The sequence below is a fragment of the Plecotus auritus genome (genome assembly GCF_963455305.1).
Source record: "Plecotus auritus genome assembly, chromosome: 2".
Taxonomy (NCBI): domain Eukaryota; kingdom Metazoa; phylum Chordata; class Mammalia; order Chiroptera; family Vespertilionidae; genus Plecotus; species Plecotus auritus.
The window spans coordinates 96,066,490-96,138,578 of NC_137771.1; the positions used below are offsets into that span (position 1 = coordinate 96,066,490).

A 72,089-nucleotide genomic window follows, 5' to 3' on the forward strand; every position below is an offset into this window, starting at 1 on the left:
ACAAGTAGATTGTTGGACAACTTCAAGCAGATTAATGTATATGGAATTGTAGTCTCCAAGGAAAAAAGAGGATGTAACAGAAAAAAACTCAAAGAAAGAGTTAAATATTTAAATAATTCGTTAAAACTATCCAAGAAGTGCAAACAAACTTTCAGCACAAACAAGAAGCATGAAGAAAACTATACCAAAGCACATAATAATCAAATTGCTTAATACTAGTAATAAACAGAATATCTTAAAAGCAGATAGAGGGGGGAAAAACACATTATATGCGAAGGAACAAAGATGAGGATGACTGCAGATTTCTCACCAGAAACAATGCAAGACAGTGAAATAAGATGTTTAAAGTACTAAGGGGGATGGGGGAGGTGGGAGAAGAAGAAACTTCGGTCAATCTATAATTCTTTACCCAACAAAAATATATTTCAAAATGGTTATGCAAACAATAAAATAAATAAATATACACAATGGTTACAAATACCACAACTTAGTAACTTAAAACAAATCTATTACATACTTTGGAGGTCAGAAGTCCAACATCAATCCCAGTGGCTAAAATCAAGGTGTCAGTGAGTCTGCATTCCTTCTGGAGAATCTATTGGAAAATCTTTGCCTTTTACAACTTCTGGAGGCTGCCTCTATCACTTCAATCTCTGCTTCCATTGTCTTTTTCCATGACTCTTACCCTCCTGTCTCCCTCATTTAAAGACCTTTATGATCACACTAGAGGCCCGGTGCATGAAATTCATGCATGGGGGTGGGTGGGGGCCTCCTCAGCCCAGCCTGCACCCTCTCCAATCTGGGACCCCTCAGGGGATGTCTGACTGCCAGCAGTCGGACATCCCTCTCACAATTCTAAACTGCTGGCTCCTAATCACTCACCTGCCTACCAGCCTGGTTGCCCCTAACTGACCCCACTGCCGGCCAGGTCACCCCCAAATGCCCCTTCCCTGCCGGCCTGGTTGCCCCCAAATGCCCCCCCTGCCAGCCTAGTTGCCCCTCACTACCCCCCCCCCCCCCGCCAGTCTAATTGCCCCCAACTGACCCCCCTGCCAGGATAATCACCCCCAATCGCTCACCCTGCTGGCCTGGTCACCCCAAACTGCCCCCCACCAGCCTGGTCATCTCTCACAGCCCCCGCCCTGGCCGGCCTGGTCGCCCCATGCAGCCTGCTGTTCAGTCATTTGGTTGTCCCTCACTTACCCCCCTGCTGGCCTGGTCGCCCCACACTGACTGCTTGTTCAGTCATTTGGTTGTCCCGCACTTACCCCCCTGCTGGCCTGGTTGCCCCACACTGACTGCTTGTTCAGTTGTTTGGTTGCCCCTCACTTACCTCCCTGGTCGTAGGCAGCCATCTTGTGAGGGCGTGGTGGTCAATGTGCATATTACCTCTTTATTATATAGGATTGGGTCCACTCAGATAAACAAGGATAATCTCCCATTTCAAGATCCCTAAATTAGTCATATGGCAACATCCCTTCTGCCATGAAGGTAACATATTTATAGGCTTTGGGGGACATATAGTTCATATGAGGGAGAGACAGTCACATACACAGGGACTGTGGTCAAGGGACAAAAGTAAAACAGGTTTTATAGGAGAAGGGTGAAATGGAGCAGAAGACAACTGCAGTCTGGAAACAGTGAATCATACTTTATATTTTCCATCTAAACTGATTAGTCAGCTGCATATACAGTTAATTCTCATTATTGGTGGAAGTTAGATCCTCTAAAGTTACAGGGAACACTAAGTTAATGAATCCAGAACCATTGCTCCTAGGGATAATACAGGGTTAGGTTCCTACGAGCCTCTGGTCACAACATTTTCATAAACTGATCACTACATAACCTTGCTTTACTATGTGTGTTTCTTTTCAAATACATCAATTTAATATATAATGAATCAATATATCAATTCAATAAGATTGAACTCATGACCAACAGCACTACAACTCAGCCTGAAAGAAGCTTATCACGCACTTGTTTTTTCTCCATAAGGCACATCACAGCCTTCTTGCACCTAGGTATGCTAGGCAGCACTTCAGTGCTAGCTACACTTGGAGGCAGTGAAATCACCAAAAACACAAAAATGTAGAAAACCTGACACTAAAGAGACCATGAAAAGGACACTTGTTTACAGTATGAGCCAGAACAAGAAGGCAGAGCATCACCTTGTTGACCTCAACTGGGAGCACGCATGTGGAGAATCTCAAATTTTTCCATTCTCTGTGCACATCTGCAAATAACTGCTAAAGGCCGGGAAGCATTGATTTTGAGGTTACAAACACATTTTAGCAAGTAGGTGAATTCTCAGATACAGAATCTGAGAATAATGAGTATTATATGTCTCTTTAAGATCTTAATTTGGAGATTTATGGATAAAACTTTTAATTTGCTCCTTTCCTATATGGAAAGGAGAAGCCAGGGCGCCTTTGCTGGTCAACAAGGGTGCCATCTGCTCCACCACCCTGGATGCCATCCTCTGACTTCTTTCTCAGCCTGGAATCAAAGTGCATTCTAAATCATGTGCTGACCACAAAGCTTAGGATTCTTTTGTGGCTCTCCTCAGTTCAATTTCACTGTTGCCATTGTACTTGTTCTTTTCTAAGCACTTAGACAGGGTATAAGTTAAGCTTTGATAACAAGAAAAAGTGGAATGACTCTGGAAAAAAACAGGCATTTCTTGTAGAATAATATCTATCCGTTTCAATCATTCTCAGAGCGGGATGCCTGAGAGAGATCTCTTTGCTAGAGAAGAATAGTTGAAAAATAATCCTTGAGAACAAGGTGGAATTAATGTTTGTATAACACACAAAAAAATGTGAATAAAATAGCCTTGGGTGAATGAACAAATTATCCAGCTATAGGAAATTAAAGCTGAGGTGATACAGTGAGTCAAATGTTTACTTCAGAAATGTCTCTCTTCTCTAAATTATAACAATTAGGAATAAGAAAAAACAACACATAAGACTCCAAATATTAAATTTCACTGACATCCTATCTAATAAAAGAGAAACATGTAAATTGACCGTACCTCCGCTACGCCCACAAGCCATGCCCACCAACCAACCAGGAGTGAGTATGCAAATTAACCCAACCAAGATGGCGGTTAATTTGCATATCCAGGCACAGAGCGAAGACTGAAGACAGCATAGAAGGAAGCCAAGCGCTGCAGAAGGGAGTGAAGCTGCAGAGAAGCAAGCGGGGTGGTGGAGAAGGGAGGGAAGCAGGCGGGGCGGTGGAGATGGCCGCAGGAAGCCCTATTCTTGCAGGAATCTTCCTGCAACGGGCCTCTAGTGAACATATAAGACTAAATAGGAAGATGATGCAAAGCTGGGGGTGGGGGTGGTGGAGGAGATAATTTGGTAAAGAAAGCAGAATAGTAGTACAGATGTAATTGATCTCCAATGGTGGCATATAACTAAAGCCCGAAACAGTTAAAATACAGAATACAAAACATAGACTAATATCTTTCAGGACTAACAGAACAAACACATCATATATTTTTCCTCAGAAATTTATAGAGTTAAATAATACCTAGCTACTTTAGTACTACTTTTTCTAGTTTGTTTTAGTGCAGGAAACTGGCAATAGTCAAATTCCTTCTCCTCGAGTTATCCTCATTGAAAAAGAAATATTTCAAAACACAAAAATACTGATTTATCCCTTCTGACAACTTAATAAAAAGATGACAATTTACTCACAACTTATCATCAAATGTGGAAAAACCTGGTCTAGATAGAAACTTTCAACAGCTCATTCACCATTCCACACACAGAATATTTTATGTCAAGAAGCGTGCCAGGAGATGGGAAATGGGGTTTACTGGAAAGGGTAGAATTCCTCCCAGGGTGTGCCCTTGGGTGACTAAGGAGACATATTACTAACCAGAAGCATACACAGTGACACAGGTGCTATAAGAAAGAGAAGCCTGGGGAGATTACAGGAGCTCAGAAGGAGAGACCATACCCAGTGGAAGGTCAGAGGGAACAACCTTGTGTAAGGTCATGCCTGAACATGGAAATACAGATATTTAGAGAACCTCAAATTGATACTAAGTGAAAGGTTCAAATGTGAACCTTGGTGAGAGATGAACTGGGCAGGTAGGCAAGGGCAAAATCTTGAGGGCTTTATTGGTCAGGCTAAGAAGTTTGGATTTTTTTAGAAGGCAAAGGGGCAAACCACAGGATTTTCGATCATGGGGGAAGAATTATAAGTGTAGTGTCAGGTTTACAATTTAGGAAGATCAGCCAGGAAGCAAGATGAGAATGGACTGCACATGTGGGGCTGAAGTCAGAAAAAAACTGCTAAGTGGCTGTTTTGCAACTGAAGTAATGATAATTCAAGTAACAGTAATCCAAACATGATGAGGGCCTGAATTAGGACAGTGGTAGAGGGAAAAGAGAAAAAAAAATGAAGAAATATTTAGGAGACAGAATCCCAAGGACTTGGAGACTGATAGAAGTGAGGTGTCAGTGAGACAAAAGGAGTCCAGGATGCTTCCGGGTTCCTAGCCTACACTGCTAATTGAACAAGGGAGCCACATAGTTCCTCATGACTGAAGGCGACAGACTTTTTATGTTATAGTAACAGCATCTGATGATATTTAAATATCGGAAATAAAAATAATCATTGTGACTGATGGAAGTGTCACAAATGGTAAATTCTACTCTGTGATTTTAAAAAGTAAACATTTAGCCCAACAACTGAGCACAACACTGTGAAGTGGATATCTTGGCCCCTAAGAGTCATTACAGCCCTGTTACCATTCAGGGGGTCTGGGATTCTCTGTACAGACAACAGTATCAATCCCATTCTAGGCAGACCCTTCTGACAATCAATCCTATATAATAAAATGACAAGTGTCCAACTGTTGGTTCAACAGTTCAACCAGTCACTATGACGTGCACTGACCACCAGGGGGCAGACGCTCCAACTGGTAGGTTAGCTTGCTGCTGGGGTCTGGCCGATCCAGACTGGGTGAGCCGGCCCCGACACGCTCTGGAGCCCTCCTGCAGTTCCTCCCTGGCCCTAATAGTGCACCAGTGAAGTCCCTCAGCCTGGCCTGCATCCTCTGGCAATCCGGGACCCCTTGGGGGATGTCAAAGAGCTGGTTTTGGCCGGATCCCCGCAGACCAGGCCAAGGGGCCCCACCGGTGCACAAATCTGTGCACCGGGCCACTAGTACTCTATAATAAGATCTAACTGAATAGGATATTAGAGCCCGGGTGGAGCTCAGACTTTGGGGTGAGATTTTGACTGGGCTTCTGCATTTCTTACTCTTATATAAAAGCATTTCACTCTAAGTTTATAGTAGGAGTATATGATTACACTAGGAAATGGATAACCAGACATACTACTTATATCTTCAGCGGCTCTCTATGCTCTCAACACAGAATCCAAAATACTTAGCATGGATATAATGATCTTCAGGCTCAAGTGGAGTATCTAACCCACTCACAATGGTTCCCTTTTCTGAGAACTGGTCTCTTCACCATAAGGCCATGGTCACCATGTTTAAATGGCATGGCCTGCACTCCTGATAGCAGTTTAATACACCAAGGTGGACATTCTCTGCCAGTACTGTCTTCCCAACCCTCTCCCCTCACTCAAACACTGCCATCTAACGGGTCTTTAGTAAATGACAGCTGGTAGAGATGCAAATAATTTGTCCAAGGGGGGTAGGGAGTACCTCAAAGGTTATGGTTTTATTGCTCTGTAGGACATTAATCATTTTTGTATCTAACTTGGCAATCTATTCCAGCATTTTTACACTAACTATATAAGCTAGTCTTTCAAATTTTGTTTTCACTCTACTGATTCCCTAATTAGTAAGTTAAGTCAATCTTTGACACATGTTCCTTCTATATTTGTTAAATTATACTTTTGATAAAAAACTAATTTCCACACCCCACTTTTCTGTGTGAAATATAAGAGGCATAAGCCCAGAAGAGTTCACTTGTATTATAAAAGGGTTCGCAATCCAAACCTACTTCCCAGTAAAGGACTTTTTAAAATATTAATAGTGTTTCTATGAGAGGAGTTTCATCTTCTGGAGCCCACTGAATCTCCCAGAATCTGCAGTTTCTGACTAGTGTATCCATTACCTCCGAGGGTCACCTAACTCAGCCTGGCAGTGGCTCAGGGTCTTTGAGAGACTCAGCTCAGCCTACCAACCATCATCTTGTAATATCTGAAAAAATATTTAGAATAAGTCCAAACTGTTCTACTTGGCCTTCAATCTTGCCCCCACACTATTACCCAGATCTGCCTGATGAAGCACAAATAATAATGGGCCATCTGCACGGAATAATAAAATTACTTGGGACTTCGACTCCGAGCAGGGGGTTGAATCAGGACTTTGACCACTTTGGGAAAGTCACCTAATTAATGGACCTCAATTCCCACACCAACAAAACAAGGCAATGACGTAGCGCGTCCCCGCCCACCCGCTCCCCTCAGCCCCGCCCCCGCGCGCCGGCCCCGCCCCTATTGTGTCCCGGCCCCTCCTCGCAATCGGCCCTCCCCGCCCTCGCCCCGCGCCCGCACTCCCTCCCCCACCTCATCCCCGCTCCGGCCCCGCCCCAGCCCAGCCCCACCCACCGAGTTCCTCCACGACCCCGGGATCGCTATGGCAGGAGTGGCGGGGAGGCTGGCCCGGCGCTGGTGTCGGAGTGCGGTCCCGAGGTAAGTACTGAGCCGGGGCCCGGTCACCCGTGGGACGCCGCTATCCTTGCGAGAGTCGCCGCCGCGGGAGCTCCGTCTCTGTATCTTGTCTCCGCAGAATCAGGGTTTTGCTTGTAGGGTCTTGGGGGGGGGGGGGGAGAGTGTCACCAAGTGCCCTTCGGAAAGGCGCACCCTGCTCCTCGGCCGGAAAGGGCAAAGGGAGGTGTCAGGAAGCCCTACTGCTGTTCCCTTTCCGCGCCACCCTGGCTGCTTTGGGTTCCGAACGTGCTGACATCTAACATGTAAGCATGCTGTGCTTGTTTGCTGAACGCTGTAGAAACGCAAGTCTTTATTATCAGTGTAAACTGTTTGCTTTTTGGAGAAGAATACTTCTGTGATGCTAAATGGCGGGGTACACAAACCATGTAAAAACACAAACGAATCTATCCGTAGGAAACAAAAAACCCTGGAACATGGTGGTTGCCTTGTGGGAATGGAGTTTTGAGTTATTTTCTCGATTTTCTATATTTAAATGGTCGTGTTTTGTAATTTTTAAAATTCACTTTGTTTTAAAATAAATAAGTTTGCACTATAGTTTGTGAGAACTTGCACATTTAGGCCTTATTTGGACTTTTTTTTTTTTTTTTTTTTTTACTTTCCTTTCATTTTCTACTTGGAATCTGCCAGGTGCCAAATTCCTGTAGGATACAGAGTTTTCCCAGGGGGAAGAAAACCAACACTAGGACAAATATTTAGTATAAAAGTTATGAAGACCAGTTTTATTGAATTACAGACTTAATATCTCAATGCTTGATCCTAGACTTCATCCTACTCTTTGAAGGTTACATTATTGCCGAGGAGGTGATACATTTGCTATGTTTGGGCTTTATTTGTAACTATTATTTTGTCATCTTTGGTGCAATTAACTTTATTATTCAAGATCATCATTGTGAACATCCATTTATTGAGGCTTGTGGCCTCAATGTTGTGCACTGAATTTTCCTCTTCCCTCTGCTAACTGTGTGAGTTTAAGAACTTACCTGCGGTGCTTGCTGTTCTGCTCCTGGCTGTGCGGTTAAAACATAGTGGGGTTAGGAGTGAGTCTGTGTCCGCTCATTGTTAAGTCAGTGAGTGCAGAGGCTGTTTCTAGGCCTTGGGACACAAACTACTGAATTCTTTCAGTGCACTTTCCCTCTTGGTCTTAGTCTCCTGCTTTCTTTTACCTCGATGCCTTTCATTTACTTCTTGCATGTGGCAAAACCTCATTTTATTGCACTTTGTTGCACTTAACAGGTGTTGCATTCTTTTTACAAACTGAAGGCAAGACCCTCCACCAGCCAAAAGATTAGAACTTGCTCTATTGCAAAACTCACTTTATTGTGGTGGTCTGGAGCCAAATCTGCAGTATCTGTGCGGTATTTAATTTGAATTGCTACAAATAATGTGCTGGATAGTAGCTTCTTTTACTGTTATTTTAAAATTACTACAGTTAGCTTCTGTATTGATTTCTTATCTAGGGATCATTTTGGAAACCACTGACCTTTGCACCCAGCTTGCTGGGGCAAGTATAGGGAAAATATTTATAGAGAAATATAGCATTTTAGTATGTAAAGGTTGGGGATAATTAGAAATCAGTCTGCCTGTTTGCAGTCCTCTGCAGGTCATTAGTTTCCCATCACTTCAGTTGCACTTAAGTGGAACAGCAATGCGAGCCAGTCAGGATGACTTTGAAAGAGCAATGAATCAGGTAAAACTGTTGAAGAAGGATCCAGGAAATGAAGTGAAGCTAAAACTCTATGCACTATATAAGCAGGTAAATATCTATGGTCTGATATAATTTAGAGATGTTTTGAGCAGAAGGCTCCTCAAATTGATATGCTGTATGTTTTACTGAAATTCAGCTTTACTATGTTTAGGGTTTGTTTTGCTCCCTTTAAAGAGTATATTAACCTAAAAATAAAATGTCAAAGTGAAAGGCAACAAGTATTTATTTGAGGTCACAGAATTGCAATTCAGGGTACTGATTCAGGCAGAAACACAAATTGCATCCCAATTACAGGGTGAAGGCAAGGGTTTTTTATAAGAAAATGAAGGGAAATGATTACATGAATAAAGGAAAGAAATTTCTATTGGTGTTGACACTGATTCTGTCTTTAGTTGAGTTACTGATTCTATCTTCAGAAAGATAGAATCTTTCCTTGTGGCCCGGGTGTCTGCTTTCTTGTAGTTTTACAAATAATTGCTTTGGCTCAGTCCAAAAATTATTTTGCCAGTTCACAAACATTTCAGAGGTTCCGGGAACAAAATGTACAAGCAATTTTTCTGCAATGGCTGCTTTGGCTCTATTTTAAAACCATTCCACTTGTGTGAACTTCTCACAGGAGTATACATGTGTTTGTATATTATACTTTCAAACCCTGTTAAGGCAAAAAGTAACCCCTCAGGACCACTCCAGAGGAAAAGAGACTTGAAGGATATAACAACCAAATGTGTAGACCTTATTTGGCTGTCGATTAGAATAAATCAACTGAAAAAGTTGTTTTGAGAAAATTTGAATATGGAGAAAAACCAAGATGGCAGCATAGGTAAACACCCGAATTTGCTGCCTCGCACAACAACTTCAAAACTACAACTAAAAGACAAAATGGACATCATCCAGAACCACAGGAAGGCTGGCTAAGTGGAAATTCTACAACTTGAAGGGAAGAGAAAAGCACATTGAGACTCAGAGGAGCTACGGAAGTAAAGTGCAGAGGTACGGAGGTGCGCGTGTGGAGAGGGCTGGCAACTGAGTACGCGGCTGGCTTTTTCAATCCACAGGGAGACACAAGCTCCCAACTGCTCTGAATTCCAGATCCCGGCGAGACTCTGGGGACCAAGACTCATTCAGGGAGAAACTGGACTGTCTGGCTTCAGGCGGAACTCAAGGGTGGCTTTCTCTCAGAGGTGCTTGCAGCGATTACCAAGGGACACTGAGACCCAGGGACCTCTTATGTCAGGGCTGATGGGAAGCCATTGCTGTTTGCTCTGCCCTGAAACTCCGCCCCATCCAAGCTGTGCACAGATGCTATTGCATAGGAATGGCCTGGTCCTTTGAAATCTAAACTTACCTAACCAACTGCAACTGGGTCAGAGAGCCCGAGAGCTGCCAAAAGAAGGTCCAAGGCCCCACAGCAGCTTGCATTGCTTCACAGCTGGGCCTCATCTGGGCACCTCCAAACCCCAAACAAAGAAGAGGAATCTGCAGATCTCTCTGTAGCTCCTGCTGGGTGGCCTCAGGCAGAGGCTAAATTAGCACCTCCTTGGAGATCCAAGAGCCAGTGTACCCAGGGTTCAGAGTAGGACCATCCAGATTACAACTCCTCAGATGCATAAAGGACACACTCAGGGGGCAGACTCAGCACCAAAGCCCCACTAAAGCAAGTCTTGTCTCATAAGGGTATCTCCAGCACAGAAGTTCTCCCATCGTAGACACAGCTGATCCTCACAGCCAATTGGCCTGGAGGTCAATTCCTCCCAGTGATACCAACAACAATCAAGGCTTAACTACAACAAGACTGTGCACACAGCCCACAAAGGGGTGCACCAAGAGTGTCCACCTCAGGTAACTGGGGAGGCTGAGCCACTGGGCCCTATAGGACACCTAGCACACAAAGCCACTCTATCAACTCAGGGAAGCAGCCAAAATGCAGAGACAAAGAAACAGGTCACAAATGAAAGAAATGGAGGAAAGCAAATGACTGGATATAGAGTTCAAAACTACGGTTATTGGTTTTTCAATAATTTTCTAGAAAAGGCCAATAAATTTAGTGAGACCCTCGAGGATATGAAAAAGGACCAACTAGAAATTAAGCATACACTGACTGAAATAAAAAATAATATACAGAGATCCAACAGCAGACTAGAGGATCGCAAGAATCAAGTCAAAGATTTGAAATACAAAACAGCAAAAAACACCCAACCGGAAAAGCAAAAAGAAAAAAGAATCCAAAAATATGAAGATAGTGTAAGGAGCCTCTGGCACAACTTCAAGCGTACCAACATCAGAATTATGGGGGTGCCAGAAGAAGAGAGAGAGCAAGATACTGAAAACCTATTTGAAGAAACAATGACAGAAAACTTCCTCCACCTGGTGAAAGAAATAGACTTACAAGTCCAGGAAGCGCACAGAACCCCAAACAAAAGGAATCCAAAGAGGACCTCACCAAGACACATCATAAAATGCCAAGAGCAAAAGACAAAGAGAGAATATTAAGATAAGCAAGAGAAAAACAGTTAGTTACCTACAAGGGAGCACCCATACGATTGTCAGCTGATTTCTCAACAGACACTATGCAGGCCAGACGGGAGTGGCAAGAAATATTCAAAGTGATGAACAGCAAGAACCTACAACCAAGATTACTCTACCCAGCAAAGCTATCATTCAGAATTGAAGGGCAGATAAAGAGCTTCACAGATAAGAAAAGGCTAAAGGAGTTCATCACCGCCAAATCAGTATTATATGAAATGCTGAAAGGTATTCTTTAAGAAGAGGAAGAAGAAGAAAAAGGTAAAGATAAAAATTATGAATAACAAATACATATCTATCAACAAGTGAATCTAAAAATCAAGTGAATAAAAAATCTGATGAACAGAATAAACTGGTGAATATATCAGGGGCATAGAAAGGGAGTGGACTGACAATTCTCGGGGGGAAAGGGGTGTGGGGGATGCGGGAAGAGACTGGACAAAAATCGTACACCTATGGATGAGGACAGTGGGGGAGGGGGGTAAGGGCAGAGAATGGGGTGGGAACCGGGTGGAGGGGAGCTATGGGGGGAAAAAAAGAGGAACAATTGTAATAATCTGAACAATAAAGATTTATTTTAAAAGAAAAAGAACATTTTAATATGGACTGAATAGAAACTGTTAATAGTATGGTGGCTATATAAGGAAATGCTGATTTCCCCCCACCCCCCCCCCCCAATGCATATTAAGAATGTAGGGTGTGCCTTAGCCAGTTTGGCTCAGTAGATAAAATGTTGGCCCTTAGACTGAGGGGTCCCTGGTTCAATTCCGGTCAAGAGCATGTACGTAGGCTTGATCCCCAGCCCTGGTCAGGGTGTTTCCAGGTGTGTGCAGGAGGCAACCAATCTATGTGTCTCTCCGGCATTGATGTTTCTCTTTTTCTGTCTCTCCCCATCCCTTCCACTCTCTCTAAAGAATCAATGGAAAAATATCCCCAGGTGAGGCTTTTTAAAAAAATAATATAGGGCCCTGGCTGGTTTGGCTCAGTAGATAGAGCGTCCACCTGCAGACTGAAGGGTCCCAGGTTTGATTCCAGTCAAGGGCATGTACCTTGGTTGTGGGCACATCCCCAGTGGGGGGTGTGCAGGAGGCAGCTGATCAATGTTTCTCTCTCATCGATGTTTCTAACTCTCTATCCCTCTCCCTTGCTCTCTATAAAAAAAATCAATGAAATATATATATATTTTTTAAAAAATAATAATGTAGGATGTGCCCTTGCTGATGTTTCTCAGTGGTTAGAGCGTCTGTACACACATCAAAGGGTCACAGGTTCGATTCCCAGTCAAAGGCTCCTTCCTGGGTTGCAGGAGCCCCAGCGCCGCTGTCAGGCCTAATGCAGGAGGCAACCAATAGATGTCTCTCTCACACCGATATCTCTCTTCCTCTGTCTCTCTAGAAATCAATGGGGAAAAAATATCCTCAGGTGAGGATTAAAAAAAAGAAAAGAATGTAGGAGTGAAATTGAATGGTATTTGGGGGTTCACTAAAATAAAGCAAAAAAGAAAAAAGATGGAGGAAGCAAGTATGGCAAAAATGATAGTTGTTGATTAGGTGATGAGTATTGGGAATTCATTATAATATTTTATTTTTGTGTATCTTTGAAAATTTTTATAACAAAATTTTAAAATGTAAATTTTTAAGTTGCAATGTCTGAAGACTAGGGCTCCTATGTGTTATCTGTTATTCTCTTCCTGTGATTGGCATGAGCCTCTCCTACCAAAAAGATAAAATTGCTTGTACATTTTGTTCTTGGCTTCTGGGCAAGATTACCTTAGATTACCTAATATCTAAACCCTTGAAATGCCATGCCTGATAGGAGTGTCTTTGCCTGCAGAATCTAACAGTGTGATTTAGAGTGGGACTGGCCACAAAATAGTAACAATGTGATTTAGAGTGGGACTTCAGTTACATATTCAATGCTGATGGAGCTAATGATGAAAACTGTGAACACTGAGACTTGGGTGAGCTTCCCTGGTAGGTGATAGATATCCATGTGTGTTGTCACACATCAATTCTGGGAGAGGTACACTGTCCTGACGCCACAGTGCGTGGGAGGGGTATACTTCCTCAGACTTCACCTTATGCATCTCCTCCCTTGCTGATGTTAATCTATATTCTTTCCTGGCAGTAAATTGTAATCATGAGTATAGCAGCTTTCAGTGAGTTCTGTGGGTCATTCCAGCATATTTCTGAACCTGAGAGTGGTGATAGGAGTCCTCCAACCTTGAACTTGGCATTAGAAATAGGGGAAGTTTTGTGGACTTTGTTGCCTCTAATTTCTGAGGTGGTTAACTCTTGCAGTCACTTTTGTTTCTTTGTCTTTGGACAGTCTTAGTTTTATTTACTGCCTTTGTTTTTCAAAGCTCTTCTTTCATCTTTTAGCTAATTATATTATGTAATTTAACATTTTTAAATGTAGTTATTAAGTGGAGTCTTAAATTGCCATTTCTGAAAAGTAGTTGATGAGGTAGGATATTTTATTCATCTCAAAACACTCACTCCACCTACCCTCAAACAAGTAAAAAGTCTAGTTGCTTTTTGCTTTCTACTCACATGTCCTTTGGTTCAGTTTCCTAAGGGCCAGTGGCTCTGACAGCCCCATCCTGCTCCCTCAGCTACAACTCTGTTGCTCAGTCACCAGAAACCCACCACTGAATTAGTGGTAGTTTTTTTTATCTTTGAATGGGCTTTTAGAATATACTGTGTTTCTAAATGTTTATTGGCTAATTACCTTTAAAGATTGTTTGCTTGAGTATTTCAATTGTATGTGAAAAATGTGATTGTCAATTTAAAACTAATGAACTATTAGAATTTTTGAAAAGTGCTTTCCCACAACCTTTATCTTGCAGTATTTTCATATGTAGGCTGTTATAACTTATTTCAGGGATTCATAGCCAATAGCACACTTTGTCTCTCCAGTCTTTTTTCTGTTACTTGTGCATTTTTAGCAACAGCACCAAAGAGAAGGCAAGGGGGAAGTTCAGATCCATTTATGTACCTTGTGAAAGTAGTTGGGCAGGAAGGCACATTCATCCTCGTTGTGCATTTTATGAATCTTAAACTTTAAGGCTCCAGTTTACTTGGACATTTGGCTAAAAAACTGCCCCTCTCCTTTTCACAGGCCACTGAAGGACCTTGCAATATGCCCAAACCAGGTGTGTTTGACTTTATTAATAAGGCCAAATGGGATGCATGGAATGCTCTAGGCAGTCTGCCCAAGGTAAATTTGTTACTTTGCTTTTATTTTACTTGCTGTACTCCTAAAGGAAGTTGGGTGTTTCCATTATAGATGGAGCCCTTGAGGTCTTAATATAATTCTATTGAATCAGAATCTCTTTCTACATTGCAAGGTGCTACTTATTAGCATAGTAAGTTTCTCCAAATGCTTATTTGTTGACCATGGGCTTAAGTTATTTGTCATCTTCTCTTCAGGAAACGGCCAGGCAGAACTATATAGATTTGGTATCCAGTTTGAGTTCTTCATCTGAGTCCTCTAGCCAAATGAAGCCTGGAACAGACAGGGAACAACAGGAATATGAAAACCTGGTGGTGACCTCTGAAGACGGCATCACAAAGATCATGTTCAACCGGCCCGCCAGAAAGAATGCAATCAGCACCCAGGTGACATTCCTTTTCCTAGAGTTCTTCCCCGCCACCCCAGCTATTATACTCAAAAACTATAGTGTTTCAGCATCATTCCTGTTTTTGTATCATTTGATTTTTGCAGAAAGGTTAGTAATTGTGGCTACTTCTTCACACAAAAGAGGTAGGCCCTCATTATTTAGAATTTGTGAGCTTCAGGTAGGTTCTAAATTTGTAAGCTTCAGGTAGTTCCCCAAAGGGGACTACAACTTTCCCAGTGATAGAAGCACAGATAAATCAATATAAATGAAACATACATTAATGTGAGAGAATGTGTGTAGAGGTCCTCTGAGGTTGGCATAGACCGTCCCCAGAAGTATTTTCATGTCACTTAGGCTTGAGAGTGAGCACTGCTTACCTGCATGAAGCTTTATTTTGTATAAGTAGAGGGAGAAAGGAGAGCAGGACTTCATCTAAAATCAGTTATAACCCATCTCTGCTTAAAATGTGCTACTTCCCAAGAGCAACTTTAGTCTTTGAATCTGTCATGGAATTAGAATGATAATAAAAATAAGCACGTTAGCCCTTTCATCTTGAAAAAAAGTGATAGGGAGTTAATTGGATGCTTGGTGCTGCACTGGGAGTGAAATGTGAGAGGGCCATGACCCCTTTCATTGAGTTTATCATTTACATCTTAAATAAGAATTTCATGAAGTTGGATATTAATTATCCAACCAATTAATAAAACATTTGGTTCTCAAAGCTGTTTTTCCTTTTATCCTGATTCGTTTCTATATTATCTAGTTAATAAAAATACTAGCTACTCTTTATAGAGCCTAGTATGTGTCGACCATTTCCACATTCCCACAAGGAGCCTAGTTGTTCAAATTCACATAACTAATATGGAGGAAAACCTAATCCAAAACCCTGATATATCCATCTCCTAATCCTGGCTCTTGCCAGTAACCCTGTCCTACTGTGTCATCATAACTATAATAATAATGGAATGACTTCCTCATTCCCCCCTCAGTGCAAAGATTTTACCTTTATTCATATATTTTGAAAAATTCATACATATTTTTCTCAGTGTCTGTGTATCTGTAAATATCAGCCTTCTTCATCATCTCCTCCCACCTTGAAGTCTCATCTAAGGTAGAAACTGTGCCTGTTTTAAATGCATTAAAAGTGATAACTACACATCCAGTATTTTCAGCGATGTTGCTGATTTAAAATATTGGGCCTATTGTCCTTCACTATCCTTACAATGTCTTGTAAATCCCTGTCTTTTAGCATCATTAACACTTCCCAGACTGACTACCTGAGCTACTCATGCTCTTTCTTGAGGTTGTAGTTGAAAAATTGCTTTAAGGAAATCTTTCTCTGGCCACTTCCCATCATATCCACCCTAAATTAGTATCACACCTTCTCTGTGTTTCCTACTACTTTGTACTTTCCACCCATTTTAGAGCAAACCCCTCTATTCCACAGGCTCAAGGATTGTGTCTTATTTGTTCACTTTTGGAAAAAGCATCCACTATAGCACTTGGTACATAATACAAGCAATCGTAAAAGGAATAAAAATCCCTTCAAGTGTATTGGGCTGGCTTTTTGATTATTTAAATACAACCAACATAAATGTTTGGCACTTTGCAGAGAGTAGGCTTGCAGACTGACATTTAGGGAACCCATCCCATAATGGTTATCATCTTCAGGGTTCTTTGTCCTCATCTTCCCTTTTCATAGATGTATCAAGAAATCATGCTTGCACTTAAAGCTGCAAGCAAGGATGACGGGACCATAACTGTTGTAACAGGTAAGACATTTTCTTAGATTCCTTTTGTTTGTTTGTTTGTTTTTAACGAGAAAGTCAAAGTGTAATACATGCATGGGGAATTCATATAGATATAAATCAATGAAAATTCCAAAGACAGCGAGGCAACATTGGATATATAAGATATTTTGGCAAAGGGAAAATGGAAGGTAACTGGGTATTAGAGTTCAGCAGTGAGACTGGGCAATTTACAAGTAGCTGAGGAAGGGCAAAACTTTTCTTAGATTTCTTAATTAAATTTCTATTTTGGGGGATTTCCTACTAGATAGGAAACTGAGTACATAAGTGCCAGAAACCAATCATTCTACCACTAATAGAAAGATGTGGCCAGGAAACTGGGAAGGTTGGTCAACAACCTTAAATGTTTTAATCACTCACTGTTTAGTTGAAACATTGTTAGCTGAAGCAGCCTCCACCTCTGTTTGTTTCATGTAAATTTCTGTTATTGGAATTTCCTGCCTAAAGGTTATGGGCGTATCCCATAGTCTCAGTAAAAGGGATTGCAAGGCCAGAGCAGGTGGTAGTCCTTCCACTAGAGTTGGGTTCCCGCCTGGCCCCCAATATTTCCAAATTAATACTTTTCTAAGTCTCTTTTCATTTGTGTGCGGCCTTCTCCAGAACCCGAACCCTGAACTGGAACCCTGAACCACGCGGGACGTGAAAGGGGTTCCCACACATAAGCTCTAAGATCTTGTCCAGTACTAAGATAATCTAATTCTTAAATATATGAAAAATTTAATAGGCACAAATTGATATTTATAAAAAGCAGATACAAATAGGTAAGAAAAGTATTATTGGTACTAAAATTGGGTACTTTCCAATAATAAGAGAAAGATAATCTTTGCAGCATTACTTTGTGAAAATATTTTAAATGTTGCCATAATAGAATAATGAAGCAAATTATAGAACATCCATTAGACTGTATATTGCACAAGCATTCAAAAGTATAATTCTAAAGATCAACAGTATACAAAATGTTTAAGATATTTTAAAAAAATTATATCAGTATTATGATTATACTGGAAAATAAGATGGATGCCCATGAACCTGGGCTGATGAAAACATGGAAAATGAAAGTCGTTGGATTTGGAAGGGGCATATGCATGGTGGGGGCTCAGATCAACTTGAGGTAAACCCTGGATTCACTCCTTACTCCTGTGGGTGACATTTGCTTCTGAATGGAGAAGACAGTGTTTTACTAACCCCATTGAATGGTTGAGATGATGACATGGGATAATGCAGGGAAAGGGCATGGCACACAGCAGACACCTGTTAGAAGTAGCTGTTATTGTTTGTAGGCATGGCAGAAGCAAGAGTGATTTTATTTTTAAATTTTCATTACAATTTGTAAAATACATAATTATCTAGAGATATCAGATACGTCTTAGTAAAACATAGAGAGGGGAGAGAGAACTCTAATAGCTGATTCAAAGGATGAATAAAAGGGAAGGGTTGAAAATGGCCCTCGTATTTCATGTGTATGCCCAGATAATTTAGGAGAATAAATATAAGAAAAAGAGTCTAGAAATAGCATTGGTTTGATACAGGAGAAGAATGTTTTATATTTTTAAATGAATTATTCTTAAAGTAAAATATAGGTACATGGTTTTTAAAAAAACAATATGAAAGTTACATAACAAAACTAAATCTCACTCTCCTTGGAACCCCAATCCTGCTTCCTAGAAAAACTCAGTTTTCCTTGATGCCTTTCAGAAAGTTGTCTATGTATATACAAGCATGTGTGTGTGTGTGTGTGTTTGTTTCCCTCCATTTAAAACAAAAACAAACAAACAAACAAAACAGAAAAGGAGGCATATAATACACACATTATACCCACCTTCCTTTCTTAACATTTCCTGAAAAATTGTTCTGCCAGTACATACACTTCTAAGTTTTTTCTTCAGGACTACAAAGTATTAAATTTTTTGGATTTCATAATTCATCATTCCACTATTGATGAACATGTAGATTGTACTTAGTCTCTTGCTATTGAAATGGTGTTATAGTAAACATCCTTGGATGTATGTCTTAGAACTACCATGCAAAATATAGGCTGTATTCCTAAAAGTAAAATTTCTGAGTTTAATAACTATGATAATAATGGTTAATATTTATATAATACTTTCTGTTTTCCAGGCACTCTAAGCACTTTAATTATTTTTAAAGTTTTCTTTTAATTTCTTAATTTTTCTAAGCTTTCTCATAACAAGCCTATGTGACTAGGCCCTATTATTACACTAATTAATAGGTTTTAAAAAATTGAAAGATTAAGTTTTGATAAATAGTGCTTTCACTCGTTATTTTCTATATATTTCCACTTTTGGTTTCTAAGTCCTCTTTGATCTAATCATTACATAATAGTTCCTTTAATTTCCAGAAAGTTTGTTGGGGTTTCCATTTCTGTTAATTCGTAACTTTATCCTAATATATAAAAAGCCAGGGGCCATGATGATTGAAACAACCTGACAGACGACCAAACAGCAGGCTGAGTGGGGAGACCAGGCCGGCAGGGGGGTTAGTGAGAGACGACCAAATGACTGAACAGTAGGCTGCATGGGGCGACCAGGCCAGCAGGGGGGTTAGTGAGGGATGACCAAACGACTGAACAGCAAGTTGTGTGGGGCAACCAGGCTGGTAGGTGGGTTAGTTAGGGGCAACCAGGCTGGCAGAGGAGGGCAGTTGGGGGCAACCAGGCCAGCAGGGGGGGGCAGTAAGGGGTGACCAGGCTGGCAAGGGGAGCAGTTGGGGGTGACCAGGCCAGCAGGGGGGACCGTTAGGGGCGATCAGGCCGGCAGGCAGAGGCAGTTAGGGGTAATGAGGCTGGCAGGGGGGCACTTAGGGATGATCAGGCAGGCAGGCAGGTGAGCAGTTAGGAGCCAGCGGTCCTGGATTGTGAGAGGGATGTCCGACTGCCGGTTTAGGCCCGATCCCCAGGATCGGGCCTAAACTGACAGTCTGACATCCCCCAAGGGGTCCCAGATTGGAGAGGGTGCAGACTGAGCTGAGGGGACCCTCCTCCCATGCACGAATTTCGTGTGCCAGGCCTCTAGTATATTATAATCAGAGATAATCAGTTTTACTAATTTCACTTTTTTAGAATCTATTAAAATTTAGTGTATATTACTATCTATTGAAAATTCTATCTTGAAGATAAAGAAGTAGAAAATGACCAATTTTTATATACTCCAGGAGCACTTCAAAAGTTCTGTGCTATTTTATATATGTGATAATGTACAATATAATACATGAAAAATAATTTTAAGTAAATACATTTATTCTTTTTTTAATTCTTTTTAATTCTTACCCAGGGATATGTTTATTGATTTTCATTTTTTGAGAGAGGGGAAGAGGAAAGAGAGAGAGAGAGAAACATCAATGTCAGAGGAAACATCAATTGGTTGCCTCCCACATGCACCTCAACCAGGGATAGAACCCAGAACCTAGGTATGTGCCCTGACCAGGAATCAAACCCGCAACCTTTTTGGTGTACAGCACAGTGCTCCAACTAACTGAGTCACCAGCGAGGGTTATTACCATTTTTAAGGTGTAGAATTTAAAATGTCAGTTTATATTATTTTGATTCCTCAAATTCTGTTTTTTCTTCTAATGACTGTCTTGGATGGAAAAAATGAATTAAAGGCATCTGTCACTATTGTGTTTCTGTCACTTTCTCCTTTGTGTCAAAATAAAAAAAATAGGCCTTTGTTTTAAAGCATGTTTTTATCTTAATGATACTAAAAGATTTATGGTTAGTCTCTTCAATATGGAATTTATCCTTTATTGCCACATGGCCCTGTAGCTCATTTAATGCTTTTTGCCTTGAAATCAACTCTGTCAAATATTAATGCCATAACACCTGCTTCAGTACTGTTTTCACTTATCTGTAAACCTTTATTGATCTTTTAACTTTACACTTCTCTGAATTATTTTTTATTGGCTGTTTCATATAGCACATTTTTTGGGTTTTCCTCCTCTGATCGTATGTGTTTTTGTTGTAAAGGTTTGTGTATATGCAGATATGTTGGGTTTTAGTTCTGGCATCTTACATGCTTTCATTTATAATGCTTCCTTTAATTGCTATTTTTTACTTGATGGTCTGTGTTCCTCGTTTTGCTTAGTGTGTTTTTTATTTCTTATAGAGGAAGCTTTTTACTGCTTTTACAGCTTTATGTGGTACACATAGACATCTCTATCTTGTATTACTCCCTTCGGGCAGTATCTGTTGGTTGCCTCCATTTTTCGCGAGGAAGTGAGCATGGATCCCCTGATATCCCTAAACCTCTTTCCAAGTGTATAATCTGTTAAATAGAGCTCCATTATTTTCTAGCATCGAATGTTGCTGGGGAGAATTAATGGTGAGGCTACCGTTAATTTTGGATTTAGTCCTTTAAGATCATTTTTTTTCTCTAGATGACCATGGGATATTTTTTCATTTTTTTTCCACTTTTTCCTAGGTAATGTACATCCTTTTAAAGCTGATTATTAAGGCCTTATTTTAAATTTTCTTTGATAATATCTCTGAATATTTTTGTTTCAATTGATCAGCTCTCTTTGAAAGAAATACTAGTTATAGAAAAGTAATGTTTGGTCTGCTGGGTCTGTTATCTATTATTTTCTCTGAATTCTTAACTCTGTTGTCTTCCATTTGTTTTGCTCAGTTGTCTCAATTCTGTATTTCAGTGCCTTGATTGCATTTTTAGCAATGTCTCTTCTCCTTTTACTGCTTCTAATTACATCATTTCTTTAATGGTTATGGTTTTCTCTTTCATTTTTTCCTTGATTCTCTCGGGCACCTTTTCATTTCTTTCTATTGTCCATCACTTCTATTTTGAGTCCATAGGACAACTCAGCTCTTAATGTTTTAGGTAGGTGAGTGGATGGATTGGTGGGTGGGTGGGATGGATGGATGGATGGATGGATGGATGGATGGATGGATGGATAGATAGATAGATAGATAGATAGATAGATAGATAGATATAGGATCACCATAAGCATTTTTTTGGAAAAGATTTATTGCTTGAAAAATAGTTAAAAATACTATTTATGACACTATTTCCTCCTAGTGGAAACAAGGAAGAAATTGAGGAACAAACTTATTATGTAGTAATACTGCTGAAATTAATACAGCTCTTTGCTTCTCAGTACCCATCATATAACTGTGTGAAGCCCTGCTTACAAAACAAACATGTTCTTTGAATCTCTCCTTTGAAACTGGCCCTCGAGCCCATGTGATCTCCATTTTTGCTTAGGTCTCCACTGACCATTGTATAATTAAATCCACATTTTCAGGCTTTATTTGACTTTCCCTCCTTCTTAAAGCTCTGGCTTCTCTAGGCTCTAGGGCACAGCCTGCCCCTGGTTTTCCTCCTGTCCCTGGTTGCTCTCTCTGATCACCTTTGCAAATTCATCTTCTATGTGGCCATCAAATGGAGTATTCCTGAAGGTTTAGCCTAGACACTCTTCCCTTCTTGATCTGTGTTCTCTCTGGACCCTCTCATCCATGCCTACACTTCAACAAAAGCCTATAGCCTGTGATTCCCATGTCGGTATCTAGTCCAGGATGCTCCCCGGGGCTCCAGACTGGTGTGGGTGTCACTTCCCACATCTCTCTACCTGGGTCTTTTTCAGTGTTCCAAATTACAGTGGTAGTTCCATATGTACCATTATGTAGATCAGAATCCTAGCAGTCATTTTTAAAATATATTTTTTATTGGTTTTAGAGAGGAAGGGAGAAGTAGAGAGAGATAGAAACATCAATGATGAGAGAGAATCATTGATCAGCTGCCTCCTGCACACCCCCGACTGGGGACCAAGCCGGTAACCCGGGCATTTGCCCTGACCAGGAATCGAATGGTGACCTCCTGGTTCATAGGTCAATGTTCAACCACTGAGTCACGCCGGCCAGGCCCCTAGCATTCATTATTGATACTTGTCCCTTCCTCAACTTCCGTGTCCAGTCTAATCTCATTTCACTTTACCAATATCTCTGGAAGAATCAATCTTTTTTTTTTTTTTTCTTTCTGTCTTCTCTGCACTGGTCCAAGCCACAAGTCTGAACTGAAGTAAGCCCATATCTAGTCTCTCTGACTCTTTCCCATGCCCAGTCCAGTCTCCTCACTACATTCAAAATAATCATTTCCAAATAAAAAGCTATCCCTTCGCCATTTAAAATTCTTTAGTGGCACTATGGCAATTCAGTGGAGAAAGAAAAATCTTTTAACAAATGGTGCCAGAGCAACTAAATTTCCTTATGGGGGAAAATAAACTTCAATTCCATCTTAGACCTTACACAAAAATTAATTTATCTAAGCATAAAACCCAGAAACATAAAGCTTCTAGAACAAAACAATATCTTTTTGACTTTGGGGAAGGCAGCGATATCTTGGACAGGACAACAATAAAACAGCATTAGCCATAAAAGAAACAATTTACAAATTAGACTATCAAATTTTAAAATAAATATAAAGTTACAGGCTGGAGAAAAAATATTTGGCATATAAAAATCTGATTAAGGACTAATATTCAGAATATATAAAGAACTCCTACTAATTAATAGATGAACTGTCAGATATTTTTAAATATTTTTTTTTTAATTTCAGAAAGGGAGGGAGAGATAGAAACAACAATGAAAGAGGATCATTGATTGGCTGCCTCCTGCACACCGCCTACTTGGGGAGCCGGCAACCCGGCATGTTCCCTTGACCAGAATCAAACCCAGGACCCGTCCGTCCATAGGCCGACACTCTATCCACTGAGCAAAACCAGATAGGGCTGAACCATCAGATTTAAAAACTGGATAAAGACTTGACACTTCATAAAAGAAGTGAAAAGGTTCTTGATATCATTAATCAAAGAAAGCAAATTAAAACCACCATGAGATATGTCACCCACTAGACTGGCTAAAATCCAAAAACAGCGGAGAAATCAAGATGGCGGCATAGGTAAACACCTAAACTGCTGCCTCGCACAACAATTTCAAAACTACAACTAAAAGACAGAACGGACACCATCCAGAACCACAGGAAAGCTGGCTGAGTGAAAATTCTACAACTAGAAGGAAAGAGAAAAGCTCACAGAGAATTGGAGGTATGGCAAAGGGGCTTTGTGCGCGCAGAGAGGAAGGGCGGCTGAGAGCCTGGCTGACTTTCTCTGGCGGAAGGGGGAAGGAAGCCTCCGACCGCACTGAACCCCAGTTCTGACTGCACTGAACCCCAGTTCCCGGCGAACCCCTGGGGACCCATGCTCTTACCGGGGGGGAGTCTGGACTCTCGGGCGGAGACTCGAGCTGGGAAAGGCAGAAGTCTGAAGGCGCACGCGGGCCAGTGCGCACAAAGGCTGTGGAGGTTGCCACAGGCTTTCCCTAGTGGAAGGGAGTCAGAGGCTCCTGAATGCACTGAGCCCCAGTTCTGACTGCAGTGAACCCCAGTTCCAGGCGAGCCCCTGGGGACCCACGCTCTTGTGGGGGGAGTCTGGACTCTCGGGCAGAGACTCGGGAGCCGGGGAAGGCGGAGGACTGAAAGTGCACACGCGCGCGCGTGCCAGTGCGCACAAAGGCTGCGGAGGTTGCCACAGGCTTTCCCTAGTGGAAGGGAGTCAGAGGCTCCTGACGGCACTGAGCCCCAGTTCTGACTGCAGTGAACCCCAGTTCCAGGCGAGCCCCTGGGGACCCACGCTCTTGTGGGGGGAGTCTGGACTCTCAGGCGGAGACTCGAGCTGGGGAAGGCGGAGGACTGAAAGCGCACATACGCGCAAGGGCAAGGCTGACAGGAAGCCAAGACTGAGACTCCACCCCATCCAAGCTGAGCACAGAGGCTATTGCAATTTGGCAAGTCTAATCCTATAAGGCTGTCTCCAGCACCAAACTTCTCCCAGCATAGACACAGCTGATCCTTACAGCCAACTGGCCCGGAGGTCAATTCCTCCCAGTGATACCAACAATAATAAAGACTTAATTACAACAAGGCTGTACACACAGTCCACAAAGGGGTGCACCAAGAGTGTCCACCTCAGGTTAACTGGGGAGGCAGACCCACTGGGCCATATTGGAAACCTAGCACAAATATCTACCTTACCAGCTCAGGGAAGCAGTGAAAATGCGGCGTCAAAGAATCAGATCACAAACGAAAGAAATGGAGGAAAACAAACGACTGGATATAGAATTCAAAACCACGGTTATAAGGCTTTTTAAGAATATCCTAGAAAAGGCCGATAAATATAACGAGACCCTCGAAGATATGAAAAAGGACCAACTAGAAATTAAACATACACTGACTGAAATAAAAAATATTATACAGAGACCCAAAAAAGAATAGAGGAACACAAGAATCAAGTCAAAGAATTGAAATACAAAGAAACAAAAAACACTCAACCGAAAAAGCAAAAAGCAAAAAAAAAAATCCAAAAAGTTGAAGATAATGTAAGAAGACTCTGGGACAACTTCAAGCGTACCAACATCAGAATTATGGGGGTGCCAGAAGAAGAGAGAGAGCAAGATACTGAAAACCTATTTGAAGAAATAATGACCGAAAACTTCCCCCACCTGGTGAAAGAAATAGACTTACAAGTCCAGGAAGCCCACAGAACCCCAAACAAAAGGAATCCAAAGATGACCACACCAAGACACATCATAATTAAAATGCCAAGAGCAAAAGACAAAGAGAGAATATTAAAAGCAGCAAGAGAAAAACAGTTAATTACCTACAAGGGAGCACCCATATGACTGTCAGCTGACTTCTCAACAGAAACTATGCAGGCCAGACGGGAGTGGCAAGAAATTTTCAATGTGATGAATAGCAAGAACCTACAACCAAGATTAATCTACCCAGCAAAGCTATCATTCAGAATTGAAGGGCAGATAAAGAGATTCACAGATAAGAAAAAGCTAAAGGAGTTCATCACCACCAAACCAGTATTATATGAAATGCTGAAAGGTATTCTTAAAGAAGAGGAAGAAGAAAAAAGTAAAGATAAAAATTATGAACAACAAATACATATCTTTCAACAAGCGAACCTAAAAATCAAGTGAATTAAAAACCTGAGGAACAGAATAATCTGGTGAATATAATAGAATCAGGGGCATAGAAAGGGAGTGGACTGATAATTCTCAGGGGGAAAGGGGTATGGGGGGTTCATGAAGAGAATGGACAAAAATCATACACCTATGGATGAGGACAGTGGGGGGGAGGTAAGGGCAGAAGGTGGGGTGGGAAATGGGTGGAGGGGAGCTATGGGGGGGGGGAAGGAGAAATAATTGTAATAATCTGAATAAAGATTTATTTAAAAAAAATAAAATAAAATAAAATCCAAAAACAGACAAGACCAAATATTGGTGATGATGTGGAACAACTGGAACCCTTAGACATTTCTGATATGAGAATAATTTGTAGTTATTAGTTGGCAACTTGTTATAGAGTGACGCATCAGTTCAGCGACATACCAATGCAAAAATTCAAGATAAATTAAGGATAAGTCTATAAAAAAATAAAAATAAAAAAAAAAAACTTGTACAAAGAACAACCATGGTAGCCTAATTCAGAGTAGCCAAAAACTGAAAACAACAAAATGTCCATCCAGCCCAGCTGGTGTGACTCAGTGGTAGAGTGTCAACCTATGAACCAGGAAGTCCCAGTTCCATTCCCAGTTGGGGCACATTCCCAAGATGTGGGCTTGATCCCCAGTAGGGGGCATGCCGGAGGCAGCCAATCAGTGATTCTCTCTCATCATTGATATTTCTATCTATCTCTCCCTCTCCCTTCTTCTCTGAAATTATTAAGAATATATTTCTTTAAAATGTCCAACAATAAGTGAATAAATGAATGGGTTATCTATATATATAAAATCCTAAGCGACCGAACAACTTGTCAACTGGTCACTATGACACACACTGACCACCAAGAGGCAGACACTCAATGAAGGAGCTTACCCCTGGTGGTCAGTGCAGTCCCACAGTGGGAGTGCCACTCAGATGACTGCCCGTACCAGTGGTCCACCAGCCCAGTGGCAGCCACTCACTCCCTCAGTAGTCCTGCAGGTCCAATCTCTGGAGAACAGGCCAGGCACTGACGGACCACGCCACCGGTCTTCCGGAAGTCGGCCTTGGGCAACATGGCCAATTCCCCTCTCTAGACACTCCGCAAGGAAGAAACGATATAAAAGTGGCCACCAGGTGGCTCCCAACAACCGGCATGAAGGCCTATGGGAGGGATCCGGATCCCGGGCCATCAAGGGCATCCCATCACCTGCCCAGGGGGCCGATCACATCCCAGCCCTCCCTCACCCTCCTCATGATGGGCATCAAGATGCAGGGCTCATGGCTGGCAAGTGCTGCTGCAGTGGCACAAACCTCTCCAAATCAGGACTGACTGGGCGCAAGCTCGTGGCAGACGCAGCGGGGCCAGGATGAGCGGGAGCAGCAGGTTGCGTTGGACTGCCATTTTCTGCCCAATCCCCACAGGACACATCGAGGGACCCCACCCGTGCACAAATTCGTGCACCGGGCCTCTAGTTGACTATACAGTGAAATGCTATTCATCAATAAAAGGGAATAAATAACTAACACACACAAGAACATGGTGAATCTTTAAAACATGGTTGAGCAAAAGAAAGAAGACACATTAAAAAGTACATATTGTATGATTCCATCTAAATAAACTTCTAAAATAGGCAAGACTATGGTAATTAAAGCCAGAGAGCCTCAGGACAGGGTTGAGTAGAAGTTTAAGGGAACTTTTTCTGGGATGATGGATGTTTTGAATTGTGATCACACAGATATTTACAGTTCTCAAAAATCACTGACCTGGCCCAGCCAGTGTGACTCAATGGCTGAGCATTGACCCATGAACCAAGAGGTCACTGTTCAATTTCCAGTTAGGGCACCTGCATAGGTTTCAGGCTGGATCCCCAGTAGGGGGCGTGCAGGAGGCAGCCAATTGATGATTCTCTCTCATCATTGATGTTTCTACCTCTTCCTGTCCCTTCCTCTCTGAAATCAATAAAAACATTTTAAATCATGGAACTGAGTCTTTAAAACTGGTCATTTTATTGTATGTAAATTATACTTAAACAAAAAAGAAAAGACTTTCAATGTCTCTTCAAAGGAAGGATCTCCAAAGCCTTGCATGCTTTATCCTACCTATCCTCATCCTACTCCTACTCCAGCTGTTTCCCCTGGCCCCCAATTTTTCTGACCTGGCACAATGGTACTTCTCTAAACCCATCATAAACACCAGGGTTAACCCCTCCACAGAACCTTTGCACATGCTATTTCCTCTGCATGAATATTCTTCTCACACCTTTTTTCTAGTTAACCTTGCCTCTCCTTCAGATCTCAGTTCAGTTGTTCCTTCCTTAGAAAATTCCCTCCCAAAACTCCCTGATTAAACCAAACCTCCTATTATATATACTCATATTCTTGTCATGTACCGCTCCTTTGTGTCATAGTTGCATTGCTTACACTTATTTGTCTCTTTTAAAATCAATGTCTATTTTACTCACTAATCTGTAAATTGGGGCAAGAACCAGAGCCGGTTCACCAGTGTTTCCAGTGCTTGGCACCAAGCCTGGTACATAGATTCTCAACAATTATAGAATGAATGAATGGTGAGCTTGTTGATTTTATTTACAGGAAATGGTGACTATTACTGTAGTGGGAATGATCTGGCTAACTTCACCGATATTCCCCCTGGTGGAGTAGAGGAGAAAGCCAAACAAAGTGCTATTATGCTGAGGTAAGAATGCCATTTCTCTGGTCCCAGAGGGCTCATCCATATTCGATCAAAGTGGTATTTAGTTGAGCAAACGTAAAATAAATACTTCTTGTGTCCATGTCATTAATTGTGACTTTGAACAGGCATATTTCTCCAAACTGCCTTTATCAACAGGTAGACATTCATTCTATCACTTTAACTTCTGTTACCTATTCATCCTCTGCTCTACATGAGATGTGATTGGAAAGCATAAAGTAAACTAGTAAATAAAGGAAATAAAATTCTTTCATATTGAGGCAGAGGAATTTAGCAAATTATCGTGCAGCCAAAGGAATTTGTGACTTCCATGATTGCTGGTAATAGGAGACTTTGAAGTAGTCTCAAAAAACAGAGGATGTGAGGCTCCTGTCTTCCTGTCTTGTTTATCCCTGCAGGATCTCTGATTCCCTCTGAGCTGTGATATGCAGCATATGCTCAGTCAGCCATCTTAATCTCTTAAGTCCACAGCAGCTTTATAGTCCTGACCTAACTGCCCACAATACAAGATTTGAACCAAGGTCGAATCTAGGACTCATTCTGTGAGCTGTCGTCAAGTGCCATTCAGGTGGCTGTCCTGGATGCATGGGTGTAGCAAGACAGGGAGGCCCATCTGGGTGAGATGGGAACACCCAGTCTGGCCAGAAGCATTTGTTACTTCAGAGTCCTGCTCGCTTGCCTATGCTTCCATAATGCTGCTTTAGAACATTTAAACATGCCTTTGTATTTCTATTTCTGTAGGGATTTTGTAGACACTTTTATAGATTTTCCTAAGCCTCTGATTGCAGTGGTAAACGGTCCAGCTGTGGGGATCTCCGTCACCATCCTCGGACTATTCGATGCTGTCTATGCCTCTGACAGGGTAGGTGAGCTCCCAGAAACTTAGCAAGTAATGCCAGTAAAAATGAGATCCTTGACTCTCCATTATTGTTGCTAGTAGTAAACAGATTACATATTGTTTGTGGTTGAATGGACTAAATTTAAATTTTTCCCAAAGAATTAGTCTAACTAATTTGACTCATTTTGTTTTGAATTTTTAAGTTAAATTTTTCTAAATACCAATATTGTTGTGAACATTTTCTCAACTCCTTTGGTTCTGTATTTTAATCTAATTACATAACAGTGATTCAATTTTCATGTTACTCTAAAATATTTTGGAGACCTTAAAAGCTTGTTGGGAGAAGGGGTAAGGGAGTAGCATCTTTGCAGGTTATACAAGTGGATTATTTGATACTTTTTTTCCTAATAAATGAATGCTACAATTTAGAATTTTAGAATATGAAGGTAATTTTCAATTTTCTACTTTCACTTCTTCCTTTCAATTTTCTACTTTCACTTCTTCCTTTGCAGATAAGAAAACTGAAGCTCAGAGGACTTACTTACCCAAAACACAATTTAGTCTTGTGTTTACCATTGAATGATATTGATTTTAATTTCTGTTCTTACTTCAGTAGCAATATATGTCACAGTAGAAAACAAAATTTTGAAAAATATGGAAAAGTAGAAAGAAAAAAGTTAGAAGTCATTTAGCTTACCACTCAAGAGATAACTAGTGCTTAACATTTGAGTTATTTAACTTATTAGTTTAACCAGTCTCTGACTGCTGGGAGCCTTGGCTGCTTCCAGTTTTTGTCATTACAAGCAAAGACATGATGAACATTTATCTTAGAACCTTTACCCTAGAACTTCTCACTGTAGAATTACTAACCACTTCTAGGGTTATCTGGTTATTAGAGTGGTGCTTGATTATGTCATGGTAAAATTTGCCGTTCAACAACCTGGTGGGAAATGTGATTTTTACCACTGATGAGAGTCCTACTTGTGTTTGGAGGTGTTTTCCCCACGGATAGCCAGGCTCCTATAATAGGGTCCTTAACTCTTTGGTTTATCTTTTACTGGATTCCATTTAACCAGATTGGGCATGTTGGCAGATCAAATTCTTATTAATAATTTTCCCATAATGGGAGCAAATGAAATTCTAGGAGCTACTCTGCCTAACCTTTATATGTGGAAGTTTCTGATCAAAGGCAGAAATCAGTAGTCTTTGGTTGCATTCTTTGTGTTAAATGACCAATTAATTGATCTGCTTTGAACAGGGGTGGCATGAAGGGTATCTGGTCTGGATTTGGGGGGTCTCACTCTCCACTACTTAAAGGGCAAATATCATATTTGAATCTTGTCCTGATTCTCCCACTGTATTCAAAATGACTATCATATACATTATCCTTTTAAAGATTTCTGGAACTTTCATCTTATGATATAAATTAGAATTAAAATTGAAATTAGTGACCCCAAAAAATGTATACACACACTTTGAATACTGATAAAGCAGTGTTTATGAAAATACATTTCATTTTCAAAATTGAGCTATCAGTTGTTAAAGTGTGTATACATTTTGAGGGGATACTGTGTGTGTGTGTGTGTGTGTGTGTGTATGTGTATAGCTAATATATACTAAATATATAAATATAAACATTTTTTTTATTTTTAATCCTCACTCGATATTTTTCCACTGATTTTTAGAGAGTGGAAGGGGAGAGACAGAGAGAGAGAAACATCGATCTGAGAGAGACATATCGATTGGTTGCCTCCTGCACACACATACACTGGGCCAGGTATCGAGCCTGCAGGTATGTGCCCTTGACTGGGATTGAACCCAAGACCCTTCAGTCCATGGGCCGGCACTCTATCCAGAGCCAAATCGGGTAGGGCTAAACATATATATATTTTTAATGCTAAGAGATTTGGCCCAAAGTAAAATATTTAACAAATAATGACTACTGCTAAGAGTTCATCCAACTGAATTAAAACAGGTCTTAATTTTAAATTAGGGAATGACAACAGTCCTGTGAGATAGGTCCTCATCCACATTTTACAGATGAGGAACCTGTGGCACAAAGTGGTTAAGAAACTCCCAGAGTCACAGTAGTCTAACGCGAGAGCATCAGACTAAACCCTAACTACATCTACTGCTCCATTTCTACAGATAAACTAGATGCAAACCTATAATAATGCTTATAAATAAGTTAAATGCTGCTCATCATCAGCTTTGTATATACCTGTTTGTGGCCCCTTAGCTGTGGTTGTCGGCCTTTTCGTTTTCATTTCCTTTTTTTTCAGTTTTTAGCTCTGTTCCTTAGGCTGTGACTTCTCAGTATATTTTCTTGAATAAGCTTTCTTTTGGGAGAGGAGGGAGAGAAGACATTAATAACTTTATATTTTTTTTATTATTTTGATCGATATGCTGCATACATTATACATTTACACCTTCTACCAATATTCCTTAAAATAAAAACACCATCCTATATAGTAAGAGAGAAATATGCTAATTATCCATTATGCCCTGAGGTGTAATGACCGACCGCGTAATGACCGGATCATGGATCTGCAAGAGGGTGGGAGAGCAAACTACAAGTGGGCGGCAGAAAGCTACAGGAGGGGGCAGGGCAGCAAGCTATGGGAGGGGCAGAGGGAGCTCCAGGAGGGCAGGGCAGCAGGCGGAGAGCTCCAGGAGGGAGGCAGCGACCTACTGACGCACAGATTAGTGCACAGGGCTACTAGTATCTGATAATAGGAAATGAAGCCTAAATATTGTTTGCATGTTGTCAATATTCATCAAGAAAACACATAAATATTTCTGAAATATAAAATAAAAGTGAAAATGACTTATTTTAAATAACCAACTTTGAAATTGTTCCTAGTGTTTAAAGCAAATCAAAAAACCTCTGGGGCAAAATTAGACAAATGACAGATTGAGAAAATAGTTTTTCTACTCACATAATAAAGGCTAATCTCTCTAACATATTTTAAAAATACATCTAAAGAAACAGAAACACTCCAGGCCAGAAGGGAATGGAATGAAATTTACAAAGTGAAGCAAAGCAAGGGACTGAATCCAAGAATACTATACCCAGCAAGGCTATCATTCAAAATTGAAGGTGGAATCAGGAGCTTCACAGACAAAAAAGGGCTAAGAGAGTTTATCACTACCAAGCCAGCAATGCAAGAAATGCTAAAGGGACTGCTGTAAAAAGAAGAAAGAGAAAGGCAAGAAGAAACACAAACATTAAGGAAAAATATGACAACAAACATGTACTTGTCAATAATAACATTAAACGTAAATGGATTAAATGCACCAATCAAAAGACATAGGGTAGCTGAATGGATAAGAAAACATGACCCATATATTTGCTGTCTGCAAGAGACCCACCTCAGAACAAAGGATTCACACAGACTGAGAGTGAAGGGATGGAAAAACATCTTTCAGGAAAATGGAAATGAGAAAAAAGCTGGGGTTGTGATACTTATATCTGATAAAATAGACCTCAAAGTAAAGGCCATAACAAGAGATAAGGAAGGCCACTACAAAATACTAAAGAGAGCAATTCAACAAGAAGATATAACTCTGGTAAACATATATGCACCCAAATACATAAAACAATTTCTGGAAGATATCAAGGGAGATATTGACAAAATACAGTCATAGTAGGGGACTTTAATACCCCACTGACACCACTGAATAAATCATCTATACAAAAAATCAGCAAAGAAACAGCAATCCTAAATGACACACTAGATCAGATGGACTTAATTGACATCTTTAGAACATTTCACCCCAAAGCTACAGAATATACATTCTTCTCCAGTGCACAAGGAACATTTTCAAGGATAGACCACATATTAGGACACAGGCAAAGTCTCTTTAAATTCAAGAAGATAGAAGTTATATCAAGCATCTTCTCAGATCACAATGGAATAAAACTGAAAATCAACTACAATAAAAACAATCCAAAAAAATCAAACACTTGGAGACTAAATAGCATGCTATTAAACAAGGACTAGGTTTCCAGAGAGATCAGAGAAGAAATAAAAAACATCATGACAACAAATGACAATGAAAACACAACAATCCAAAATCTATGGGACATAGCGAAAGCAGTCTTGAGAGGGAAGCTCATAGCTCTACAAGCCTACTGAAAAAAAAACAAGAAACAATGGTAATAAATTATCTAACCCTACAACTCAAAGACTTAGAACGAGAAAACAAGAAAAGCCCAGTGTAAGCAGAAGGAAGGAAATAATAAAGATCAGAGCAGAGATAAACGACATAGAGACCAAAGAAACAATACAAAAGATCAACAAAACCAGGAGTTGGTTCTTTGAAAGGATAAACAAGATTGATGAACCTCTAGCCAGGCTCACCAAGAAGCAAAGAGAGAGGACCCAAATAAACAAAATCAGAAATGAAAGAGGTGAAGTAACAACTGACCCCACAGAAATACAAAGGATTGTTAAAAAATATTATGAACAACTCTATTCCAACAAACTAAACAACCTGGAGGAAATGGACATATTCCTAGAAAAATACAACCTTCCAAAACTCAATCAGGAAGAATCTAAACACCTCAATAGGCCAATAACTATGGAAGAAATTGAAGCAGTCATCAAAAAGCTTCCAGCAAACAAAAGCCCGGGGCCAGACGGCTTCACAGGGGAGTTTTACCAAACATTCAAGGAAGAACTAAAACCTGTCCTCCTCAGACTATTTCAAAAAATTCAAGAGTAAGGAACACTTCCAAGCTCATTCTATGAAGTCAGCATCACCCTAATACCAAAACCAAGTAAAGACAACACAATGAAAGAGAATTACAGGCCAGTATCCCTCATGAACATAGATGCCAAAATCCTCCACAATATTCTAGCAAATTGGTTCCAGCAGTACATCAGAAAGATCATACACCATGACCAAGTAGGATTTATCCCGGGGATGCAAGGGTGGTACAATATCCGCAAATCAATAAATGTGATACATCACATAAAAAAATTGAGAGATAAAAATGACATAGTCATATCAATTGATGCAGAAAAAGCATTTGACAAAATCCAACACCCATTTTTTTTTAATTTAATAAATCTTTATTGTTCAGATTATTACAATTGTTTCTCCTTTTCCCCACCATAGCTCCCCTCCACCCGGTTCCCACCCCACCCTTTGTCCTTACCTCCCCCCACACTGTTTTCATCCATAGGTGTACGATTTTTGTCCAGTCTCTTCCTGCACCCCCGACACCTCTTTCCCCCTGAGAATTATCAGTCCACTCCCTTTCTATGCCCCTGATTCTATTATATTCACCAGTTTATTCTGTTCCTCGGATTTTTAATTCACTTGATTTTTAGGTTCACTTGTTGATAGATATGTATTTGTTGTTCATAATTTTTCTCTTTACTTTTTTCTTCTTCCTCTTCTTTTTTTTTAATTTATTTATTTTTTTAATTGTTTGAAGTATTACAAATAGTAGAACATATGTCTCTTTTTTTTCCCCCATTGACCTCCCCCCACTTCTTCCTCTTCTTAAAGAATACCTTTCAGCATTTCATATAATACTGGTTTGGTGGTGATGAACTTCTTTAGCTTTTTCTTATCTGTGAAGCTCTTTATCTGCCCTTCAATTCTGAATGATAGCTTTGCTGGGTAGAGTAATCTTGGTTGTAGGTTCTTGCTATTCATCACATTGAAAATTTCTTGCCACTCCTGTCTGGCCTGCATAGTTTCTGTTGAGAAATCAGCTGACAATCGTATGGGTGCTCCCTTGTAGGTAATTAACTGTTTTTCTCTTGCTGCTTTTAATATTCTCTCTTTGTCTTTTGCTCTTGGCATTTTAATTATGATGTGTCTTGGTGTGGTCCTCTTTAGATTCCTTTTGTTTGGGGTTCTGTGCACTTCCTGGACTTGTAAGTCTATTTCTTTCACCAGGTCGGGGAAGTTTTCTGTCATTATTTCTTCCAATAGGTTTTTAGTATCTTGCTCTCTCTCTTCTTCTGGCACCCCCATAATTCTGATGTTGGTATGCTTGAAGTTGTCCCAGAGGCTTCTTACACTATCTTCAACTTTTTGGATTCTTTTTTTCTTTTTTTTGCTTTTCCGGTTGAGTGTTTTATGCTTCTTTGTATTTCAAATCTTTGACTTGATTCTTGCGTTCCTCTAGTCTGCTGTTGGATCTCTGTATAATATTTTTTATTTCAGTCAGTGTATGTTTAATTTCTAGTTGGTTCTTTTTCATATCTTTGAGGGTCTCGTTATATTTATCGGCCTTTTCTAGGATATTCTTGAAAAGCCTTATAACCGTGGTTTTGAATTCTATATCCAGTCGTTTGTTTTCCTCCATTTCTTTCGTTTGTGATCTGTTTCTTCGTCTCCCCATTTTTCACTCAGGCTTCCCTGAGTTGGTAGGGTAGCTTTGTGTGCTAGGTGTCCTATAGGGCCCAGTGGGTCGGCCTCCCCATTTAATCTAAGGTGGACACTCTTGGTGCACCCCTTTGTGGACTGTGTGTACAGCCTTGTTGTAGTTAAGTCTTGATTGTTGTTGGTATCACTGGGAGGAATTGACCTGCAGGCCATTTGGCTGTGAGGATCAGCTGTGTCTACACTGGGAGATTTTCGGTGCTGGAGACAGCCTTATAGGATTAGCCTTGCCAGATTGCAAAAGCCTCTGTGCTCAGCTTGGAAGGGGTGGAGTCTCAGGGCGGAGCAGACAGTCTTGGCTTCCCGTCAGCCCTGCCCTTGTGCGCGAGTCTCTAGACCTCTGCCTTCCACGGTTCCCGAGTTTCCGCCTTACAGTCCAGATTTCCCCCGTAAGCGTGGGTCCCCAGGGGCTCACCCGGAACTGCGGTTCAGTGCAGTAGGAACTGGGGTTCAGTGCATTCAGGAGCTTCTGACTCCCTTCCGCTAGGGATAGACTGTGGTAACCTCCGCAGTCAGTTTTTGTGCACACTCGCGCCTCCAGACCCCTACCTCTGTGGCTCCCCTGAGTCTCCGAGTCTCTGAGTGCCTTTCTCTCTACCTGACAGTCCAAACTCCCCCTGTATGAGCCTGGGTTCACAGGGTTTCACCCGGGACTGAGATTCAGTGCAGTCGGAACTGGGGTTCAGTGCAGTCGGGGTCTTCCTTCCCCCTCCCGCCACAGAAAGCCAGCCAGGCACTCTGCCGCCCTTCCTCTCTGCACGCACATGTCTCCGTACCTCAGCTCTTTGCCGCTCCTCCGTGAGCTTTCCTCTTTCCTTCTAGTTGTAGAATTTCCACTCAGCCAGCTTTCCTGTGGTTCTGGATGGTGTCCGTTCTGTCTTTTAGTTGTAGTTTTGAAATTGTTGTGCGGGACAGCAGTTTAGGTGCTTACCTATGCTGCCATCTTGGTTTCCCGAGAAATAATTCTTCCCTCATCTTTGATAAAAGCACTCAGCAAGGTGGGAATAGAAGGATCATACCTCAACATAATAAAAGGCATATATGACAAACCCACAGCCAATATCATACTCAATGGGCAAAAACTAAAACCATTTCCCCTAAGAACAGGAACAAGACAGGGATGCCCATTCTCACCACTTCTGTTTGACATAGTACTAGAAGTACTAGGCATTGTGATCAGACAAGAAAAAGAAATAAAAGGCATCCAAATTGGAAAAGAAGAAGTAAAACTGTCCTTATTCGCAGATGACATGATATTGTACATAGAAAACCCTAAAGACTCCATCAAAAAATTATTAGATTTAATAAATGAATTCAGCAATGTAGCAGGATACAAAATTAATGCCAAGGAATCTATGGCATTTCTATACACCAGTAGTGAACTTACAGAAAGAGAGACTAAAAAAACAATCCCATTTACCATCACACCAAAAAAATTAAGATACCTAGGAATAAACTTAACTAAGGAGGTAAAAGACCTCTACTCAGAAAACTACAGGACATTGACAAAAGAGATAGAGGAAGACATAAATAGATGAAAGAGCATACCATGTTCATGGATTTGTAGAATCAACATCATTAAAATGTCCATACTACCCAAAGCAATCTATAGATTCAATGCACTCCCCATTAAAATACCAATGGCATATTTCACAGATCTAGAAGGAACTCTCCAAAAATTCATCTGGAATAAAAAAAAGTCCCCGAATAGCCACAGCAATCCTGAGAAAGAAGAACAAAGTAGGTAGGATCTCAATACCAGATATCAAGCTGTATTACAAAGCCACTGTTCTCAAAACAGCCTGGTACTGGCACAATAACAGGCATATAGACCAATGGAATAGAATAGAGAACCCAGATATCGACCCAAACCACTATGCTCAATTAATATTTGACAAAGGAGGCATGAACATACAATGGAGTCAAGATAGTCTCTTCAATAAATGGTATTGGGAAAATTGGACAGATACATGCAAAAAAAATAAAACTAGACCAGCAGCTTACACCATACACAAAAATAAACTCAAAATGGATAAAGGACTTAAACATAAGACGGGAAACCATAAAAATACTAGAAGAATCCACAGGCATAGAAATCTCAGACATATGCCAAAGCAATTTCTTCACTGATACCACTCCTAGGTTAATGGAAACTAAAGAGAAAATAAACAAATGGGACTACATCAAAATAAAAAGCTTTTGCACAGCAAAAGAAACCATCAACAAAACAAGAAAGCCCACTGTATGGGAGAGCATATTTGCAAATGTTATCACTGATAAAGTTTTAATCTCCAACATTTACAGGGAACTCATACAACTTAATAAAAGGAAGATAAACGACTCAATGAAAAAATGGGCAACGGACCTAAATAGATACTTTTCAAAAGAAGACAGAAGGAAGGCCAAGAGATATATATATGAAAACATGCTCAAAGTCATTTAATTATCCAAAAGATGCAAATCAAAATGACAATGCAGTACCATTTCACAACTGTCAGAATGGCTATCATCAACAAATCAACAAATGACAAGTGCTGGTGGGGATACAGAGAAAAAGGAACCCTCGTGCACTGCTGGTGGGAATGCAGACTGGTGAAGCCACTGTGGAGAACAGTATGGAGTTTCCTCAAAAAACTAAAAATGGAACTCCCATTTGACCCAGTAATCCCACTTCTAGGAATATATCCTAAGAAACTAGAAACACCAATCAGAAAGGATATATGCACCCCTATGTTCATAGCAGCACAATTTACAATAGCTAAGATTTGGAAATAGCCTAGGTGCTTGTCAGCAGATGACTGGATCAGAAAACTGTGGTACATCTACACAATGGAATACTATACTGCTATAAAAAAGAAGGAATTCTTACCATTTGCAGCAGCCTGAATGGAACTGGAGAGCTTTATGCTAAGTGAAATAAGCCAGTCAATGAAAGAAAAATACCATATGACCTCACTCATTTATGGATAATAAAGAACATTATAACCTGATGAACAAAAAGATAGATACAGAGGCAGTAAAGCATCAAACAGACTGTCAAATTACAGCGGGAAGGTTGGGGAGGGGTGGGGGAGATAAGAGATCAACCGAAGGACTTGTATGCATGCACATAAGCATAACTAATGGACGCAAGACACTGGGGGGTGAGGGCATGTATGGGAGTGGGGGGGGGGGCCAATGGGAAGGTATGTACACATGTAATACCTTAATCAGTAAAAAATAAAAAAATGATAAAAAAAAATAAAAAAATACATCTAAAGAGTGATAGGTCACCAACTTAATATAAAAATGGGCGATTAAGGCATAAATAGCCCACAGGACATAAAGTATAAATTGCTCTTAATAATATATGAGAAAGACACCAATTTGAAAATGACTTGTGACCAGAGTATATAAAGAATTCTTATAACTCAATAATCAAAAAATAATAATCTTATTTAAAAATAGGGGGGAAGCCAAAACCGGTTTGGCTCAGTGGATAGAGCGTCGGCCTGCGGACTGAAGGGTCCCAGGTTCGATTCTGGTCAGGGGCATGTAGCTTGGTTGCGGGCACATCCCCAGTGGGAGGTGTGCAGGAGGCAACTGATCGATGTTTCTCTCTCATCGATGTTTCTGACTGTCTATCCCTCTTCCTTCCTCTCTGTAAAAAATCAATAAAATATATTAAAAAAATAGGGGGGAAAGTACTTGTAATAGCTACTTCACCAGGAAGATATAAAAATGACTAGTAAGTACATGAAAAGATGCATAATATTATTAATCATTAGGGAAATGTAAATTGAAACCACAGCAAGATGCCACTACATACCTACTAAAATGGTTAAAGTTAAAAAGACTAATAATAACAAGGTTTTGCAAGGATATGGAGCAATTAGTACTTATACACTGCTGGAGGGAATGTTAAATGGTACACCACTTTGAAAAATAATTTAGCAGCTTCTTATAAAGTTAAACCATACATTTACCACATAACCCAGCAATTCCTCTCCATGAGAATTGAAAACATGTTCCTACAGAGACTTGTACACAAGTGTTCATAACAACCTTATTTATAATAGCCAAAATACTGTAAATAAGACCGATGGCTTCAACTGGTGGAAGGATAAACAAATTATGACACATCCATGCAGTGGACACACTAGTAATACATACAACAACAGGTGACTCTCAAAAGCCACATGCTAAGGACAGAAGCTTACAAAAGGACAAAAGACTACACAGTATATTATTTCATCTCTATATATAAAAAGCTAAGTGACCATCTGACCACCCAGTAGGTAGGATGTGCACTGACTACCAGGGGGCAGACGCTCAACGCAGGAGCTGCCAAGCTGCGGTGACTTGGCAGCGGAGGTTCTCAGGTGATGCACCGCGGAACCAGAGAGGAGGGACCTGATTAAATATTTCTTCTAATTAATTTACTTTCAATGTGCATGAATCTGTGCACCGGGCCACTAGTTTATATATAAATTTCTAGAAAAGTCAAGATTTTAGGGCCAGAAAGCAGATCAGCAGTTTTTTGGAGATGAGAGGAATGGGCAGCTGCGAGGGACACAGAGAATTATTGGGGGTAATGGAAATATTCTGTATCTTATTAGGGGGGTAGTTACATAACTATTTGTTAAAACTTATCAAACTGCATACATTAAAAGAATGAATTATGTGTGTGTGTGTGTATAATACCACAATACTAATTTTTTAAAAAGTTTTTCAACTAAGTAATGTGAGGATATAGATAAATAATGATTTTTTTAAATCACATACAAAAATTATTTCTTTTTAATTTTTTTCTCTAAATAGGCAACATTTCATACTCCTTTTAGTCACCTAGGCCTAAGTCCAGAAGGATGCGCCTCTTACACTTTTCCGAAGATAATGGGCCCAGCCAAGGTAACCTTTGAAAACCTTAATGATAAATTTTAATGACATCTCTTCTAAAAGTAATTCTATACTCCCCCTTCTTTCCCTCAATAATAACAACAAAAGAGAAGGAAATTTTCTGCTCATCAACTCTTAAAGAGTTTTAGAATGAAGAACCAGGATGTGGGAAATGTCTGCTATGGGAGGAAATTAGAAACTCTCTCTGCAGCGCCCCAAATCTGGGGAACTGGTCTTTCCACTGGCTGTCGAGTGCCAGCCGCACAACAAATGGCACAGCTGCATGGCATTCTTCAGGGGACGGACCAGGGCTGTGCCCGCCTCCCTTGGTCTACGAGGCTGATGCTCCCCTAATTTCTTCATGGATGAGCAACATCCACTGAAAGTGATACAGTGACACCTTTATACCTTCAGAATCATGGGAAGTACCAGCAGATGTCAGGCCCCATTGGGTTTCCCACTTTGTCACGGAGCCTTTTCATCAGCTGGTTTTAGCAGGGTATGAAGGTTCCTGGAGTGGCTAGGTGGCTGCCCAGGTCCATCACTGGGTCTATGAAAGCATATTTGTCACGCTCTGTGTACATAGCTCCAAAGGGTTCATGACAAGACCAGAGAGACAGGGATAGGGAAAGGCTTAGCCAACATTCTTCAAGGCCTGAAAGGAGGAGTAGGAATTGAGACTATTTTCATTGCTGTTAGGGTTTTGTTACATATTTTTTAAGTCTATTCTGTCATATACCCTGACTTGTTATTGAGATTTTAACTTTGAAACGTTGACTAGAAATAACCCTAAGGTTTAGAAGCATTTGGCTGTGAAATAGTCTTATTTTCCTAAAAGAGAAATTGCAAGTGTAGAAATATATATATACTTAGTGATATCAGGGTTTTTTTGAAACTGAATATTAGTCTTACCACTTTCCTTCAGTCAAAGAGAACTAATTTGAGTACCTGTGCAGCTAAAAGAAAACCATCAGAGCTGGACCACTGGGTAGAATTTTCAGGGAAGAGAATTTTGAAAGTTAGGGATTCTAAAGGTTGGTTGGCATTTCCTATGACCATGATTTTTTTTTGATTTTTTTTAAATAATTGTTTATGTGTATAAAAGCAGAAAATCATATCTTCTGTGGGTTATAAAGTCAGCATCTGCTTCAGGTCATTTCTGCCCCAGCTTCCTCTCCAACATAGACACACACAGAAGCAACAACCCTACAAACCTTCTAGAGAGCCTCAATGCTCATTTTGCAAACTATTGCCTATTGATGTCCTCAGTTTCTTCCTTTGAGAAATACTAGCAACTTCAAAAGACCATAAGTAAATCTCCCTATGTCTATTAAAAGCAATTAATTCTGAAATTAACTGAGCCTCGTTTCATTAAGTTATTTTCTTAGTCTTCCTTTTCATTTCAGGCAACAGAGATGCTTATTTTTGGAAAGAAGTTAACAGCAGGAGAAGCATGTGCTCAAGGACTTGTTACTGAAGTTTTTCCTGATAGTACTTTTCAGAAAGAAGTTTGGACTAGGCTGAAAGCATATTCAAAGCTCCCCCCAAATGTTAGTATTCTTTTTTTTTTTTTTAACTTGTATGAACCATGTAAACCTGATGAACAAAAAGATAGATACAGAAGCAGTAAAGCATCAAACAGACTGTCAAATTACAGCGGGAAGGTTGGGGAGGGGTGGGAAGGTTGGGGAGAATTTGATGACACCAAACTGTGATGACTAATAAGCAAAGTTAAGCATTTCAAAGGAGGGGATATGCTACGATTTCTAATTTCCAATACTTCAACTAAATAAACTTCACTGTACCTTTTTTTTTCAGTGATGAAATATTTATGATTATTATATTTACTAGAGCCCTGATTAAAAAAATTATATAAAACAAGCTTTAACAAGGAAATAATTTATTTACCTTAAGAAAATAAGCAATTAAAAAAACACACAAGACATATCTTGGTTGGCTTTAAGTACACCTAAATTTGAGATTAAAAATTATCATCATAATGTTAGCAATACTGATTTTTAGAAAAATTATCAAATAGGCATTCCATTTCTATGACATGAAGGCAGAGGGGCCAGTTCTTTCTGGGGATAACTTTGAGGAGAATGATAGGCAGTATTTGCCAAACACTTTTAGTCTTGAATCTAGGTGAGAAACTAGGTAAGATAGCTTAACTTCTAGATGATTCTTAATGTAGCACTTCCATTTTCATATGTGATAGGTAGTGCTGCTCAAAATGCCATCCTGGAACCAGAAGCTTGGTATCTAAGGTGGTTTGTATGCACATTAGCATTTGAGAAGCACTGTCTTATATTACACAAATATTTTAATGTCTAATCAGATTGAATGAACAGTGGAGAAACAAGAATCAGAATTTTAGAATAATCCCACGCTATTAGAATACCTCTTAACCTTATTGTTGGTTTTTGTTTTTTCAGTCCATGAGAATTTCAAAACAAGTCATCAGGAATATGGAGAAAGAAAAGCTGCATGCTGTTAATGCGGAAGAAAGTAGTGTCCTCCAGGAAAGATGGCTATCAGACGAATGCATAAATGCAACCATGAACTTCTTATCCAAAAGATCAAAACTGTGATGACTAATAAGCAAAGTTAAGCATTTCAAAGGAGGGGATATGCTACGATTTCTAATTTCCAATACTTCAACTAAATAAACTTCACTGTGCCTTTTTTTTCAGTGATGAAATATTTATGATTATTATATTTACTAGAGCCCTGATTAAAAAAATTATATAAAACAAGCTTTAACAATTTACATAGTTTTGATGTTCAACTTCTGACTCTGGTGGAAGCATGCAAGCCTGGTGGGCTGCAGTCCTCTCAACCCCAGGTGCCCACCCCCTCCATGTGCTGGGCTTTGGCAACCCCAGCTGCTGATCCCATGTTGCCCTGGAGCCTGTTGATCATTTAGAATTTGATGACACCATACTAGTGTTCTCTACCAGGCTAGTGCTGTCACCTAGTGGTATTTGGGAGTGCTGGGGCATATTTTTGGTTGTCATGGTGACTGAGGATGTATTGAGTGCCAATACCAAGACTTTGTAATATCCAGCATGCTAGGATAGTCACACCTATTAAAGAATTTCATCCAAAACACCCATCATTGAGAAACTTGTTAAAGCTAGCAGTTTTAGAGTTCCACATCTAATTTTTATTCCCAAAATAGAATTACCCAAGTCAAAAAGTGCATTTTCAGAATTACAACTACTACACAATCTGAATTTTATAGGTTTGTGGCATTTATTTTAAATCCCCACTTGTGGAAATGGTATCTTTCCCCAGAAGAATGCTGGTGGAAACGCTGAAGCAGCTAAATGTACTCTCCAGCTACATTGATGCCACAATAAGTTTTGTTTTTTCTTAATCATTGAGGTATCTACAATTCTGCAAAATAGCCAAGTTAATTTAAAAGGTGCCCTTTTCCTAACAATCTTTTTTTTTTTTTTTAGCAAAATTACAATTTGATATTTTACATAACCAATGGGAAGAGTTGGGAGGCACATAGCATGACTGTTTTGGATGCTCTAGAACTGTTGAGAACTGTTTTGTAGCCAGTGGTTTTTAGTATGCAGCGGATTTGTTACACTTCAACACCAGCTGAGGAATTCAAACTTAACCCCATAAAAATCAAGGAATGGGGGGGAGGCGGGACGGGCATTGGGAGAGATCCAAAATGACATCTAGCGTGGTAAGCATTTCATGAAAGATCACTTTAAAACTAACTCTGAGTTAAACCCTGATACTTTAAAAAAGTTAATACACTAGATTTATTGCAGCCTTTTAAAATTAGCAGTATCACCATATCACATATGTAATAGAGCATACTTTTTCTATAACCAGGTACCTTTTGCTGCTTTTGAGTAAGACTTTTCCTGTTTAGATTTTAAGCATTGCCAAAAAGAAGAACCTGCTCTGTTCCCTTGACTGTAGTGTAGCCTAATAGCTCTTGATGCAGCATCTCTATGAGGAAAAATGCGTGTTTGCCTGGAAATCTGAGGACTAGCTATGTTTCCTCAGATCCAACATGTAGTTTGCACTCTTGCCTGTGAGGAGCTCTCTGGCATGTGATTATTCGAACTAAAGTTTCAAGCACGTACATTAATTATTTTACATCATGTGCAGAATAAGTTTTTAATGTTAGCTATAACACACTACACATATTGCTTTTGCACTATTTTAAAATTTTTGTACTAAATAGAAAATATATTCCTTGAGTATGAGACTTAAATAGATGGCCTTAACACTTCATTTTATAACAAATTTTTTTTTCTCAATTGTTCTGTTGCAATGTTACTCTGAGCAAATCCTATGCCAAAATCTTAAATAATGGTTGCATGGCAGATTAAATTTTACTTTTGTGTGGTAAGACTACTCAGTTATTGCCTTCATAGTTGGAATTTGGCATTCTGGCACAAAGTCCACAGTGTATTAAAAAATCCAAGTTGGTATCATACATTTCATTTGGATGTGAGCTTTGCTTTCCTTTGTTTTAAGACCATTTCACAATAAACATTTTGGCAGTAAAAAAGAAAAAAAGAACTTACATAGGTTTTTGGTAAAGTGACCCTTACATCTTTCGACATGAATTGATGTTGCCAGGAACAATGCACCATGGTTCCGGGGGTCCTGCTCTGAAAAGCACTCACAGCATTGCACGCTGAAGTCATGTTCTCAAACACCACGATAGCACTTTGCCGTCCACAAAGGCTGACTGACTTAATTGGCCCAAACACAGACAGCTTCTGGATTACTGACTGAAGATCTTCAGTGGGTTGCATGTTCCTTTTCAGCCATCTAGCAAGGGACCAAATGGAAGCAGTAGGATTATCCAGAAAGTAAACAAAAACCTTAGTTTGCATTTATTATACCGGGGGGAGGGAGGGAAGTAAATTTACAGTTGTTCATATGGAAAATAATGCAGTAATCTATATATGTAAAAGCCTAAGCAACTGACCATCCAACCAGTAGCTATGATGCACAATGACCACCAGGTGGCAGACACTCTGACCGGTAGCTATGACGTGCACTGACCACCAGGGGCAGATGCTCAATGCACCAGTGACTTGGCAGCTGCAGTTCTCAGGTGATGCACCCAGAACCAGAGAGGAGGGAGCCCGATTCCAGAGTGTGTCACCCAAGAACTGCCCTCTTGCAACCCGGGACCCCTTGGGGGATGTTGGAGAGCCCATTTTGGCCCGATCCCCGCAGGCCAGGCCAAAGGACCCCACCGGTGCACGAATCTGCACCAGGCTTCTAGTTAATCCTATATAATAAAAGGCTAATATGCAAATCAACCAAATGGTAGAACGACCAATCACTATGACGCCCACTGACCACAAGGGGGCAGACGCCAACACCAAATGCAGGAGCTGCCCCCTGATGGTCAGTATGCTCCCACAGGGGGAGCACCACTCAGCCAGAAGCCCTGAGCCAGTGCGCTCCCATGGGGAGTGGGCCTAAGCTGTCAGTTGGACATTCCCCCAAGCTCCCGGACTGCGAGAGGGACCCCTCCCCCTGTTACAGAAGACCAAAGAAATACCAAGCACGCTTCCTAGAGAAAGGGAGGGACACCGTTTATTAACACTAGTGGACTCCGGGAATAATTTCCAAATCAGAGTGAAGAAACACACAGAGGGCTTCACTTTTTATAACCTTCTGGGGTCTTTGTCTTGCAGATATGGTTCCGCCCCCTTTCGTGGGCTTACAGGAAGGCCCCCAGGTATTGGGGGTCCCCAGGCCATATCCGATGATCTGTCCTGGGGGCAGCGATAATGACCCTCCCCCCCTCCAGGGCAGTGCATTGTTCACAGTTGTTATGGCCTGACACACCTTGCAAGACCAGTTTCCTCCTCACCCCCAAGTACATGAATTTTGTACACTGGGCCTCTAGTAAATAATAACACAAGAACAAACTGTTTCACCTACAAGTGTAAACCTACTTTTGCCCCTCCCTGAATAGCCTTCATTCTTATTTAACTTTGTATTTTATAAAAGGCATACCTGCAAGCTGCTTTAACTGTCCTTTAAATCCTGTATTGATTACTGCCATATGTATCAATTGAAAAGGATAAGCGTATAATTTCAGTGGCTACAAAATTGGCATAAAATATTTTGCTCTTCTAAATGTCCTCTCTCTTTAACCTTCAAGCATCAGCATACAGGTAGTCAAACCAACAACTTCTAACTTTTTAGTTCTTACTATTTTTTTTCCCAGTAATTCTAATCCAAAATGTTCACTCTTATAGGACATACATGAATAATGCCTTAATGTTTATTGAGCACTTATTGTCTGTTACTAGTGCTTAATGCCCATAGTCACATTTTATTTTCATGACACAATGCCAAAAATGAAAAATGAGGTAGGTAATGTTGCTACCACCATTGCACAAGTAGGGATCCAGAGGCATATAGATGTAGTAGCTTTTCCAGGCTCAAACTTCTGTTAAGTGTTGCAGAGTTCCAGTTCCAATCTGCCACCTTGAGCCAGTGACTGCCTATCCCACTGATTTCAACTAAAATCTCTTGGCAAAAATATGAAAAAATTACTTGAGGGTGCTGAAATTGAAAGCAGATGGATTGTGTCGGTATGGAGAACCATCGGCACAGGGAAGCATCAGACTGCGGGGAATAGGACCTCTCTCCTGAGCATGTGACTTATGCTTCAAAGGCAACCCCCCTGTGGAGCAGTGCAGTAGTGGCCATGATGTGGCTGGCTAAATAAAATCTGAGGTAAAGAGAAACATCTTTCTAACTGAGAAAAGTATCCCCATGGGGGCTAAAGTGAGAGTGAGAGGAGAATCCCAGAGCAGAAAGAGAAAGAGACTGTCCCCTAATTCTGTGTAGGAACCCACACAAGTTTTATGAGTGGGACAGACTCAAACCAACCTATTAAAGGTTTTGAGAATTAAGCCGGCATTTTAACCACCACCCACACAAGATCAAGAGAGAGCATGCAGTCTGATCCTAACCAGGTTGAAAACAAAAAGACCAACATTCTCCAGATAATCTCAATAGGAGCCAGGGGCCATGCAACACAACATTCACAATGTCCATGACACAACACAAAGTTATTTGACATACAAAAGACCATAATACTCTCAGGTGGCAAAAGATAATACATGTCAAGCCTGAAAAGACCTCATGGAATTGTCACATGAAGGCTTTAAAGCAATTCTTATAATTGCTTCACAAAAAGCAGCACACCCTTGAGAAAAGTGGTGTAAGCATCACAGTGGAGTGAGAAGACTCCTTTTTATCTTCCCCTAAATTTACAAGTAGGACATCTACAATCCAACAAAGGCTCATTTGCTCAATACACAAACATGCCTGAGAGATCCACACATGAGTACATCTGCAGGTGGGTGTATTGGAATGTGTAGGGAAGGCAAGACGGGAGGCAGGACAGGGATAGTGTCTGCAGGGGCAGTTCGGCAGCTGCTGCAGGAATCAGGGTTTGACCACACTGCAGCCCACAGACTATGGCCCAATGGAGGGTAAGAGGGGCAGGGGCAACATCGCTGCCCAAGAAGCCACTCCCCCCACCATTGTGAGGAAACCTAGTAGCAGCACTTGAGAAGTACTAAACAGCACTAAGGTGCTATAAGCCATTAGCACCAGTGCTACAGGCTCCTAAGCCTGGCTCTCCCTACCCTACACATCCCCCCACCATGGAGGTGGCGCCATAAGACCAAGGTGAGCTAACACAGTGGGGAAACCCATTACCCCATCACACAATAGTCAATTTCCATGCCAAAGAAACACCCCTCTCATCTCCACCCTGGCAGCACAAGTAACAGAGGTAAGAGGAAACAAAAATTTGCACTATAGTGTTATCTATTGGAAAACAAAAGAAAAACCTATAGTTATTAACTTGCTGAATTGTTAAGAACAAAACAGTAACTAAACAAAAGCCTAGTACTTCAAATGTGCCAGCAGAGGAATAATACATCAAGTAACATGGTAACTCAAAAAGAAATGACAAGTCTCCAGAAACCAAACTCAAAGTCATGAAAGTGTGTGACTTAAATGACAGAGAATTCAAGATGGCAGTTTGAGGAATCTCAATGAGATACAAAATAAACTCAGAAAGGCGATTCAATGAACTCAGGAAGAAAAGTAATGAACAAAAGAAATACTTTAAAGAGATTGAAACTATAAAAAAGAACCAAACAATAGGACCAAGAGGGTGGTGTAGGTAAATGCCAGTACTTGTCACCTCCCACAACCACATCAAAATTACAACTAAAATACAGAACCATCATCATTCAGAACCACCTGAAAGCTGGCTGAATGGAAGTCCTACAACTAGAGAAATAAAGAAGAAAGCACATTGAGACTGGTAAGAGGGGCAGAGGCACAGAATAGGCTGGTCCAACACCCATGTGTGCTGTTTTTTAATCGGAAGAGAGATGACCCCTGTGGAGACTTCCCATGAGGAACAAGGGGTCCCAGTCCCACACTAGACCTGCCCCAACCCAGGGTCCAAGAGCCAAGAAGAGAAGTCCCTGTAACTTTGGGCTGTAAAAACCAACAGGGATTGAGGCTGCTGGAGACCCAGGTGTCCCTCTTAAAGGGCTAGCACACAAACTTACTAGGACTCAACCCCTCTGAGCTCCAGCACCAGGAGGCATTGGGGGACCCGGACACATATAGGGAGGAACTGGATTGTCTGGCATCCAGACTCAGGGGCAGCTTTCTCCCAGACAGAAGTGCTCACAGGGGTTATTGTTCCTGTGCTGGGAACTACCCAATCACAGGGCTGACTGGCAGCTATATCTGAGTCTCCATCATCCTGGCTCAAACTGTTTGCTCCACCCTGATGATTCCTTGAGACCCTGCACCATCCAATTTGCAGCCCCACCCAAGCTGTTTGCAGCAATTTTTCCATATGAATGGCCTGTTCAGGCTCAGGCCTCAGACTTTGCTAAAATCTCTCAAACAAACTGCAGCTGGTGTCAGCATGCCCCAAAACTATTAATAAAAGGCCCAAGACCTGAGAGAGAAACCAAGATGGTGGCATAGATAAACACCTGAAATTGCTGCCTCACACAGCCACTTCAAAACTGCAACTAAAAGACAAAACAGACATCATCCAGAACCACAGGAAGGCTGGCTGAGTGGAAATTCTACAACTAGAAGGAAAGAGAAAAGCACACTGAGACTCAGAGGAGTTGCGGAAGTAAAGTGCAGAGGTACACAGGTGCATGCACGGAAAGGGCTGGCAACTGAGGACGCAGTTGTCTTTTTCATTTGGGAGGGAGACACAAGCTCCCAACTGCTCTGAACTCCAGTTCCAGGCAAGACTCTGGGGACCCAGACTCATATGGGGAGAAACTGGACTGTCTGGCTTCAGGCTGAACTTGAGGGCGGCTTTCTCTCAGAGGTGCTTGCAGCAATTACCGAGGGACACTGAGACCCAGGGGCCTCTTAGGGCAAGGCTGAGGATCAGCCATAGCTGTTTGCTCCACCCTGAGACCCCGCCCCACCCAAGCTGTTTGCAGAGGCTTTTGCATATGAATGGCCTGGCCCTTTGCAACTTAAAATTACCTAACAAACTGCAGCTGGGTCAGAGAGCCCGAGAGCCACCAAAAGAAGGCTCAAGGCCCCACAGTAGCTTGCATTGCTTCACAGCTGGGCCTCATCTGGGCACCTCCAAAACCCAAACAAAGAAGAGGAATCTGCAGATCTCTCTGTAGCTCCTGCTGGGTGGCCTCAGGCAGAGGCTAAATTAGCACCTCCTTGGATCTCCCAGTGGTCAGAGTGAGACCATCCAGATTACAACTCCTCAGATCCATAAGGGACACACTCAGGGAGCAGACTCAGTGAGCACCAAAGCCCCACTGAAGCAAGTCTTGCCTCATAAGGGTGTCTCCAGCACAGAAGTTCTCCCAGCGTAGACACAGCTGATCCTCACAGCCAAATGGCCTGCAGGTCAATTCCTCCCAATGATACCAACAACAATCAAGGCTTAACTACAGCAAGACTGTGCACACAGCCCTCAAAGGGGTGCACCAAGAGTGTCCACCTCAGGTAACTGGGGAGGCTGAGCCACTGGGCCCTATAGGACACCTAGCACACAAAGCCACTCTATCAACTCAGGGAAGCAGCCAAAATGCAGAAACAAAGAAACAGGTGACAAATGCAAGAAATGGAGGAAAGCAAACTACTGGATATAGAGTTCAAAACCATGGTTATAATGTTTTTCAAAAATCTTCTAGAAACCACTGATAAATTTAGTGAGACCCTTGAGGATATGAAAAAAGACCAATTAGAAATTAAGCATACACTGACTGAAATAAAGAATAATATACAGAGATCCAACAGCAGACTAGAGGATCCCAAGAATCAAGTCAAAGATTTGAAATATGAAGAAGCAAAAAACACCCAACCAGAAAAGAAAAAAGAATCCAAAAATATGAAGATAGTGTAAGAAGCCTCTGGCACAACTTCAAGCGTACCAACATCCGAATTATGGGGGTGCCAGAAGAAGAAAGAGAGCAAGATATTGAAAACCTATTTGAAGAAATAATGACAGAAAATTTCCCCTACCTGGAAAAAGATAGACTTATAAGTCCAGGAAGCACAGATAGTCCCAAACAAGAGGAACCCAAAGAGGCCTACACCAAGACACATCATAATTAAAATGCCAAGAGTTAAAGACAAAGAGAGAATCTTAAAAGCAGCAAGAGAAAAGCAGTTAGTTACCTACAAGGGAGTACCCATATGACTGTCAGCTGATTTCTCAACAGAAATTTTGCAGACCAAGAGGGAGTGGCAAGAAATATTCAAATTGATAAAAAAAAAACAAGGACCTACAACCAAGATTACTCTACCCAGCAAAGCTATCATTTAGAATTGAAGGTCAGACAAAAGAGCTTCACAGACAAGAAAAAGTGAAAGGAGTTCATCCCCACCAAACCAGTATTATATGAAATGTTGAAGGGTATTCTTTAAGAAGAGGAAGAAGAAAAAAAGAAAAAGATAAAAAATATGAGCAATAAGAAGGCAATAAATGCATATCTATCAACAATTGAATAAAAATTAAAATAAATAAACAAGATATCTAATGAACAAAATAAACTGGTGAATAAAATAGAATCAGAGCCGAAACCGGTTTGGCTCAGTGGATAGAGCGTTGGCCTGCGGACTCAAGGGTCCCAGGTTCGATTCCGGTCAAGGGCATGTACCTTGGTTGCGGGCACATCCCCAGTAGGGGGCATGCAGGAGGCAGCTGATCGATGTTTCTCTCTCATCGATGTTTCTAACTCTCTATCCCTCTCCCTTCCTCTCTGTATAAAAATCAATAAAATATATTAAAAAAAAAATAGAATCAGAGGCATGGAAACATGGAACAGACTGAGGAATCTCAGAGGGAATCGGGAGCAGGAAGAGATTAACCAAAGATCTTATATGCATATATGCATTTACCTATGTTCACAGACATTAGGGTGGTGAAGGCCTGGTGGTGGGGCAGGAACCAGTGGAGGGGAGCAAAGGGGCAGGGAGGAATATCTGTAATACAATAATAAAGATTTCAAAAAAGAAGAAACAAATTCTGGAGCTGAAGAATGCAATAAATTAGATGAAGAGTGCATTAAAAACATTGGAAATAGAGAAGACCAGATGGAAGAGAGAATTAACAACCTTGAAGACAGAAATCTAGGACTAACTCAGGTAGAAGGAGAGAACTAATCGTTTTTTAAAAATGAAAGAACTCTATCTGACTCTGTTAGAAAGAATAACATAAGAATAATAAGATCCTCAAGGAGAAGAGAGGGAAACGGGATCAGAGAGCATATTGGAAGAAATAATTGATGAGAACTTCCCAAACCTAGGGAAAGAGCTGGTCATTTAAGTGCAAGAAGCTAACAGACCACCTAATTACCTCCATGCAAAAATACCTTCTCAATGCAAAAATACATTATATTAAAACAATCCAAAGTTAATGACAAAGAAAGAATTCTCAAGGCAGCCAGGGGGAAAAAAAGACAATATCCTACAAAGCAAACACCATCAGATTTATCAGTAGAAATCCTACAGGACAAGAGAGGGTGGAATGATATATTCAAAATATTGAAAGAGTAAAACCACTACCAAGAATAGTATATCCAGCAAACTATCCTTTAGATATGAAGGAGAAATAAAGGCTTTTCCAGACAAACAAAAGCCGAGGGAACTTAACCACCACAATACCTGCATTACAAGAAATGTTTAAAGGAGCTCTTCTACCTGAACCAGAAAGAAAAATGTATATAAAATTTTGAGTAAGGTTTCTTGTATTTTATCTCTGAGACATTTTATATAAATTACATGATAACCATGAAACAAAAATCCAGAGTTGAGACACAAAACATAAAAAAGGAAGAAAAGGAGAAAACAACATAGAAAACCAACAAACTAAAATGTCAGACAGAAACATAATGGAAAGAAACAATGGAGATACAGAGCAACCAGAAAACAAAAGATAAAATGGTTGTAGAAAGTCCTCAGATATCAATAGTCACCCTAAATGAAAATAAACTAAACTCACCAACCAAAAGGCACAGAATAAATAGCTAGATTGAAAAACAAGACCCAACTATACCTTGCCTTCAAGAGACATCTTAGCTCCAAACATAGGTTCAGTGAATGGGGTGGAAGATGATACTGCAAGTAAATGGTATCTGAAGAAAAGTGGGTGTCTCCATACTTATATCAGACAAAATCTATTTCAAGACCAAAAAATAAAAAACATAACAAAAGACAATGATGGACATTTTTTATTAAAGGGGAAAATACATCAATAAAACACAAAAGTTATTAATAATGTATGCACCCACTCAAAATATATATACAACAATAATTAAAAGACATAAAGGGGAAATTAACAGTAATACAATAATAGTAGGGATGTAAAAGTGCAGCCACTGTAAATAACCAGTATGGCAGTTATCCCCCAAAAAATTAAACATAGAATTACCATATGGTCCAGCAATTCCTCTTCTGGGTATATACCCAAAAGAATTGAAAGTAAAAACTTGGCCCTCACCATTGTGGTTGAAGTACTGTCCCGTACACCAATAGGTTGTGTGTTTGATCCCTGGTGAGGGCACATACATAGGCTGTGGGTTCTATTCCTGGTCAGGGCGCACTTGGGAAGCAACTGATCTATGTTTCTCTCTCATATTGATGTTTCACTCCCTCCCTTCCTATCTCTAAAATTAGTTGGGTGTTTTTTTTTAAGTAAAAACTCGAACAGATATTTGTATACCCATGTTCATATCAGCATTATTCACAATTACCAAAAGTGGAAGCAACTCAAATGTCCATAGACAGATGAATAAAACAAAATATGGTATATACATGCAAAGGAATATTATTCAGCCATAAAAAGTGTACAGGCTACAAATGGATATACCTTAAATACAGTATGTTAAGGGAAATAAGGTAGACAAATATAACATAAGGACAAATATTATGTTATTCCACTTATTTGAGGTGCCTAGAATAGGCAAATTTATGAGACAGAAAGTAGAGCAGCAGTTGCCAAGTGCTGGTAAATGAGGGAATGGGGCATTCTTGTATAATAGGTAGAGTTTCAGTTTGGGACAAGGAAAAGGTTCTGGAGATGGATGGTAGTGATGGATAGCACAACATTGTGAATGTATTTAATGCCACTGAACTGTACACTTAAAAATGGATAAAATGGAAAATTTTATGTTATGTACATTTTACCATAATGAAACTATTTTTAAAAAGTAATCAATTCACCATATCAATAGTAAAAATTAAATATGATCAACTCAATGGATATAGAGAAAGCATTTGAAAAAATTTAATATCCATTCATGATAAAAAAAAAATGAAGCAAACTAACAGCAATAGTGAATTTCTTCCAATATACAAAAGCAATCCACAAAAACCTACAACCAGCATAGCACTGAATTACTACTCCCTGAAACAGAATAAGTCACAGATGCCTGCTTTTATCACTTCAGTTTTTAAGGAAAGCAAATAAACATTTGTAGAAGGAAATATGAATAAATGTGTCACTTCCTATATTCTAACAATCTAACAGTATTTTCAGAAGCTGAACTAGGATATAAAGTAAGATATTAATTCACCTGGAATTGAGGTGTATAAATTTCCTATGGTTGTGAAACCTTAACTATGTCTCCTTTTTTATATAGGCCTGCAAAGTATGATCAAATAATCTTAACTTAAGTAGTCAGGATCATTACTAACTTCTAGTCTTAATGTGAACAAAAATTCAATGCCTTGCATTGTTCAAGAAGAAGATACCATGGTTCTAACTCTTTTATAACATGTATTAATTAGCCTTCTTTGAATATGAATTTTTAAATCAAATTGTCAAGTTATGCCATTGAGATTACTGAAAAAAGTAGATAAATTAATTTATTAGGACAGTGATCACAATGAGAGCTCCCGGTACAGGCAAATTCATGAACTGGAATTCTTTCTCTGTCTCTCTTACCTTCAAAGCAAAGAGGACTCTGTCTTTATAGCAAATTATGCAATTCTCCTGTCAGGCAACAACATTTTCTGAATACTTACTATGTCAAAATATAGGAATCATTTATTATGCACTGTGCAGCAATACTAAAGAAATATAGAAACATCATCTGTCTGGCATAATCATAGAAGGATGTTACCAACAAAGATAAACTGCCAAGGAGCCAAAGTTTAACTTTGATTGCTAGATTCCAACCATTCCACATCCCCACTGTTACCACCTGGTCCAAGGCCCACCGTCCCTCTCCTGCCTCTACTCTTGCTTCCCCAGAGGCCAGGGAGGGTTCAAGACAGATTGTGTCAGCCTCTTTTTAAGACCCTACAATAGGCTCCCATTTCTGTTAGTGTGAAATGTGGCAGACTAGGGATAAAGTCAAGGTCTACCATTCATACTATTGTATCCTAGGCCCCTGGTCATGCTAGGGATAGGCCGGTGCTTCCTGACTCATATAGCATAAAAGCCCCCACAGTTCAGGGGTTGGATCCCCCTCCAAGAATCCCACTCTAGGCCTGCTAGGTCTCTACTCAATAACCAAGAATGCAGTGATCCAAAGGGGACCCACAAACCTGTCCCTATCTCCAGGAGTGTGTTTTTCAATGAGGGTGTTTGAAAATGGAGTTCATGCAATTTTATACAGAGCAATGCTTGTTTTTATCCTTACCATAGATCTCAAAGACCACAGTAAGTCATTTTTTAGTTAAGATGTAAAGGGTTTGTTATCACCCCATATATTTCTAAATGTATCTGCATATGACCAAAGTTAGACACCTACCTGACAACTATAGTTGACATTGGGGGATCCTTTATGCTTTTGTTCAACAAGTGGCACTTTTTCCATCCATGATTTTCATTATTGATGATTTTCCTTTTCCACAGGGGCACATTGCTTGGCTTTGGAGTCATATAAATCTCTTTTGGAAACTGACGTCTTGCTAAGATCCTTTCTAAGCCAGAGAGTTCAACATTCTCACCTAGTAATAGAAAAAGCATTACTGCAATTCAGTGTTCCTCTCCATTTTTGCATAGCAAGAATAACGTAACATTAATTTGAGAAAGAATATTTATGCCATTTAATAATTGCTATTTAGCTCTTCCACTCCATCACTGCAAAAATATTATTGAGCAACATCTATACATTAGCCTATTCCTAGACATCTAATAAATACACAGCAAATGAATGAATTAACAGATGTTCTTATACCACCACAAATACTGAAGGTTATTTGTACAACTTGTGCATGATCATCAAACTAATAGCAAGTTACTGCACAATTATTTTGACTCACTCCAAGTTAGTTAAGAATAAGACTGGAATCAAGGGCTCCTGCCCACTCATATTAATGGCATTCTGCATTTATACAACACCCAGTGCTTCACATTGACCTCAATTGGCCCCTAACCAAATTTCTCATCTACAATGGGACAAAGAGTTTTCCAGAATGTAATTCAATACACTGCTTTCTTCAGCAAAAGAGGCTTGCTACAAAAAAAAAAAAAAAAAAAAAAGGAAGAAAGAAAGAAAGGAAAGTAAGGAGGAGGAGAGGGAGGGAGGGACAGAGAGAGGCGAGCAGGGAGGGAGAGAGACAGGAAAGAAAAGGGTTAGTGGAACTGCATCGTGTGTTTAGTGATATAGTTGACTTGTATAGGAGTGCAAGCTTCTTATCTCTCTGCTGTTAATAATTTGAGAAACAAAGCCAATTTGCAGATTATATTATGAGTAGCTCAGCAATTTATTTAGAAATAACAGGGGCTGGATGAGTTTGATCTAATTCCTATGCAGGGTTACCTTGAATCTCTCCAAGGCTCAGTTTCTGTTCCTGCATTAAGTTTATGATAGCTCTTTTATTTTCTAATACATTGATGATCCCTCCCAGACAGGGCAATTGGAAGAGATCCCAAAGAACCAATAACTGGTTCAAAGGACATAACTTGGCAATCTGACTAAATAATATATTGACTTGATAGATAGCTTGATCCTTAAAGGCCCAAAATCACTCTAAGTGAGTTAAGAACAGGTCTGGAATCTGAGGCTCCTACCTAGTGGTCAAAACCTGGCCCAGACAGCTCCCACATACTACTCTTAGCAGTTTATTAGCTTAGTGATCACACAGCTGGCGCACCTGGAAGCTCTCACAGGCACACTTGAACAATAGGCAGAGCATATGATTTGCTTTGGTTGTCAGAATTTCATAGCTAAATTTAATATTCAACTAAATTAACCAAATTCAGATATTTGGTGACATCCAGTTAACATAATTTTTTTTTTGCCTCTAATTATTTTATTGTTTTGTTGTATAGACATGTTTAAATATTGTATACTGCCTCACCCTAGCCAGTTTGGCTCAGTGGATAGAAGACAGAAGTGTTCCAGGTTTGATTCCGGTCAGGGCACATACCTAGGTCTTGGATTGGAACCCCAGTCAGGGTGAGTGTGGAAGGCAACAGATTGATCTTTCCCTCTCACATAGATGTTTCTCTCTCCCTCTCTTTTAAATCAATAAAAGAAACATATCCTCAGGTGAGGATAAAAAAAATAATTAAAAACATTTTTTAAAAATCTACAAAACACACTGTAGAGTTTTAATAAGCTGCATAAGAACAAACAAGGATTCAATCCATGCCAAAAGAAGACGGTATATCTATACATACAAATGTGTATGTCAAGGCAGAGAAAAGAGTTCTGAAGAAACACATCCAGGTTAGGTTGGTGGCTTTTTCTGGACAAAGAATAGAGATTGGAGGAAGGGGAATTTCCCTTTGACTATGTATATGTCTTTAAGTTGTTTGATTTTATTTACTTCAGTGGAAATCTCTCCATGTATTTTTACGATAAAAAAGGGCACTATGCTAATTAGACTGGGTTGACCAGCCATCTTCCAGATGTCCGACTTCCTTCCGGACAAAGCCATGGTGGTGGGGGCCGAGCCAGAGGCAGTTAGGGGCAATCAGGCCAGCACTGGAGGGTAGTCCCTCAGCCCAGCCTGCACCCTCTCTAATCTGGGACCCCTTCGGGGATATCTGACTACCAAGTTATTGGGATCGGGCCTAAACTGGCAGTCGGACATCCCTCTCACAATCTAGGACCACTGGCTCCTAACCACTCACCTGCCTGCCTGCCTATTGCCCCCAATTTCCCTCCCCTGCCAATCTGGTCACCCCCAATTGCCCTCCTCTGCCAGCCTGGTAACTCCCAATTGCCCTCCCCTGCCAGCCTGGTAACTCCCAATTGCCCTCCCCTGCCAGCCTGATCTTGCCCCCAACTGTCCTCCCCTGCTGGCCTCGTTGCCCTCATCTGACCTCCCCTGCTGGCCTGACTGCCCCTAACCCCCTGCCAGCCTGATCTTGTCCCTAACTGCTCTCCCCTGCTGGCCTGATCACCCCTAACTGTCTCTGCCTCTGCCCTCACCACCATGGCTTTGTCTGGAAGGAAGTCAGACATCCAGAAGATGGCTGGTCAACCCGGTCTAACTAGCATATTACCCTTTTATTAGTATAGGTAGATTATATAGGATAGGATTGCTTAAATGGAGGGGAAAGCCTTTTTCAGCAGGAGGAGATGCTCTTGGCAGACAAAAATACATAACCCCTATATCTGGACTGAGAGCCAGCCATATGCACTATACTGCCAAACTGGTTATTAAAAAATTGAACTGCTTTCTTACACCTTACACCAAACAGCTGTTGCTCTTAAAACCCCTCCTTAGCCCCCACCTTAGGTTCTGCCTTCACAGTTCACCCAGATTAGGTTCTGATTGGTCGGTTTCTATGCCAGTCAGCATCAAAAGCTCCGCCTCCTAGGCAGCCATTGGCTCCCCTGGGAAATCCAGAATGGCCCTGCCTTACGTCGGTGCCAGCCCTTCAGTCACAACCCCAGTCTGCTACTGGGTGTATCTCTGGTTGCTCTGAGAAGCAGCACCTCAGATCTGTGCTGGTGGCAATTTTGAATTCTAATCCCTGACCTAACCTTCTTACAGTGTGAGCTCCGTGAAGGCAAGCATTTGTCTTGTTAATTCTTAGTTCACTCATAGACTTTACCTGTGTCTATACATCTATGCTAGCACCGCATGGTGACCGGTCGAACCGTCGTTTCGGTCATCACAGTCACTGCCTTTTTATATATATCCTATATAATAAAGAAGTAATATGCAAATTGACTATCACTCCAACACACAAGATGGCCGCCCCCATGTGGACACAAGATGGCCACCACAAGATGGCCAGCAGGGGAGGGCAGTTGGGAGGGACCAGGCCTGCAGAGGAGGGCAGTTGGGGGCAACCAGGCCTGCAGGGGAGGGCAGTTGGGGGCAACAAGGCCTGCAGGGGAGGGCAGTTGGGGGTGACCAGGCCAGCAGGGGAGAGCAGTTAGGGGTGACCGGGCCGGCAGGGGAGGGCAGTTAGGTGTCGATCAGACAGGCAGGGGAGTGGTTAGGAGGTGATCACAGTTAGGGGCAATCAGGCAGGCAGGCAGGCAGGCTAGCAGTTGGGAGCCAGCAGTCCTGGATTGTGAGATTGGGCCTAAACAAGCAGTCAGACATCCCTCGAAGGGTCCCAGATTGGAGAGGGTGCAGGCTGGGCTGAGGGACACCACTCCCCCTGCACGAATTTCGTGCACTGGGCCTCTATTAGATAATAAATTATTAGATTTTCTTTTATCTCTATTTTGTCCTAAGGCCACACTGTCTAAGAAAAATCCAGAAAAAAACAAACAAGATGGCAGCATAGGTGAACACCTAAACTGCTGCATCACACAACAATTTCAAAACTACAGATGTAAGACAGAACGGACATCATCCAGAACCACAGGAAAGCTGGCTGAGTGGAAATTCTACAACTAGAAGGAAAGAGAGGGGCACACGGAGAATCAGAGGAGCTGCAAAAGACTGAGGTATGGAGACACGCGCGTGGAGAGGATGGGCGGCTGAGTGCCTGGCTAGCTTTCTCTAGCAGGAGAGAGATGGAAGCTCCCAACTGCACTGAACCCCAGTTCCGACTGCACTGAACCCCAGTTCCGGGAGAGACCCTGGGGTTCCAGACTCATACGGGGGGAGTCTGGACTGTCGGGAAAAAAGAGGAGCACATGGAAACTCAGGGGAGCCACGAAAGGCAGAGGTCCGGAGGCGTGCGCGCAAGTGCACACAGAGAGGACTGACTGCTGAGTGTGCCACTGGCTTTCTCTAGCGGGAGGAAGACGGAAGCCCCCAACTGCACTGAACTCCAGTACCGGGTGAGAATCTGGGAATCCAGATTCATTGGGGGAGAAACTGGATTGTCTGGCAGCGGGCGAAACTCGAGGGCAGCTTTCTCTCAGAGGTGCTTGCAGCGATTACTGAGGGACACTGAGACCCAGGGGCCTCATAACACAGGGCTGACGGGAAGCCAAGGTTGTCTGCTCAGCCCTGAGACTCCTCCCCATCCAAGCTGAGCACAGAGGCTTTTGCAATTTTGCAAGTTTTGTCTCATAAGGCTGTCTCCAGCACAGAAGTTCTCCCGGTGTAAACACAGCTGATCCTCACAGCCAATTGGCCTGGAGGTCAATTCCTCCCAGTGATACCAACAACAATCAAGACTTAACTACAACAAGGCTGTACACACAGTCCACAAAGGGGTTCACCAAGAGTGTCCACCTCAGGTAATTGGGGAGGCTGAGCCACTGGGCCCTATAGGACACCTAGCACACAAAGCTACTCTACCAACTCAGGGAAGCAACGAAAATGCGAAGACAAAGAAACAGATTACAAACGAAAGAAATGGAGGAAAGCAAATGACTGTATATAGAGTTCAAAACCACGGTTATAGAGTTTTTCAAGAATTTCCTAGAAAAGGCCAATAAATTTAGTGAGACCCTCAAGGATATGAAAAAGGACCAACTAGAAATTAAACATACACTGACTGAAATAAAAAATATTATACAGAGACCTAATGGCAGACTAGAGGAACACAAGAATCAAGTCAAAGATTTGAAATACAAAGAAGCAAAAAACATTCAACCAGAAAAGCAAAAAGAAAAAAGAATTCAAAAATTTGAAGATAGTGTAAGGAGCCTCTGGGACAACTTCAAGCGTACCAACATCAGAATTATGGGGGTGCCAGAAGAAGAGAGAGAGCAAGATACTGAAAACCAATTGGAAGAAATAATGACTGACTACTTCCCCCACCTGGTGAAAGAAATGGACTTACAAGTCTAGGAAGTGCACAGAACTCCAAACAAAAGGAATCCAAAGATGACCACACCAAGACACATCATAAATAAAATGCCAAGAGCCAAAGACAAAGAGAGAATATTAAAAGCAGCAAGAGAAAAACAGTTAGTTACCTACAAGGGAGCACCCATACGACTGTCAGTGGATTTCTCAACAGAAACTCTGCAGGCCAGACAGGAGTGGCAAGAAATATTCAAAGTGATGAATAGCAAGAACCTACAACCAAGATTACTCTACCCAGCAAAGCTATCATTCAGAATTGAAGGGCAGATAAAGAGCTTCACAGATAAGAAAAAGCTAAAGGAGTTCATCACCACCAAACCAGTATTATATGAAATGCTGAAAGGTATTCTTTAAGAAGAGGAAGAAGAAGAAAAAGGTAAAGATAAAAATTATGAACAACAAATACATATCTATCAACAAGTGAATCTAAAAATAAAGTGAATAAAAAATCTGAGGAACAGAATAAACTGGTGAATATAATAGAATCAGGGGCATAGAAAGGGAGTGGAATGACAATTCTCGGGGGGAAAGGGGTGTGGGGGTGTGGGGGTGCGGGAAGAGACTGGACAAAGGTCATACACCTATGGATGAGGACAGTGGCGGGGAGGTAGGGGCAGAGGGTGGGGTGGGAACCGGGTGGAGGGGAGCTATGGGGTGGAAAAGAGGAACAATTGTAATAATCTGAACAAAAAAGATTTATTAAATTAAAAAAAAAAAATCCAGTAAGTGCCAATACCTACCTATTCACAATATACCCATCTATATCAGAAAAGGCTAAGCCTTCTTTAAGGCACGTGAATATTTCTTTAGGCAGAGTAACTATAGTGCTGTGGCATCTCCCCTCCCCCTGGCGAATGAAGATACTAGGCTGTGTCCTCTAACACCTAATTTATTAATTTCTAGAGTTGCCATAACATAGTATCACCAACTAGATGGCTTAAAACAACAAATTTATTGACTCACAGTCCTGGAGGCTAAAGTCCAAAAAAGCCAGTTGTCATTGGGCATATATTCCCTCTGAAAACTCCAGGAGAGAATTTGCCCTTGCCTCTCCTAGTGTCTAGTGTTTTCTGGCAGACACAAACTCCAATCTCTGCCTCTGCTGTCACATGGCCAGTTTCTGTGTTCCTCTGCTGACAGATACATCACTCCAATCTCTGCCTCTGCTACCACATGGCCAGCTTCTCCCCGTGTGTCTCTATCTCCTTATAAGACCCAGTCATTTTGGATGAAGAACTCACCCTATTCCAGAATGACCTCATCTTAATTACATCTGCACCTCTATAAAGACCCTATTTAAATAAGGTCACATTCTGGAGAGCTGGGCATTAGGACTTCAACTCAACCTCTAATACCACCTGGAAAAGTCTCTTGGTATATGGCCAGGACCATATCTGCCTGTGACCATGGAGAAAATTGGTCAGTGTACTTTCACCAACTGGGTAAAGATGTGGAGGACAGGGCTGAAAGTTTTCTATGAACTCCCCCTGGAAAGTAGCTGGTTTTGAGTCACCTTATATAGCATCTCAAGAGGGCTTTGTCTCAGCTGAAACAGAACGGAAGTGTACCATATCAAAGATGGGAGGGCTGGAGGTGAATGAGGAGATAAGTCAGCAGAAGGCTGTCAAATGAGACCTCCAGCAATGGGAAATCACCAAAGAACCCACACAAATACCAGGAAAGAAAAGGTCAGATTTTGAAAGCCCAGAGAGCACATATGACAACCTGATATTTCAGTCAAGAAAAAGCTTTCCAGACCTTCTTAGGAAATAAAATTAAAGCTGCACAGACATGCTCCCAGTAACAAACTGGTATTACAACTAAAATATAGAAAAATTTCCTGAATAATCAATGGAAAACTTACAGGAGAGTAACCTGACATCTGGGGACCGAAAATGAAGACCACATAGAGACTGGTATGAGGGGTGGAGGTAAAAAAGGACTGGCCCAGCGCCCACAGACAGCAACTGAAATCCCTGAGAGATATCTCAGCTATGGGGGGTTGCCACTGAGAACTCTGGGATCTAATACCCAAGCTGGGCCCCTCAGTAGAGAGCACCAAAACTGAGAAAGGTACCCACATAACATCTGGCTGTGAAAAACAATGGGGTGCTTTTGACAGCCAGAGAGTAACAGCTAAAAATTTAGGCACTCTCTTAAAGGGCCAATGCACAAAATTTCCTGCAGAGCCACCCACCTTGTGCTTTGGCAGAGGGAGGTTGAAGTGGACTGGAGCTGTGAGGGCAGAAGCCAGGACTGGGGATTCAGGGGATAGAGCTCAGAAGGCAGACACCCCAAGTTTCCTGGGCTGAGTCATTCCCTCAGGCAGGGGAGGACATCTTTTCCACATAGACATCTACTTTGCCTGAGGGGAAGTGACACACCCTATTGGAAAACACCTTGCCCTGAGGCCATTTAAGAGATTAAAAATAACAATTAGCCTCCAAGCAGTAGCAATTGCCCCACACTGTTGAGAAAAACTTGTCACACCTGAGGATGATTGCCTGAAGGGACAATTCAAGTTGGAATCCTATCAGTCTATAGGCCGAGGTGGTCTCTGGAGGCTTTGAGTCTTTGCCTGATTTAGTCAGAAACACCATCCTGCACTAGAGATTGAAAGGTGTTGCCCTAACTGGTTTGGCTCAGTGGATAGAGCGTCGGCCTGCAGACTCAAGGGTCCCAGGTTTGATTCCAGTCAAGGGCATGTACCTTGGTTGTGGGCACATACCCGGTAGGGAGTGTGCAGGAGGCAGCTGATCGATGTTTCTCTCTCATCGATGTTTCTAACTTTCTGTCCCTCTCCCTTCCTCTCTGTAAAAATCAATAAAATATATATTTTTTTAAAAAATGAAAGGCGTAGAAGATCTATGTAATACATAGTCACAACCCCAAACAGAAAGCCAAAATGAGAAGACAAAGAAACAACCCCCAAATGAAAGAACTAGAGAATTATCCAGAAGAAGAGATAAATGAAGCAGAGATAATAAATTTATCTGAAACAGAGTTCAGAATAATGATGGCAAAGATACTCAACAGCATGAAAAAAGATAGAAACTATGAAAAAAGAACAGTCTGAGATTTTAAAAATGACATAACACAAGTAAAGAACACATTGGAGGAATACACAGCAGATTACGGGAAGCTGAGGATCAACTCAGTGAATTAGAAGACAGAATTGAAAACCAAAAAGAAAAAAAACCAATTCAATCAGAAAACCAAAAGGAAAAAACAATTTAAAAATAGGAGGACAGCTTAAGGAAGCTGTGGGACATCAAACATAACAATAATAGAATAGCAGGTGTGCCAGAAGAGGCAGAAAGGGAGAACGGCATAGAGAAGATATTTGAAGAAATAATGGCAGAAAACTTCCATAACCTGGTAAAGGAAAAAATCACACAAGTTCAGGAGGCACAGAGAACCCCAAACAAAAAGAACCTAAACAGGCCCACACCCAGACACACAATAATTAAAATGCCAAAAATTAAAGACAAAGAGAGAATCTTAAAGGCAGCAAGAGAAAAGAAAACTGTTACCTACAAAGGAGTTTCCATAAGGCTGACACCTAATTTCCCATCAGAAATTGTACAGGCCAGAAAGGAATGGCATGAGGTTCTCAAGGCAATGGAAAGCAAGGATCTGAGACCAAGATTATTATATCCAGCAAGGCTATCATTCAAAATAGATGGTCAGGAGAAACCAAGATGGCGGCATAGGTAAGCACCTAGGCTGCTGCCTCACACAACAATTTCAAAACTACAACTAAAAGACAGAACGGACACCATCCAGAACCACAGGAAAGCTGGCTGAGTGAAAATTCTACAACTAGAAGGAAAGAGAAAAGCTCACAGAGAATTGGAGGTACGACAAAGGGTCTTTGTGCACGCAGAGAGGAAGGGCGGCTGAGAGCCTGGCTGACTTTCTCTGGCGGAAGGGGGAAGGAAGCCTCCGACCACACTGAACTCCAGTTCTGACTGCACTGAACCCCAGTTCCAGGTGAGCCCCTGGGGACCCACGCTCTTACGGGGGGAGTCTGGACTCTCGGGCGGAGACTCGGGGGCTGGGGAAGGCAGAAGTCTGAAGGCGCGTGCGTGCCAGTGCGCACAAAGGCTGCGGAGGTTGCCACAGGCTTTCCCTAGTGGAAGGGAGTTGGAGGCTCCTGACTGCACTGAGCCCCAGTTCTGACTGCACTGGACCCCGGTTCCAGGTGAGCCCCTTGGGACCCACGCTCTTGTGGGGGGAGTCTGGACTCTCGGGCGGAGACTCGGGAGCCGGGGAAGGCAGAGGTCTGAAGGCGCGCGCGTGCCAGTGCACACAAAGGCTGCAGAGGTTGCCACAGGCTTTCCCTAGTGGAAGGGAGTCAGAGACTCCTGACTACACTGAGCCCCAGTTCTGACTGCAGTGAACCCCAGTTCCAGGCGAGCCCCTCAGGACCCATGCTCTTGTGGGGGGAGTCTGGACTCTCGGGCGGAGACTCGGGAGCCGGGGAAGCACATGTCTGAAGGCGCGCACGTGCACGCAAGGGCAAGGCTGACGGGAAGCCAAGACTAAGACTCCACCCCATCCAAGCTGAGCACAGAGGCTATTGCAGTTTGGCAAGTCTAATCTTATAAGGCTGTCTCCAGCACCGAACTTCTCCCAGCATAGCCAACTGGCCTGGAGGTCAATTCTTCCCAGTGATACCAACAACAAGCAAGACTTAATTACAACAAGGCTGTACACACAGTCCACAAAGGGGTGCACCAAGAGTGTCCACCTCAGGTTAACTGGGGAGGCAGACCCACTGGGCCACATAGGAAACCTAGCACACAAATCTACCTTACCAACTCAGGGAATCAGTGAAAATGCGGCGTCAAAGAATCAGATCACAAACGAAAGAAATGGAGGAAAACAAACAACTGGATATAGAATTCAAAACCACGGTTATAAGGCTTTTCAAGAATATCCTAGAAAAGGCCGATAAATATAACGAGACCCTCAAAGATATGAAAAAGGACCAACTAGAAATTAAACATACACTGACTGAAATAAAAAATATTATACAGAGACCCAAAAACAGACTAGAGGAACACAAAAATCAAGTCAAAGAATTGAAATACAAAGAAGCAAAAAACACTCAACTGAAAAAGCAAAAAGCAAAAAAAAATCCAAAAAGTTGAAGATAGTGTAAGAAGACTCTGGGACAACTTCAAGCGTACCAACATCAGAATTATGGGGGTGCCAGAAGAAGAGAGAGAGCAAGATACTGAAAACCTATTTGAAGAAATAATGACCAAAAACTTACCCCACCTGGTGAAAGAAATAGACTTACAAGTCCAGGAAGCCCACAGAACCCCAAACAAAAGGAATCTAAAGAGGACCACACCAAGACACATCATAATTAAAATGCCAAGAGCAAAAGACAAAGAGAGAATCTTAAAAGCAGCAAGAGAAAAACAGTTAGTTACCTACAAGGGAGCACCCATACGACTGTCAGCTGATTTCTCAACAGAAACTATGCAGGCCAGACGGGAGTGGCAAGAAATTTTCAATGTGATGAATAGCAAGAACCTACAACCAAGATTACTCTACCCAGCAAAGCTATCATTCAGAATTGAAGGGCAGATAAAGAGATTCACAGATAAGAAAAAGCTAAAGGAGTTCATCACCACCAAACCAGTATTATATGAAATGCTGAAAGGTATTCTTAAAGAAGAGGAAGAAGAAAAAAGTAAAGATAAAAATTATGAACAACAAATACATATCTATCAACAAGTGAACCTAAAAATCAAGTGAATTAAAAACCTGAGGAACAGAATAATCTGGTGAATATAATAGAATCAGGGGCATAGAAAGGGAGTGGACTGATAATTCTCAGGGGGAAATGGGTATGGGGGGTTCATGAAGAGACTGGACAAAAATCATACACCTATGGATGAGGACAGTGTGGGGGAGGTAAGGGCAGAAGGTGGGGTGGGAACTGGGTGGAGGGGAGCTATGGGGGGAAAAAGGAGAAACAATGTAATAATCTGAATAAAGATTTATTAAAAAAAATAGATGGTCAAATAAAGAGCTTCCCAGACCAAAAAAAAAGGGGGCGGGGGGTGGGTAAAGGAGTTCATCACCACCAAGCCAGCATTACAATAAATGCTACAGGGATTGCTGTAATGAGAAGAAGAAATAGAGAGAGAAACCTAGCCATACAGAAATATAATGGCAATAAATAAGTACCTAGCAGTAATAACCCTAAATGTAAATGGACTAAATGTTCCAATCAAAAGGCGTAGGGTAGCAGAATGCATACAAAAACATGACCTAGCCCTACCTGGTTTGGCTCAGTGGATAGAGCATCGGCCTGTTGACTAAAGGGTCCCAGGTTCAATTCTGGTCAAGGGCATGTACCTTGGTTGTAGGCACATTCCCAGTAGGGGGTGCACAGGAGGCAGTTGATTGATGTTTCTAACTCTCTATTCCTCTCCCTTCCTCTCTGTAAAAAATCAATAAAATATATATATTTTTTAAATGACCCAACTATATGCTGTCTACAAGAGACCCACCTCAAAACAAAAGACACACAGGATGAGAGTGAAAGGATGGAAAAAATTTTCCATGCAAATGGAAAAGAAAAAAAAAAAAAAGCTGGAGTGGCAATACTCATATCTGACAAAATAGACTTTAGAGTGAAGGTCATCACAGAGACAACAAAGGTCACTACATAATACTAAAGGGATGGGTCCAACAGAGGATATGACCCTGGTAAACATATATGCACCCAATATAGGAGCACATATTTAAAAAAACTTCTAGAGGACTGTAACAGAAAGATTGACAGCAATACAGTCATAGTAGAGACTTTAACATCCCTCTGACTTCATTGGATAGATCTTCCAGACAAAAACTTAACAAGGAAACAGAGACTCTAAAGGACACACTGGATCAGATGGACTTAATTAACATTTATAGAACATTTCACCCCAATGCAGCAGAATATACATTCTTCTCAAGTGCACATGGATCATTCACAAAGATAGACCACATGTTAGGACACAAAACAAGTTTCTACAAGTTGGAGAAGATTGAAATCATATCAAGCATCTTCTCAGATCATAGTGGAATGTGAAATTAGAAATCAACTATAGTAAAAACACCCAGAAACATTCAAACACCTGGAGGCTAAATAGCATGTTATTAAACAATGAATGGGTTACCAACAAGATAAAGAAAGAAATAAAAAATTTCCTGGAAGCAAATGAAAATGTACACACAACAACCCAAAATCTCTGGGACACTGCAAAAGCAGTCCTGAGAGGGAAGTTCATAGCACTATATGCATACAAAAAAAAACAACACAAACAAACAAAAAAAATTAGCAATAAACTATTTAATCCTACAACTTAAAGAACTAGAAAGATAACAACAAGAAAATCCCAGAATAAGTAGAAGGAAGGAAATAAGATTAGAGAAGAAATAAATAACATAGAGACTAAAAAAACAATACAAAAAATCAATGAAACCAAGAGCTGGTTCTTTGAAAAGATAAACAAAACTGATAAACCATTAGCCAAACTCATCAAGAAACAAAGAGAGAGGACCCAAATAAATAAAATCAGAAAAGAAAGTGGAGAAGTAACCATTGACATCACAGAAATACAAAGGATTGTAAGAAAATACTATGAACAACTATATGCCAACAAGCTGGAGAATGTGGATGAAATAGACAAATTTCTAGAAAAATACAATCTCCCAAAACTGAATCAGGCAGAAACAAAAAATCCTAAATAGGCCAATAATAACTGATGAAATAGAAGCACTAATCAAAAATTCCCACCAAACAAAAGCCCAAGTTCAGACAACTTCACAGGGGAGCTTCACCAAATATTCAAAGAAGAACTAACACCTATACTCCTCAAACTATTTCAGAAAATCCAAGAGGAAGGAACACTTCCAAACTCTTTTTATGAGGCCAGCATTATCCTAATTCCAAAACCAGATAAAGACACTACAAAGGAAGATAATTGAAGGCCAATATCCCTGATGAACATAGATGCTAAAATCCTCAACAAAATATTAGCAAATCGCATCCAGCAATATATTAAAAAGATCATACACCATGATCAAATGGGATTTATTCCAGGGATGCAAGGCTGGTACAATATTCACAAATCAATAAGTTTGATACATCACATAAAAAAACTGAAAGACAAAAATCACATGATCATATCGATAGACGCAGAAAAAGCATTTGCCAAAATCCAACACCCATTCTTATAAAAGCTCTCAGAAAAGTGGGAATAGAGGAAGCACATCTCAACATGATAAAGGCCATATATGATAAACCTACAGCCAACATCATACTCAATCGGCAAAAACTAACACCATTTCCCCTAAGAACAGGAACAAGACAGGGATGCCCACTTTAACCACTCCTGTTTGACATAGTATGGAAGTGTTAGCCATAGCGATCAGACAAGAAGGAGAAAAAAAGGGCATCCAAATTGGAAAAGAAGAAGTAAAACTGTCATTATTCACAGATGACATAATATTGTACATAGAAAACCCCAAAGACTCCATCAAAAAACTACTAGAATTAATAAATGAATTCAGCAGTGTAGCAGGATACAAAATTAACACCCAGAAATCTATGGCTTTTTTATACGCCAATAATGAACTCACAGAAAGAAAAACTAAAAAGACAATCCCATTTTGTAGGGAGTGGCTCTAGGGTCAAGCCGCAGGCTGACTTGTGGCAGGGCCACAAACAAGTCCCAGCCTGGAGGGCAGAGCTCTCCTAGCATAATTAAGCCTGACCTTGTAGCCCTCCCTAATTCCTTCCTAAGTAGCTAATAGGCTGTGGGAGGTGCCGCAAGTGTTGCCAAAACAAGAACATTTGGATATATGTTAATCTACCCTTGTTTTAATCAGACTATAAAATAAAGCATTGGCTTACAGGCTGGGTTTTTCTGTGTCCTCATCCAGACATGGGAGATCCATCAAGCCCTAGCTGTATTCTCTTTGTCTGTCTTCTTTAATCCTTCACCACCCCTCCTCAGGTTCACCCTTGGCTGTGCTGGCGCAGCACATGTGGTGCCCAACATGAGGCCTGAGTATGGGGGAACTACAATTGCAAGGTGAAAGGATGCTCCAGTGAAGCATATGCAGAAAACAAAAGGTAAGGTAAGGAGCGCACTTTAGTAATAGCAGTTTAGTAATAGCAGTTTAGTAATAACTAGGCGTAAAACATGGGAAATTCAGGATCTCAGAAAAAGGATCTCTAAAATAATGCAAATTCTTAAATTTCTTAAGGTGTCAAAAGGTACTCTCTTAAATCAGGCTCAAGGAAAACGAGTTCCCTTGTCATCTTTAACTAGGTGGTCTTTTTTCGAACTGCATTATGCCCACTTCGTATTGAGGATCAAAAGTCTGTAACACCTAAGGCCCGGGATCCTCCTCCTCTAGTGTGGGAAGGCTCAACAGCTGGAGAAAATGGGGTGAACAGTCCTCTCACAAAAGGACTCTTTAAGGCTTTGTCTGAAAATTACCATATGATATCTTGGGACAGGCAGATTTTAGCAAAAATAACTTTAGATGCCAATCAATGCTATGGAGAGCAGAATATGATGGGATCTGTGAACAACAGACTGAGATCTAGGCTGCATTCTGACTGTAAGTGCCAGGCAATATAAAAAAACCCTGAAAGATCCATGAAAATAACACTGATTTATTAAGTCCTGTCTATATGTTGTGGGTGCTTGTCTGTTGATTGTTGTTTTATCTGTTTGTTGTTTGGTTTAATTTGTTTGTTGTCAGTCTATTAAGCATGCCTTTAATTTAATTTTAAAGAAACAGTAGATGGCCAGACCATTGCTAAATTTCCCCAGAGCAAACAGAATGTGGGAATGGGGAGAGAAAGAATATGAGCGGTACACATGGCCGATAACACAGGTTCTAAGAAAATTCCCTGGCCCTGATCAGTTTGGCTCAGTGGATAGAGCATTGGCCTGTGGACTCAAGGGTCCCAGGTTCGATTCCAGTCAAGGGCATGTACCTTGGTTGCGGGCACATACCCAGTGGGGGGTGTGCAGGAGGCAGCTGATTGATGTTTCTCTCTCATTGATGTTTCTAACTATCCCTTTCCCTTCCTCTCAGTAAAAAATCAATAAAATATATTTTTAAAAAATAAATAAATAAATAAAAATTAATAAAAGAAAATTTCCTGGACAGAGGGAAGTAGCTAGAAAAGGCCCCAGCCCATTGACTATTCTTTTGGTGATCCTGTAAAATGGATGCTCACTCCTAGGAGTGTTATTAAAAGTCTCATTTTTGCCATGTTTTTATTTCCCAGTCCATCATTTGAAATTTGAATAGATGAGACATTTCTCACAATTTAGGGATACATCTGGGATTTCTGTACTCATGAAAAGATAGAGGCTAGATTAAGAGAAATGGCACGCCCCACCTGATTTTTGGGTGGCTCTTGAACTGAGCCCCATATCTCTTCACGAATGCTATAGAATAACCCCAAAACTGTTTTTCTTTAAAAGATGGCAAAAATGACACAAAGAAAATATACAGGCTGTATTTGGGCAACAAGATTAGTGTTTCCATAAAAAGGGTAGTTCTTGAATAATAGTGGACCCCATTCCAAGGTTGCCTCACAGGTCCTGGGGCACTCCTGTTTTTATAAAGGAAAATAAAATAAAATAATAAAGCCACTGAAAGTAAGTTATCTCTGTTACAGAATTTGCCAAAGAAAATGCCTTGTATAATAATAATTGGCTTTAAAATCTCAAAGTTGTTAAGGCAAAATATACATAACTAAAATGAAAGGTATATGGTCAATCTTTTTCAGTGGTAATTATATATGAGTAAACATAATTTTCCAAAGTCCTTGGTAACATCTTCAAAAGTCCTTAAGTTACCAAGGACTTTGGAACATTGCTAAATTTTTAAAAATCGTTAAATATCTAAGTATTTTAAAATGACAAGGTACTAAAATATCAATCTGAGTTTTCCTCATGAAAAATCTAGAGGATAGAATTGAATCTATTAATTGAATGTGCCTTGTGTTTTGTTTGAAATATATCCTTAGAGATGTGGGTATGTTGCTAGTCTAATAAATGCTAGGTGTTTGGCTTGCTGGCTAGAGTTTGAGGCTTCT

The 72,089-nt window shown here is 40.9% G+C and overlaps 1 protein-coding gene across 4 annotated transcripts; it reads left to right on the forward strand.

Moving 5' to 3' along the window:
- Nucleotides 1-6,479: 6,479 nt before the first annotated feature.
- ECI2 (enoyl-CoA delta isomerase 2) lies at nt 6,480-44,762 on the forward strand. Of its 4 annotated transcripts, none has more exons than XM_080657458.1 (10): nt 6,498-6,684; nt 8,314-8,476; nt 14,072-14,170; nt 14,383-14,571; nt 16,276-16,345; nt 27,987-28,089; nt 28,846-28,966; nt 40,148-40,237; nt 41,632-41,775; nt 42,661-44,762. In XM_080657458.1, the coding sequence occupies exons 1-10, from the start codon at nt 6,629-6,631 to the stop codon at nt 42,814-42,816; spliced, it is 1,191 nt and encodes a 396-aa protein (XP_080513584.1). In that variant the 5' UTR covers nt 6,498-6,628; the 3' UTR covers nt 42,817-44,762. The 4 variants fall into 4 exon arrangements, with proteins under 4 accessions (XP_080513586.1, XP_080513587.1, XP_080513584.1 ...); XM_080657459.1 differs by having other exon boundaries at nt 6,657-6,965; XM_080657460.1 differs by lacking the exon at nt 8,314-8,476 and having other exon boundaries at nt 6,480-6,684; nt 14,072-14,105.
- The last annotated feature ends 27,327 nt before the right edge of the window (nt 44,763-72,089 follow it).

Coding starts and splice junctions, on each gene's coding strand:
- ECI2 (XM_080657458.1), top strand. CDS start 6,629: ATGGCAGGAGTGGCGGGGAGGCTGGCCCGGCGCTGGTGTCGGAGTGCG. Junction 14,572..16,275: donor AGAATGCAATCAGCACCCAG/GTGACATTCCTT, acceptor CCCTTTTCATAG/ATGTATCAAGAAATCATGCT. Junction 16,346..27,986: donor GACCATAACTGTTGTAACAG/GTAAGACATTTT, acceptor TTTTATTTACAG/GAAATGGTGACTATTACTGT.